This window comes from Budorcas taxicolor, chromosome 25 (assembly GCF_023091745.1).
Source record: "Budorcas taxicolor isolate Tak-1 chromosome 25, Takin1.1, whole genome shotgun sequence".
NCBI lineage: Eukaryota > Metazoa > Chordata > Mammalia > Artiodactyla > Bovidae > Budorcas > Budorcas taxicolor.
The window spans coordinates 27,886,142-27,958,230 of NC_068934.1; the positions used below are offsets into that span (position 1 = coordinate 27,886,142).

Genomic DNA, 72,089 nt, shown 5'->3' on the forward strand with positions numbered 1-72,089 from the left:
AAACTATAAAACTTAGAGGAGTGTTACAGTTTGAACTACTCTGTAGCTCAAGGAACTCTACTCAGTGCTCTGTAGTGACCTAAATGGGAAAGAAATCTAAAAGAAAGAGGATAATATAGTAGAAACTAACACAACATTGTAAAGTCACTGTAGTGTTAGTGTTAGTCGCTCAGTCGTGCCTGACTCTTTGCGACCCAATGGACTGTAACCCACCAGTTTCCTATGTCCATGAGATTTTCCAGGCAAGGATACTGGAGTGGGTTGCCATTTCCTTCTCCAGGGGGTCTTCCCAACCCAGGGATCAAACCCGGATCTCCTGGACTGCAGGCAGATTCTTTACCAACTGAGCGACAAAGGAGTCACAAAGTCACTATACCCTACTACAGTTTTTTTTTTTTTTTCAAAAGGAACACAATGCAGGGAAATGGATATACATTACCTTTATAGGAAGAAAAAGCATATGTGTGTTTCTTATTCATTCTAGATTTTTCATCTTGGTGTGAGTGATAAAATTATTTTAAATGTTTGAGGGGCTTAGGTGTTTAAACATTTGATCTACATATTTGTATATTTTGAGAGGCATTGGAAGTATTGCATATTATTGGCATTGAAGGCTCTTTATTCCGAAGAGTGTACCTTTGGCAAGTGCTTCTGAGACCAAGAGGAAACAAAGCAGGGCTAAGGAGGTGAAAGGACTCTTCTCTATCTCCCACTGACCTGAGAACAATGTTTCAAGTCAAAAGAGAAGTAGGATTTTTTGTCTAATATTCTTTCCAATATTTAATATGTTACCTGGGTTTGTATCTACATTTATTTTTTATCTTGTGGAGACTTATGCGGGCTGGTGTACAAAAAGGACAAGTAATAAATACATCAACTAGAAGCACTACAGGGAAGTGAAAGCTCAGAGCCGTATGGAAATCCCGTTGAAGCTTTAAGCACCAGAGGTAGGTGAACTCAGTTTGGAAACACACCTGCAGGAGGTTGTACCCAAATTAGGAGGAAGAGACAAGATGAGATTAATAAGAGAGGAGAAGGGTGGACATAACCAAGTGGAAAGAACAGTAGGTCAAGTCTCCTGGATAAAGCACAAACATGACACATGGTTAGCAGCATTGCTAATCACCAACCATCCTCTATTAGATTGGGTACAATTGCCATGAATAAAACTGGACACTTACCCTGACACTGCTCAGAGACTGAAGTTCTTAAAAATTGCTTACTTTGCTTAGGAAACAAGTTCTTGTAATCACAAAGAAAGAACAAATCCCTTTCAACTGGCTGATGTGCACATTTATATGTCAATGGTTGAATTATTTGATTGGCTAAAGGTAAAACATCAAAATTGATCTAATAGTACAAACTCTTACGAAAAAAACATTGTGATGTTCGATTTCCTGGTCTTAAAAAGCAAGGGAGTGGCATGTTATTCCACTTTTGTTTGTGGCTTGTTAAACTTAGGGACACCATTAAATATACTCACAGGTCCCCCAATACCCATTGAGCCTAGAGATTATCCCAGTGCTCAGTATTTAATAATCCTTTTCAAAAATAATCTTATCATCCCCTGTGCCTGCCTATTGCTGTATTTCCCAAGAGTAGTAAAGATCCCAACAGAAGCTTCTTATTTTATATTTTCATGTCACCTATGAGGATTCTGAAACACAGTGAAATAAGATCAGTGATTGCTGAAAGGCAATTGCTGGTTCTTGACTATGATTTCAGCTGGTTCTTGACTATGATTTCAGCTGGTTCTTGACTATGATTTCATCAGTCAGTAGAAAAAAATGGAGGAAACTAATAAAATATAATTTTCCTTACAGCTAAATGATTCAATGTAAAGACTGTCTTTATTTTTCTCTTTAAAAATTGTAATAAAATATACATATTTACTATTTTAATGTGTACAGTTCTGTGCCATTAAGTACATTCACATTGTCATTCAATCATCATCACCATCATCCCCAGAAACTGAAACTATACTCATTAAACAATAACTTACCATTCTCTCTCTTCCCGGGTCCTGGTAACCACACTTCTTTCAGTCTCTATGAATTTGACTACACTAGATATTACATATAAGCAAAATCATAATGTTTTTCTCCCTCTGTGTTCAGCTTATTTCATTAAGCATAATCTCCTTAAGGTTCACCCATGTTATGGTGAGAGTCATAATTTCTTTCTTAAGGCCAAATAATTTTTCACTGTATGTACATATCACATTTTGTTTATTCATTTGATAATAGAATCTGGGTTGCTTCCAACTTTCAACTGTTGTGAATAATGCTGCTATGAACATGGGCTTACAAATATTCCTCTTTTTTGGGGGGAGGGGGTTATCATTTCCATCTTATTTTTATTGTGGTTGGGATTCCAAATACTGTTTAATTATATGGTATGATGCTGACAGTAAATTATAGTTATATTTCTTGGTTATTTGCTTATTTGTTTGCTCATTATGTTTGAATGACTATGGTTCAGAGGGTAAAGAGTCCACCTGCAAGCAGGAGACACAGGAGATGCAGGTTTGATCTCTGTTTGGGGAAGATCCCCTGAAGGAGGAAATAGCAACCCACTCCAGTTTTCTTGCCTGAAAAATCCCATGGCAGAGGAGCCTGGCAGACTAAAGTCCATGGGTTGCAAAGAGTGGTACACGACTGAGTGACTAAGCACAGCACTTCTGTCAAACTAAAAATGTGGCAGCCCTCTAGAGGCCAAATGCTGTGAACCACAGAGTTTGACAATATAGAGAAAAGTCTTGTCTGCCCTTCCTATCTAAGGACTCAGAGCGTTATACAGGTCAGAAATCTCCTGGGAGCCCAAGACATATATTCCATGAATCTTCCCCCCTGAACTCGTCTTTAATTACCAGAATGCAATGATGGTTCTGTGTCTGCTCCAATACTGTTTCCTGTGACAGGAGTCAATATCATTAAATGGCTTGAGCAACCTAAATCCATTTTTGTTTATTAAACCTTTCCCATGCTCTTCCTATTCTAAGATAATTGTGGCATGTGTTCTTAGTGACTTAGTTGCTGCTCTTCAGTCACTCAGTCATGTCTGACTCTTTGCAACCACATGGACTGCAGAATGCCAGATTTCTCTGTCCTCCACTATCTCCCGGAGTTTGCTCAAACTCATATCCATTGAGTTGATGATGCCATCCAACCATCTCACCACTATCAAAGACAATGGTAGTGTTTAAGAGCCCCCTCAGCTTTTCTGTTCTAGGTTTGCCAGAAATACCAGGGTTTTACCACTGAACTCCCTTCTCTAATGAAGTTCATTTGTAAAGCTTCCAAGGATCCCTAGCAAAATTTGACACATGAATGATGTATCAATACAGTTGATTCAGAGTTGGATTTGTTCAGTAGTGTGTTTTCATTCTCTGGTTCCAAACCTGTTCCAATAATAATAATATCACTGACTACAACTGCTCTTCCCAGTTTTACAATTAGAACCACCATTAATACATGCTTATAACTAAGCATTTTACATATATACTGTCCATTTGGTCAAAATAACTGAACTCAGGAAGTTCCTAGAATTCTCTGAGACTCACTTTCTCCTACCACTCATATATGTTCTTCTTTCTCACTTCTATGGATGGGCAAAATTATTCTGTATGTAGGCAATGATGGAGGTAGATTTGTTGACTAACCATAATGTATAGGATCTGTTTCTGCCAGCTTAGAACCTGTCTGAGTAAAATATAGATGATTAGATAATGTGACAGACACTCTACTTCAAATCAATACAAGGAGCCAAACCCTCAGAAAAGATAAGTGAGATCATTATGGCTGACTAAAGTACTGGAGTTTATTTTAAAAGACAGATATGAAAAACCTATGAATGCCTCTAGTGAGCCTCCAGGGTATAGAATATAAAACAAAGAAATTGCTTTTTTTATATCCACATACCCTGATAATAACTTGGACTCAAAGAATATCCTTTTTCCAGGTATCTACATACATGTCCTAAAATAGTTACAGTAATATTTTGTGGCTTTATGTCTTGTAGTTTGAGTCATTTTTTTTCACGCTATTGTCTAAGACTAGCTATCTGAGAAGCCTAGACGTTACACACAATTCTAAATTAATCTCATAGGTCCTTGTTTTCCCATGGACCTGTGATAAGCTGAAAAACTATCTCCCCAAAGATATCTACTTCCTAAACCCTGGAACCTATGGGTGCTACATTTTAGGGCCACAACAGGCTATGCAGATGTGACTACATTAAGATCTTGAGATGGGGAGAGTACAATGGATTATCCAGAAGGTCCTAAATACAGTCAAACACATGCTTATAAGAGGGAAGCAGAGGGTGATTTCACACTGAACAGGAGGCAGCGATGTAACCAATCAGGCAGAGATTGTGGTGATACAGCCAAAAGCCAAGGAATTCCACCAGAAGCCAGAAGAGGCCAGGATCAAATTCTCCCTAGAGCCTCTAGGGGGACTAGGCTCTTGTCCACTCAATGTGATTTTTGGATGTCTGACCTACAGAACTGTGAGAGAATAAAGTTCCATTATGGTAATTTATTGGGCTTCCCATCACTTCATGGGAAATAGACGGGGAAACAGTGGAAACAGTGTCAGACTTTATTTTTTTGAGCTCCAAAATCACCGCAGATGGTGACTGCAGCCATGAAATTAAAAGACGCTTACTCCTTGGAAGAAAAGTTATGACCAACCTAGATAGCATATTCAAAAGCAGAGACATTACTTTGCCGATTAAGGTCCGTCTAGTCAAGGCTATGGTTTTTCCTGTGGTCATGTATGGATGTGAGAGTTGGACTGTGAAGAAGGCTGAGCACCGAAGAATTGATGCTTTTGAACTGTGGTGTTGGAGAAGACTCTTGAGAGTCCCTTGGACTGCAAGGAGACCCAACCAATTCATTTTGAAGAAGATCAGCCCTAGAATTTCTTTGGAAGGAATGATCCTAAAGCTGAAACTCCAGTACTTTGGCCACCTCATGCGAAGAGTTGACTCATTGGAAAAGACTCTGATACTGGGAGGGATTGGGGGCAGGAGGAAAAGGGGACGACTGAGGATGAGATGGCTGGATGGCATCACTGACTGGATGGACGTGAGTTGAGTGAACTCTGGGAGTTGGTGATGGACAGGGAGGCCTGGCGTGCTGCAGTTCATGGGGTCACAAAGTGTTGGACACGACTGAGTGACTGAACTGCACTGACCTCATTGGAGGGACTGATGCAGAAGCTGAAGCTTCAATACTTTGGCCACCTGATGCAAAGAATGAGCTCATTGGAAAAGACCTGATGTTGGGAAAGATTTGAGGGCGTGACAAGGGGATGACAGAGGATGAGGTGGCTGGATGGCATCATCGACTCAATGGACATGAGTTTGAGTAAACTCTGGGAGATAGTGAAGCATAGAGAATCCTGGCGTACTGTAGTCCGTGGGGTTGCAAAGTGTCAGACAAGCCTGGGAAACTGAACAACATAAAAAAAAAGAAGAGGTGGGATGAATTAGGACATTTGGACTGACATATAAACACTACTATGTATAGTATAGATAACTAATGAGAACCTCTTGTATAGCACAAAAACCTCTTTTCAGTTCTCTGTAGTGACCTAAATTGGAAGGAAATTGAAAAATAAAAATAAAAAAGAGTGTTTATAGCAATATCCAATTTAAATATACTTCAAGTCCTTTTACATGTGATTTCAAATTTTCTGCTAGCTGAATTACAAAGATAAAAGAGAAAGATGTGACATTAATTATGATAATGTTTCCTGTAACTCAATAGAGCCAAAATATTATTACTTCATCATGCAACCAATATAAAAATTGTTATTTTTACCTTGTATTGTACTAAGCCTTCAAAGTGTTGTCAGAACAGCCCAGATCAATGTGATACTAAATTTTAAAAATTAAGAGCACTTGATCTCTGTTTAGACTTCATTAAATTTACAATTGAAGAGATAGAATCCCATAGTTAAGTTGTTCCAAACATGTATTTGGGCTATAGCTAGTTGTGGTGAGTGGGGGATGCTCTCAAGTTGTGGCTCACAAACTCCGTAATTGCCTCACTTGGACTCTAGAGCATGGGCTTCAGTTGTTGTGGCCCAAGGGCTCAGTAGTTGTGGTGAATGGACTTAGTTGTACCAGGACATGTGGAATCTTCCTGTATCAAGAATTGTACCCGTGTCTCCTGCATTGGCAGGTGGATTCTTTACTACTGGACCACCAGGGAAGTCCAATGGCCATATATTTTCTGTCATTTAAAAGTAAAGTATCTTATTTAGTAAATTTTTCATACTTTTGCAGGTTTTTTGGGAAAAAATTGACTGTATACATTTAGTGAAAGTGAAAGTTGCTCAGTCATGTCCAACTCTTCACAACCCCACGGTCTATACAGCCCATGGAATTCTTCAGGCCAGAATGCTAGATTGGGTAGCCTTTCCCTTCACCAGGGGATCTTCCCAACCCAGGGATCAAACTCAGGTCTCCCGTATTGCAGGTGGATTCTTTACCAGCTGAGCCACAAGGGAAGCCCAAGCATACTGGAGTGGGTAGCTTATCGCTTCTCCAGCAGATCTTGTTGACCCAGAAATTGAACCGGGGTCTCCTGCATTGCAGGCAGATTCTTTACCAACTGAGCTATCAGGGAAGCCCAGTTTTAGGGAATGTGGTTCAATATGGTGACACAGGAAGATCCTGAGCTCACCTCCCTCTGTGAATGCAGTGATTCTACAGCTATATATGAAAGAATCACCTCTGAAAAAGATCTGAAAACTTGCTGAGCACTTTCTTCACCTTGTAAAGTGAGAAAAAGGCCACACTGAGGTAGATAGAACAGGCTGAGATACAGTCTCACTATAAACTCTACCTTGGTGTAGAAACCAAAAATGGTGAGGGTATTCATGAACCTGAGTTTTTTGCACTGTTCAAGTTCTGATATAGAAGAAAATTGTTATTTCAGAACCATTTAAATTATAAGAAAGCTTTCACCTGAAGACCCATTGTTCCTTTACTCCTTAATAAGAGTTATTTTCTAGACTGTGTAGAGAATTGATGGATTAGAAAATCTCAGAGGGAACATTTTTCCTATAAGTGAGTCATTAATAGGCCAGTTAATTGGGATTCCCTAGTAGTCCAGCTGGTAAAGAATCCACCTACAGTGCAGGGGACCCTGGTTCCAGTTAGGTCAAGAGATCCCCTGGAAAAGGGATAAGCTACCCACTCCAGTGTTCTTGGGCTTCCACGGTTTATCAGGAGATAAAGAATCTATCTGCAATGAGGACACATGGGTTCGATCCCTGGGTTGGGAAAATCTCCCGGAGGAGGGCATGGCAACCCTCTCCCATATTCTTGCCTGGAGAATCCCCATGGACAGAGGAGCCTGGCAGGTTGCAGTCCATGGGGTCACAAAGAGTTGGACAAGACTGAGCGAGTAAGCACAGCGCCAGCACTGATTTGCTAGGGCTCATTTCTGGATGAGTCTGGCTAACGGTTTGTCAGTTTTATTTATACTCTCAAAGAACCAGCTTTTGGCTTTGTTGATTTTTGCTATGGTCTCCTTTGTTTCTTTTGCATTTATTTCTGCCCTAATTTTTAAGATTTCTTTCCTTCTACTAACCCTGGGCTTCTTCATTTCTTCCTGTTCTAGTTGCTTTAAGTGTGGAGTTAGGTTATTTGACTTTTTTCTTGTTTCTTGACGTATGCTTGTATTGCTATGAACCTTCCCCTTAGCACTGCTTTTATAGTGTCCCACAGGTTTTGGGTTGTTGTGTTTTCATTTTCATTTGTTTGCATGCATATTTTGATTTGTTTTTTGATTTCTTCTGTGATTTGTTGGTTATTCAACAGCGTGTTGTTCAGCTTCCATATGTTGGAATGTTTAATAGTTTTTTTTTTTTTTCCTGTAATTGAGATCTAATCTTACTGCATTGTGGTCAGAAAAGATGCTTGGAATGATTTCAATTGTTTTGAATTTACCGAGGCTAGATTTATAGCCCAGGATGTCATCTATCCTGGAGAAGGTTCCGTGTGCGCTTGAGACAAAGGTGAAATTCGTTATTTTGGGGTGAAATGTCCTATAGATATCAATTAGGTCTAACTGGTCTATTGTATCATTTAAAGTTTGTGTTTCTTTGTTAACTTTCTGTTTAGTTGATCTATCCATATGTGTGAGTGGGGTATTAAAGTCTCCCACTATTATTGTGTTATTGTTAATTTCCCCTTTCATACGTGTTAGCATTTGTCTTACATATTGCGGTGGTTCTATGTTGACTGCATATATATTTATAATTGTTATATCTTCTTCTTGGATTGATCCTTTGATCATTATGTAGTGGTCTTCTTTGTCTCTCTTCACAGCCTTTGTTTTAAAGTCTATTTTATCTGATATGAGTGTTGCTACTCCTGCTTTCTTTTGGTTTCTGTTTGTCTGGTATATCTTTTTCCATGAACTGGGTGAAAGACTCTCTTAACAAGTTTCTGAATCTTACATATCCGGTACATAAATTGTTTTTGAATCAGCTGCTTTTGTAGGAAAAAAGAGACGAGGGCTTCCTCTTTATTTCTGTAATCTAAATGAACAGAAAATGGGAGATTTGGCTCTTTGGTGAATGGACAACCCTTAAGTGAAAGGAAAACTTGAGTAAACTATTGAATCTCTAAGGGACAAAGGACAGATTAAGGTGCAGGATCCAAATGCAATCCCCCCAGGTCCCTATTATACATGGAGTGTTTCCCTGGGGAAGAGACTGAACAAATTTCTGCCACATTCATAAGTGAGTGCATTATAGCATTACACTCACACTAAATCTGTGACTTACCAAGGGGCAAAAATAATAAGAAGAATGTTTATTTTTCTCTGCTGCTTGAGTGGACTGAAAGTCATAAACAGAAATTATGATCTATATTTTTAAAAGATTTTGAAGTCAAATCAGAAAATATATGTGAGCTGCATTCTCTTAAGAATCAAAGGAACCAAAGCTTCAGAACCTGAAATTGCCCTACTAAGACCAGAGGGTAAAACCAATGATAAGAAAGCCCTGGGGTTTTCTGGAGAAAGGAAGGTGAGTTTCTGAATTCCATTTATTCATGTCCTTCTTGTTTGAAATGGAAGTTCAAAGATCTAAGATATCACAGCTTATTTCCAATTTAGCACCTTGAGACTCACATAAAACTTAGAAAAATGTCTATTTAAGACATGGATCAGTGAATGCTCAGACACTAGGGGTCTAAAAGGGTGCCTTAGATCAGTCAGTAAGTTCCCTCTCCATGGACGGAAGTCTCACTCATCTGCAGTTACAGCTTTTACTCTGTAATGTGGGGTGAAGAGTTAACCTCTCATAGACTCTGGCCATTTAGTTTTAGTTAAGAAGCAATTTTCTTTGTTCTCACCCCACCAGGTCTAATCTGCTTTAAAAAGGCCAGCACCTAATTGCTAGAGTCTCTGCCTATAGTTTTACTGGTGAGGGGAGACTCCAAGTGAAAGGAGAAATGTTGAGATGTGGGAAGAATGAGTCAATCCTCATCCAAACCTCTCCTTTATCAACTCTTTGTTTTTTCCCCAAGCAGTCAAGTCTGCACAGGGCAGTGGTTTCTTTCTTCTGTAGGCTAAGTTTTGATACTCTTTCTTACTTATTTTATAAAGACCCAAAAAAGTGAAATTCCATGTCACTTAGTTTCAGGATGATGGTAATACAACCCATGAGAGAGTTAGGTAAGACAATTCCATGAGTCCAAGCTGGGTTACTCTCAGATATCCCCAGCCCAAACACCACACTTGTGAGAGGAGATACTGTGTGCAAATTGAGTCATTGTTCTCTATGTAACCTTTTTCTTCTGTGCTCACAGATCACCTTAGAGAATGGCTCCTGGAAATGGCTCTTTTGTGACAAAATTCATTCTGTTGGGATTAACCAACCAGCCAGATCTCCAACTCCCTCTATTCTTCCTGTTCCTAGGAGTGTACATGGTCACTGTGCTGGGAAATTTGGGATTGATAATCCTAATTGCACTGAATTCACACCTACACACCCCCATGTACTTTTTCCTTTTTAACTTGTCTTTCATAGACCTCTGTTATTCTACTGTATTTACACCCAAGATGCTGATTAACTTCTTATCAAAGAAGAATATTATTTCTTACAGGGGGTGCATGACCCAGCTCTACTTCTTCTGTTTTTTTAGCATTTCTGAATGCTATGTGCTGACATCAATGGCCTATGACCGCTATGTGGCCATCTGTAAGCCACTCTTATATAACACAGCCATGTCCCCTAAAGTGTGTTCCAGCCTTATGCTTGGCTCATACTTGATGGCATTTTCTGGTGCCATGGCTCACACTGGATGCATGCTGAGACTGACCTTCTGTGATGCAAACACCATCAACCATTATTTCTGTGACATCCTCCCTCTGCTTGAGCTCTCCTGCACAAGTACCTACGCCAGTGAGCTGGAAGTGTTCATCGTAGGAGGCATCAATATCATTGTGCCCAGTCTCACCATCTTTGTCTCTTATGGCCTCATCCTCACCAACATCCTCCACATCAGCTCCACAGAGGGCAGGTCCAAAGCCTTCAGCACCTGCAGTTCGCACATCATTGCTGTTTCTCTCTTCTTTGGATCAGGGGCATTCATGTATCTCAAACCACCTTCTGCTGTGTCTATGGATGAGGGGAAAATCTCTTCCGTCTTTTACACCAATATGGTTCCTATGATTAACCCATTAATCTATAGCTTGAGGAACAAAGATGTTAAACTTGCTCTGAGAAGAACTCTGAGTAGGAGACAGTTTTAATTAGAACTGTCTGTGTGCACAAGTAACTTGTACCGTGAGATGTTGAGTTTTTAATTTTAATGGCAACCTTCTAACCATATTTTTTATTACCTTTTTTTAACCTAGTATCTTAAAGAAATTTGTCTTGTTTGAATAATTTATTTCCATTTTTATATATTTTTCTTAGTGTTTTCAAAATTCATATCATCTCTTCTTCTTGCATAGTAATAACATTAAATAGTGAATATATTATCTTTTTTCATTATCATTTTGAAATTATTTTTCCACTGGGAAAAGAAGAATGACCTCCAAATAATGAATTACATAACATTAGACTGAAACATACCACATGGGTTATTTTTAATCTATCAATTTGCAATAAAAATGATAAATAAGATACCCTGTTTCTACTCTTATCTTTCCATATTTCACTTCGCAATAATATACCTTCTTGAGACACCAGAGATTGATGGTTCTAAGAGTATCAAGGATAATCCCTTTCCCATATGTAAACCTTTAGTGGTAAGCTTCTTTTAGCAAAGAGCTTTATTTTTCACCTTTGTAAGTGACAGAGAAGGCAATGCAACCCACTCCAGTACTCTTGTCTGGAAAATCATATGGATGGAAGAGCCTGGTAGGTTGCAGTCCATGGGGTCACTCAGAGTGGGGGATGAAAGTCGGAGACTTTCACTTTTCACTTTCTGCTTTCATGCATTGGAGAAGGAAATGGCAACCCAATCCAGTGTTCTTGCCTGGAGAATCCCAGGGGCGGCGGAGCCTGGTGGGCTGCCATCTACAGGGTCTCACAGAGTCGGACACCACTGAACCGATTTAGCAGCAGCAGTAGCAGCAGCATGTAAAACTGACACATAACCAGTCATCAAAATACATGAGTGAAGCCAAGAGTGGATAATGATTTACTTAAAGTCACACAGCTTTAGAAAGAAAAATTGTAGACTAAATTCTTAACACATTGACTTCAAGTCAAGTAAATTATTCTTCGGTATACTCTATACACTCTTGATTATGTTATTCTGTTTGAGTAGAAAACTTTTACCCATGGACTCACTCCTTGTGCAGGACCCTAGATACTACTGAGATCACAGAATTTCTCTATATAAGATGAAAGCTTAAGTTATTTATGATTTAAAATGTTAAACCAACAGGACTAGATGACTTTTGAACAAGTAGATTATTTCTGATTTTGTTGGCTCTGTGTGCTACATTCATATGGAGTTTTAGGTACAGAAACATCAAATTGCAGCTGGAAGAATAATGACAATGTGAAAGAAATATTTGGAGAATAAAGCAAGTTATGACATGAATGTTGGATTATTTTTTGAAAGCAAAAATGTGCTACTTTAAAAATCCTCAATAGGCTGTATTAGTGACATCATAATCATTTTCTAAGATATGTTGAATAATATTCATTAGTTAACATGTCATAATCTCCAGTATTTATGTATTTTGAAATTTGGCAAAACTGATTTTTGACTTGGTTTTGTTTGAGATGTTCATCATAACTTAAACCTTGTCTGATATTTTTAGGTGACCACTCATATTTCATCTCCCGTTGCAATATGAACATGATGGATTTTTCCTTAACAAGTTCTATTTACATAATATTGTTGATCTTGGTTAGAAATTTGTTTTTTTGTTTAAACTCATGTTTCCCTCTATAAACTTTTTTTTTGATTGGAAAGAATTGCATCTAAACAAGTGAAATTAACTGGATCATTTAGAAACCTACAGAATAGAGCTGCATGTTCTCTATTATATATTTTATAACAATTTGAGTATCCCTAGGAGTGAATTAAGCCTAGCACTAATCTTTCATTTCATGACCCTCAAAATTAGAATGAAATCTGTTTATTTACATAAAAGAACTACTCTTTAAAATGAGTAATTTATATCTTTGTTTAATTTGAAAAATATATAAGTAACTTAAAATACAATTTGTAATAATTACCTGTAGTAACATTGTACATGCGTTCCCAAACATGAACTCCCCTCCAACAGACTGGTTCCAAATAGGAAAAGGAGTACGTCAAGGCTGTATATTGTCACCATGCTTATTTAACTTCTATGCAGAGTACATCATGAGAAATGGTGGGCTGGAAGAAGCACAAACTGGAATCAAGATTGCTGGGAGAAATATCAATAACCTTAGATATGCAGATGACACCACCCTTATGGCAGAAAGTGAAGAGGAACTAAAAAGCCTCTTGATGAAAGTGAAAGAGGAGAGTGAAAAGTTGGCTTCAAGCTCAACACTCAGAAAATGAAAATCATGGCATCTGGTCCCATCACTTCATGGGAAATAGATGGGGAAACAGTGGAAACAGTGTCAGACTTTATTTTGGGGGCTCTAAAATCACTGAAGATGGTGACTGCAGCCACGAAATTAAAAGACACTTACTCCTTGGAAGAAAAGTTATGACCAACCTAGATAGTATATTCAAAAGCAGAGACATTACTTTGCTGACTAAGGTCCATCTAGTCAAGGCTATGGTTTCTCCAGTGGTCATGTATGGATGTGAGAGTTGGACTGTGAAGAAAGCTGAGCGCCAAAGAATTGATGCTTTTGAACTGTGGTGTTGGAGAAGACTCTTGAGAGCCCCTTGGACTGCAAGGAGATCCCAACCAGTCCATTCTAAAGGAGATCATGTATGGCAAAACCAATACAATATTGTAAAGTAATTAGCCTCCAATTAAAATAAATAAATTTAAATTAAAAAAATAAAGGAGATCAGGCCTGGGTGTTCTTTGGAAGGAATGATGCTAAAGCTGAAACTCCAGTACTTTGGCCACCTCATGTGAAGAGCTGACTCATTGGAAAAGACTCTGATGCTGGGAGGGATTGGGGGCAGGAGGAGAAGGCGACGACCAAGGATGAGATGGCTAGATGGCATCACTGACTCAATGGATGTGAGTTGAGTGAACTCCGGGAGTTGGTGATGGACAGGAAGGCCTGGCGTGCTGCGATTCATGGGGTTGCAAAGAGTCGGACACGACTGAGAGACTGAACTGAACTGAACTGAACCACTCTAGCCTTAACTTTTGCATTCATACAATAAATATAGTTTGATGAACTGTTATGTCTATGCTTGACTGTACAAAGGTTAAAAAAAAAAAACTTTGCCAAAAGAAGCTTGAATAATATCATTTATATGTGTAAAATGGATTATCCTTGATAGTCATCATAGAACTTTTAAACTCTGGCATTCTTGAAAAGAGCATGAAAAAAGTAGAAATACTTAATTCATGCTTTTAATAGCAAGTGGCAGATAAAAACACCGGCGATGATACAATGTCACTCTATTATTGTAGAATGCCATTATTTGAAGACCATGCATAATGTTCCAAAGAAAAGAAAAGGGTTCAAAAGTGACAATGAAATAAAAAGATGGAGATAATATTATGATTTAATTAATGCTATTACTAAATAAGAAAAAAAAAAGGTAGAGAGATTTTTTGGTAATCGTGAAAAAAAAAAAAGACCCACTCCAAAAAATCTAGAAATTACTTATGAAAAAAGACTCAAATTACCTTTATCAGGTTAAGGGAAAAAATAGGATTAAAAGGCTGCCATAAATAATATATAATCGCAGCACAGAATCTCCCTGTCATATAACCAACTGCACAGACAGATACTCTTTGATCATCACTATCTCATACTCAGGGTATTTTTCAGAGCAAGTATAATGTCTTCGTTCCTCAAGCTATAAATTAAAGGGCACAGCAAGGGAACGGTGTTGGTATAAAAGACAGAAGAGATTTTTCCCTCATCCTTGGACCCAGCAGAAGATGGTTTGAGGTACACAAATGCACCTGATCCAAAGAACAAGGAAACAGCAATTATGTGGGAGCTGCAGGCGCTGAGGGCTTTGGATCTTCCTTCCATAGACTTGATATGGAGGATGCTGGAGAAGATGAGACCATAAGAGATAAAGATGGTGAGACTGGGCACAATGATATTGATGCCCACCACAATGAAAAGTACCAGCTCATTGACATGGGTACCTGTGCAGAAGAGCTGGAGAAAAGGGAGCAGGTCACAGAAAAAATGGCTGATAATGTTTCCATTACGGAAAGTCAGTGTCAACACAGAGTGTGAGCCATGGCACCCGAAATTGCCATCAAGTAGGAACCAAGGACAAGGCTGGAATACACTTTGGGGACATGGCAGCATTATACAAAAATGGATTACAGATGGCCACATAGCAGTCATAGGCCATTGATGTCAGCACATAGATTTCAGAAAGAGCAAAAAAAAAAAGTTAAGTTGAGTCATGAATCCCATGTAAGAAATAATGTTATTCTTTGATATGAAGATAACCAGCATTTTTGGTGTAAACACAGAAGAATAACAGAGATCTGTGAAGCACAAGTTAAAGAGGAAAAAGTGCAGATGTGAATTCATCCCAATTAAAGTTGCCATGCCCAAGTTTCCCAACACAGTGACTGTTTTATGTTACTAGGAAGAAGAAGAACAAGGGGAGTTGGAGATCTGGTTGGTCTGTTAATCCCAATAGAAGGAATTCAGTCACAAATGAACCATTTCCAGAAGCCATTCTTCTCTAAGAGAATCTGTGGGCAGAAGAGAAAGAATTACACAGAGAAAAATTCAACTTTCCCACAACATCTGTTCTCAAAAGAATGCTGCATGCACTGGCAAGATCTGAGACCTGGCCAATGTGGACCATTGCCTATTTTATCATCATCATGAAACTGAGTGACATGGGCATTCCCTTGTTAGTCTTTATAAGCTATATGAGCAAAAAGTATCAAGACGTAGCCTACAGCATGAAGCACTTTGCATCTTTATGCAAACATGACTGCTGTAAAAACCACAGGATTGTGGAGAAGTTTGGGCCAGGACAGAGTCACCCTTCTCTCTTTCATAAATTCTTCCTTCACATGACACATCTCTTCACAGTAAAACTGGAAGCAGCAACCCCACTAACCTGATACTTGTCTCAAACACATATTAGACTTGGTGGAGGGGGAATCAAGAGGATTTACTAAACCAAAACTAAGGGACCAGAATCTAGGAGGCATTAAGTTACTGCTCCATGTCACAAGGTAAAAACCATAAATATAGAAGAGCGAGATGTCCTTTGATGGAAGTGATTGAGATAATGCATTCTCTGAGCGAAATAATGTCTAAACTTTCCCGGCACCCTTCCTTTAACGTATTCTTCTGCCAGTTTTGCTGAATCCCAGGACTACAAAAATGAAAAAGAAAGTCATCTATCTTAGCTCCCTGAACACTCATCACAAAAGGAGGGTATTAATGTAAGCGGAATTCAGAAACTCACCTTTCTTAGGCCATCAACCTTGCTATTTCCTTAACCTGATTTCTTACCCCATGTCTTGGAAGAGCAACTTCAGGCTCTGAGGCTTTGTTTCCTTTGTTTCTAAGAGGATGCAACCTACACTTAATTTCTGATATGCACCATAAATCATTCAGAACTACAGCTCACAATTTTTGAGCAAACTAAGTTTTTATTATTATCATCTTTGCCACTTGGTAAGCCACAGATGATTTAACGTGAGTGTAATGATGTCATACACTCAGTTATCCCAGGGCAGAAGCTTGCTCAGACACTTCCTCAGGAAAACATTCTAGGTGTAATAGGGACCTGAGGGGATTTTATTTACAAATATGACCATTATGTGTTTTTCATCGCTTAGGGATTCATATGTTTACTCAAGTTTTCCCTTCACTATAGGGATTATTATCTTCCCTGGCAGTCCAGTGGTTAAGACTCTGAGCTTCCAATGCAGGAGGCCAAGTTCAATACCTGCTCAGGGAACTAAGATCCCACATGCCACGTGGTACAGACAAAATATATTTTGGGCTTCCCTGTTGGCTCAGCTGGTAAAGAATTTGCCTGCAGTGCTGGAGACCTGGATTCGATCCCTGAGTTGGGAAGATGCCCTGGAGAAGAGAACGGCTACCCATTCCAGTATTCTGCCCTGGAGAATTCCATGGACTGTATAGTTCATGGAGTTGAAAAGAGTCAGAAACAGCTGAGTGACTTTCACTTTCATAGAGATATACATCCCCCAAGGAAAAGCCAAAAATAAATTCCTCTTACCTATTCAGCAAGATGATAGAAAAGCAAGCCCTAGAACTATCTACCCCCCATGAACACACTGATTCAGAAACATTTCAAGTAAAGATTTCCTTTGTAAGAAATCCAGAGAGTCGTTAAAAAGGTCCAGCTCCTAGTAATGTATGAAACCAGTTATACAGAAACTGTTAGGGAAACTCAGGAAATCCTCTTTTCATAGTACTTATTCTTCCAAAGAACCTTCAGGTTGGGACCAACTCCCCAGCTCTAGCTTCTCCCTGGGGAAGGAAAGGTATGCACTATGTGGCCAATGCCCCAACTTCTATTCGGGCTGCCAGGAGACTGGCTTCAAGACTGCCTGTGTCAGAGAGCATAGGGGACCCAGGATACAGAATTAGTAGCTATCCTGGGTGAGAGAGAACCACTCAGGACTGGAAGTCACTATAGCTCCCCCTCACCAGATCAACAGAGAACAAAGTACTGAAAACCCCTCTCTTAAAGCTTTCCCTGGAGAGGAAGGAAGCGCACCACACATCTCGGGACACAGCATATCTGGGGGCTGCATGTGGACTTGGCTTCGGTCTTGCTTGTTTCGACCACTGAGGGGACCAAGCACTTGGAATCCCTGGAAGCCCACTAAGAACAAAGAGAGAAGGCTGAACTAACACAAAGGTTGAGTGGTCCACACTGGCCAGGCTTATTAGTGCTTTCTCCAGCACAAGGCTAGCCCATGAATTATTAGGACAGGTGAGTGTTTGGTGTAACATGTAGACACCAAAGCAGAGTCAATGAAGATGAAAACTAGTTGAAATATTTTCCAAAAGAGATTAAGATAAAGTACTCCAAACTGACTTTAATGGAATGGATATGTAAAGTACCTGACATAGAATTCAAAAAAGTATCACGCTTACTGTAATCAGAGAATAATACATAAACAAAGTGAGAATTTCACAAAGATACAGAAAACCTTAAAATACTAAGGAGGAATCATGGAGCTGAAGAATAGAAGAGAGAACAGAGAATGTCACTCAGTCATGTCCAACTCTTTGTGACCCCATTGACTGTAGTCCGCTAGGCTCCTCTGCCCGTGGAATTCTCCAGGCAAGAATACTGGAACAGGTTTCTCCTTCTCCAGAGTGTCTTACCAACCTATTGAACCCACACCTCTTTCACTGCAGGAGGATTCTTTACCATCTGAGCCACCAGGGAAGCCTAAAGAACACATACATATGTATATATTTACACACACACATATATTTAGCAGGGCTTCCTTAATGGCTCAGTGGTAAAGAATCCACCTGCAAAGGAGACGTGGGTTCAATCCCTGGGTCAGGAAGACACACTGGAGAAGAAACTGGCAACCCACTCCGGCATTCTTTCCTGGGAAATCCCATGGACAGAGGAGTCTGTTGGTCTAGAATGCATGGAGTCACAGAAGAGTCAGACACAACCTAGCAAATAAACAACACTTAGTAGGGGAAAACAGTATCATTTTTACTTATATAGCAGGGTCCCCTTAGTAGTGAAAGAAAATACCAGACTCTCTGGATTTTGTCAAACTGCACAAAATAAGAAGTGGTCACAATTCAAAACCCAGAACAATGACCTGTGCTACCACAAATATGGGATATATTTTGCAAGGCAACTCTAAAGGGAGAAATATTGAAAAGATTAAAAGACATTGTATGATTCCATTTTGGCTGCTACAATAAAATCTGGGGCTTCCCTGGTGGCTCAGATGTTAAAGTATCTGCCTACAATGCAGGAAACCCAGGTTCAATCCCTGGGTTGGGAAGATCCCCTGGAGAAGGGAATGGCAACCCACTCCAGCATTCTTGCCTGGAGAATTCCAAGGGAATTCAGGACAGAGAAACCTGGTAGGTTACAGCCCAAAGGGTGGCAAAGAGTCAGAGATGGCTGAAAACAAACACACACATGCATGCGCGCGTGCGCACACACACACACACACACACACACACACACACACACACACACAGTAAAATCTACAGATTGGGGAGCTTTATAAAAAAAAAAAGTAAAGTTTATTTCTCAAAGTTCTGGATCCAAGGAAGTCCAAGATCAAGGCACTGGAAGATTCAGTGTCTGGTGAAGTTCCTCTTCCTGGTTCACAGCCTACCATTTCTTGCTATATCCTCTCAGGAACAAAGAGAAAGGAGACCTCTCTGCTGTCTTTTACAAAAGCACTGATCCCATTCATGAGAGCTCTATCCTTATGATGTAATCAACTACCACAGTTCTCACCTCCTAAGGCCATCATATTGAGGATTAGGTTTCAACATATGAATTTCAAGAGGACACAAACATTCAGTCTATAGTAATCAAAGATTACACATTTTTACATTTTAATTTTAGGTTTCACTTTGAATTTTTTCCTTCATTCTTTGTATCTACAACCTAAGATCTATGTTTAGGATCATTCCAGTATATCATATTGGATTTTGAAAATGCTATACTCACACAACTAGATAGAATGGGGAAATTCATAATGTAGTATTTTGGAAAAGAATCCAAATAAATAGACAGCTATTAATTATGTGAATTGCAATTAGATATCCTGCTAGGAAACTCCAGAAATGTTTGTGATATTATAAAGAGACAGCAGGCTCTCTTCACAAGAATCATTTTAGCAACCAAAACTCCCCATTTCAAAGCAAGTAGTCATGATTGAGGGATATTCTTTTAGTGAAATCTTGTCATATCTTTAATTTTTAAACAGACAATAAGAATAGAAATCCTGGGTGCACAGGCAATGGATAATTGCATTTCTGGGCAACAGAACTTAGAAATGTGTCCGAGCAAATCCTACAATGTTACAGTACATGTATTATTAGAAGAGAAGTGCAGTTATCTGGGGTTTACCCTACTATGCATATCAACAGTCCTAACAATGACTTTCAGGAAAAAGGTTTTCTCTTAGATTTACTAGTTCATATAGACAAATTGTCTACATAGTCTAAAACATATCTCTTGGCAAAGGAAAAAAAGAACACCAGGTTTTAGGGGACAGATTTCTTAAAATTTCAAGTATCTTAAAATAAGCTTTTCTTCTGTATCAGAACTACAACCTTGTGTGAAAAAAAAATAATGTGTTAATTGTCCCTGTGTATTAAGGAATAGGGTTATGAGGTATGAAACAGTCCCTATCAGTGAAGAGAATTGGTCTCAATTGGAAATTGTTTCAAAAATAATCTAAGTAAACAGCTCCCTCTGATGGGGACTTCTGTCTTAAATAATATTGGAACTAACTTAACAGAAAAAAAAAAAATTGCTGTAAGAAATATACCAAGAGTATACATGAGATTTTCCTAGAAACACACAACCTACCAAAAATGAATCAAGTAAATATCTGTGGCAAGCAAAAGAGTAAAATTAGACCATTGTCTAACACCAAACATAAAGTTAATTCAAAATGGATTGAAGAATTAAGTGAAAGACCTGAAACCATAAAATTTCTAGAAGAAAACACAGGTGGTAACCTCCCTAACATCAATCCTAGAAATGTTTTTTAATTAATTAATTTTAATGAAAGCATAGTTTATTTACATTGTTATATTAGTCTCACATTAGTTATATTAACAGCATAGTTATTCATTCATTTAAATTTTTATATTTCCTTTATAAATGAAAAATGTAGATTTTATCTTTCTCTATATGACTTATTTCACTAAGCATAATAACTTCCCAAGTCCACCAGTCTTCCAAATAGCAAAGTTTTTTTTGACTGATTAGTACCTACTGCATATATATTCCAAATCTGCTTCATCCCATTCATTTACAAAGGGACACTTAGGTTGCTTCCACATCTTGGCAGTTATAAATAATGCTACTATGAACACTGGGGTTGGAATTAGCATTTTCATTTTCTTCAGATATATACCCAGAGTAGGAGTTGCTGGATCGTACAGTGATTTCGTTTTTACTTTTCTGAGGAAACTCCATAATGCTTCACATAATGATTGTATCAGTTTACATTCCATCCAGACTCCATGTGGATCTCTCTTTATAGCCTTGGTTGTGAACAGCTGTTCTGCTAGTCCCCAGGCTGATTTCAGCAAGTTGCTCTATATGTGGTTGTAGTCTGATATGTTCTTCAGGGAAGGTGAACCCACTGTCTTCCTACTCTGCTATCTTGATCTCCCTTTTCATATTTGTAGTTTTGATTGTTATAGGCAATCTCTGTGCTGAGGGTCAGTCTTGGGCAAAACAAGTTCTTCTCTGGTCTGTTTGAGCCTGCACCTCTCACTGTACATGCATGAAGACTTTCTAATTTTTTGTGTGTATGCTTCTTAAAAGTCTTAGTCTTTAATGTAGGGCTCCCAAAACACCAAAAAAAAAAAAAAGAAGAAGAAGAAGAAGTGGGAGGGATACAAGGTACTGGTCTTTGAATTCCCTGAAACTCACTTCAGCTGGGCTGGGGAGAAGTTGGGGAGGGGCAAAGCCATGGTGGGGAGATGCACCAATTATGGCTGCTCTCCTCTCTGCACCTCTGATTCAGAAGCAACAACCAATAATCAGAGAACAGACACTGGATATTTGGAGGAAAATGTCCTATTTACCACCTGGCTCCCATAAGCGTTCTTGCAAAGTTCAACTGGAACTTACGCAGATGGGTTAGCCATAGAGTTGTGTGGGAGTGTGGTAGCTGTACTACAGTGATAATGACTGAAATCAACCACAATAACTGCCCAAATGTCCTGGACGTTGTGAGGCTTCAATAGACTACACAGCTTCAAAATAGTTATATAAGATAGATTCTGGCAGTGCAATTTTTTTTTAAGTGGGGAAATATTTGCAGGGCTTCCTATTTGCCGTCTTTCCAGGATCCTCCTCCTTCCCCTTTTACATAGCAATCTGTTTCCTTTCACAGCTACCCTCCAACTCATCAACCCAATTATACATGTTTAAACCTAACATACCCTCTCATATTCTCTTACTTGTTTGATATACTCAAATACATTTAGAGGGGCTATGTCCTTGATTTAAAAGAAATATTTTTATTTTTTAACTAATTATTTATTTATTTATTATTATTATTATTATTATTATTTTACTTTGCAATATTGTATTGGTTTTGCAGCACATCACCATGAATCTGCCAAGGGTGTACACGTGTTCCCAATCCCAATCCCCCCTCCCACCTCCCCCCCTACACCATCCCTCCGGGTCATCCCAGTGCACCAGCCCCAAGTATCCTGCACCCTGCATCGAACCTAGACTGGCGATTCGTTTCTTATATGATATTATACATGTTTCAATGCCATTCTCCCAAATCATCCCACCCTCGACCTCTCCCACAGAGTCCAAAAGACTGTTCTATATTATTCAAAAGAGCATTTGACTTCTTGTTTTTGAAGAACATTTCTGACCATTTAAAACAACTTCATCGAAACCTCTTCAGTGTTCTATGCTGTAAACATAATTTATCCAACCATCTCACATAGACAGAGATTTTACATACTTCCAGTCTTTATCGTCAAAAGCAATGACAAAATAAACTCCAGTATACATATATCATTTTATGCCAGTACTTTTACATCAATAATATCCCAGAAAGTTGTCTTTCTGTGTGTTATACAAATCAAATATTTCTCTGAAGTGAGTGAGTCGGTCAGTTCAGTCGCTAAGCCTTGTGTGACTCTTTGGAACCCCATGGATGGCAGCACACCAGGCTTCCCTGTCCATCACTAACCCTGAATTTGCTCAAATTCATGTGTATACAGTCAGTGATGCCATCCAACCATTTCATCCTCTGTGTCCCCTTTTCCTCCTGCCTTCAATCTTTCCCAGCACCAGGGTCTTTTCTAATGAGTCAGTCCTTCACATCAGGTGGCCAGAGTATTGGAGTTTCAGCTTCAGTATCAGGTCTTTCCAATGAATATTCAGGGCTGATTTCCTTTAGGATTGACTGGTTGGATCTCCTTGCAATCCGAGGGACTCTCAAATGTCTTCTCTAACACAACAATTCAAAAGTATCAGTTTTTTAGCACTCAGCTTTGTTTATGGTCCAACTCTCACACCCATACATGACCACTGGAAAAATTATAGCTTCGACTAGACGGACATTTGTCGGCAAAGTAATGTCTCTGCATTTTAATATGCTGTCAAGGTTGGTCATAGCTTTTCTTCCAAGGAGCAAGCGCCCTTTAATTTCATGGCTGCAAACACCAGCTGCAGTGATTTTGGAGCCCCCAAAAATAAAGTCTGTCACTGTTTCCAGTGTCTCCCCTGTATTTGCCATGAACTGATGGGACCGGATGTCATGATCTTAGCTTTCTGAATGTTGAGGTGTTTTTTTTGTTTGTTTTTAATTTATATTCAATTGAAGGATAATTGCTTTACAGATTTTTGTTCATTTCTGTCAAACCTCAACATGAATCAGCCATAAGAAAGAAAAGAAAGAAAGTCGCTCAGTCGTGTCCTACTCTTTGCAACCCCATGGACTGTAGCCTACCAGGCTCTTCTGTCCATGGGATTTTCCAGGCAAGAATACTGGAGTGGGTTGCCATTTCCTTCTCCAGGAGATCTTCCCAACCCAGGGATTGAACCCAGGTCTCCCACATTGTAGGCAGATGCTTCACCATCTGAGCCACCAGAGAAGTCATAGGTATACATATATCCCCTCCCTTCTGAAACTCCCTCCCATCCCCCTCCTCATCCCAACCCTCTAGGTTGATTCAGAGCCCCTGTTTTAGTTTCCTGAGCCAAATTACCATTGGCTATCTATTTTACATATGGTAATATAAGTTTCCATGTTACTGTTTCCATTCATCTCACCCTCTCCTCCCCTCTCCCTATGTCCATAAGTCTATTTTCTATGTCTGTTTTTCCATTGCTGCCCTGTAAATAAACTCTTCAGTACCATTTTTTCTAGATTCTGTATATATGTGTTAGAATACAATATTTATCTTTCTCTCTCTGACTTACTTCACTCTGTATAATAGGTTCTAGGTTCATCCACCTCATTAGAACTGACTCAAATATGTTCCTTTTTTATGGCTGAGTAATACTCCATTATGCATATGTATCATACTTCTTTACCCATTCACCTGTTGATGAACATCTAGGTTGCCTCCATGTTCTAGCTATTGTAAATTGGGCTGTAATGAACAATGGGATACATGTGTCTTTCTCAGTTTTGGTTTCCTCAGGATATATGCTTAGGAGCTCGGTCATAAGGTGGTTTTATTCCTAGTTTTTAAAAGAATCTCCATACCATCTTCCATAGTAGCTGTATCCATTTACATTCCCACCAACAGTGCAAGAGCATTCCCTTTTCTCCACACCCTCTCCAGCATTTATTGCTTGTAGACTTTTTGATGATGGCCATTCTGACTAGCGTCAGGTGATATCTCATTGTAGTTTTGCTTTGCATTTCTCTAATAATGAGAGATGTTGAGAATCTTTTCATGTGTTTGTTAGCCATCTCCATGTCTCCTTTGGAGAAATGTCTGTTTAGGTCTTTCCCCTACTTTTTGATTGGGTTGTTTGTTTTTCTGGTGTTGAGTTGTATGAGCTGCTTGTATATTTTGGAAGTCAATCCTTTGTCAGTTGTTTCATTTGCTATTATTTATTTTCTCCCATTCTGAGCATTGTCTTTTCACCTTGCGTATAGTTTTCTTTTCTGTGCAAAAGCTTTTACGTTTAATCAGGTCCCACTTGTTTACTTTTGTTTTTATTTCTGTTACTCTAGGAGGTGGGTTATAGAGGATCTTCGTTTGATTTATGTCATGAAGTGTTCTGCCTATGTTTTCCTCTAAGAGTTTTATATCTCTGGTCTTACATTTCTGTCTGTAATCCATTTTGAGTTTATCTTTGTGTATGGTGTTGGGAATTTTTCTAATTTCATTCTTTTACATGTAGCTGTCCAATTTTCCCAGCATCATTTATTGAAGAGGCTGTCTTTGCCCCGTTTTATATACTTGCCTCTTGTCAAAAATAAGGTACCCATAGGTGCATGGGCTTATTTCTGGGCTTTCTATCTTGTTCCATTGATCTATATTTCTGTTTTTGTTCCAGTACCATCCTGCCTTGATGACTGTGGCTTTGTAGTATAATCTGAAGTCAGGAATGTTGATCCATCCATTCTTCTTTCTCAAGATTCCTTTGGCTATTCGGGGGTTTTGTGCTTCCGTATGAATTGTGAAAATTTTGTTCTAGTTCTGTGAAAATGCCATTGGTAATTTGATAGGGATTGCATTGAATCTGTAGATTGGTATAATAGTCATTTTCACAATATTGATTCTTCCTACCCAAGAATATGGAATATCTCTCCAACCGTTTATGTCGTCTTTGAATTCTTTCATCAGTGTCATAATTTTCTGTGTACAGTTCTTTTGTCCTCTTAGGTAAGTTTCTTCCTGGATAGTTTATTCTTTTTGTTGCAATGGTGAATGGGATTTATTTCTTAATTTCTCTTTCTGATTTTTCATTGTTAGTATATAGAAATGCAGGTGATTTCTGTGTATTGATTTTATACCCTGCCAGGTTGTTAAATTCACTGATTAGCTCTAGTAATTTTCTGATATTATCTTTAGGGATTTCTATGGACAGTATCATGTCATCTGCAAACACTGAGAGCTTTATGTCTTCTTTTCCGATCTGGATTCCTTTTATTTCTTTTTCTTCTCTGATTGCTGTAGCTAGGACTTCCAGAAATGTATTGAATGATAGCAGCGAAAGTAGGCACCCTTGTCTTTTTCCTGATCTTAGGGGGAATGCTTTCATTTTTTCACCATTGAGAATAATGTTTGCTGTAGACTTATCATATATGGCATTTACTATGTTGAGGTAGGTTCCTTCTATAACTGTTTTTGAAATTTTAACCATGAATGGGTGCTAAATATTGTCAAAGGCTTTTTCTGCATCTATTGAGATTATCATATGGTTTTTATCTTTCAGTTTGTTAATGTGGTGTATCACATTGATTGACATGTGTATATTGAAGAATGCTTGCTTGCCTGGAAAAAAACAAACGATTATGGTGTATGAGCTTTGTGATGTACTGCTGAATTTTGTTTGCTAAAATTTTGTTGAGGATTTTTGCATCAATGTTCAAAAGTTATATTGGCCTGTAGTTTCTTTTTCTGTATTGTCTTTGTCCGGTTTAGGAATCAGGATGATGGTGGACTCGTAAAATTAGTTTTGAAGTATTCCTTTCTCTGCAATTTTTTGAAAGAGTTTTAGAAGGATAGGCATTAGATCTTCTCTAAATGTTTGATAGAATTCTACTGTGAAGCCCTCTGGTTCTGGGCTTTTGTTTTTTTGGTTTTTTTGGGTTTTTTTGGAACATTTTGATCACAGCTTCAATTTCACTTCTTGTAATTGGGTTGTTCATAATTTATATTTCTTCCTGATTCAGTCTTGAAAGATTGAACTTTTCTAAGGATCTGTCCATTTCTTCCAGGCTATACATTTTATTGCCATATTGTTGTTCATAGTAGTCTCTTATAATTCTTTGTATTTCTGCATTGTCTCTTGTAACCTCTCCTTTTTCATTTCTGATTTTGTTGATTTGAGTCTTTTCTCTTTTTTTCTTGATGAGTCTGGCTAAATGTTTGTTAATTTGTTTATCTTCTCAAAGAATCAGGTTTTAGTTTTATTAATCTTTACTATTGTTTCTTTCATTTATTTTTCAATTATTTCTGCTCTGATTTTTACAATTACTTTCCATCTACTAATTTTGGGGGTTCTTTGTCTTCTTTTTCCAGGTGTAAATTTAGATTGTCTGTTTTATGTTTTTCTTGTTTTTTGAGGTATGATTACATTGCTATAAACTTTTAGATCTGCTTTCGTTGCATCCCATAGGTTTTGTGTTGTCATGTTTCATTGTCATTTGTTTCTAGAAACTTTTTGATTTCCCTTTTTATTTCTTCAGTGACCTGTTGGTTATTTAGAAACGTGTTGTTTAATCTCCATGTGTTTGTGTTTCTTACAGACTTTTTCTTGTAATTGATATCTAGTCTCATAGCATTGTGGTTAGAGAAGATGCTTGACACAATTTCAATTTTCTTAAATTTACTGAGGTATGATTTGTGACCCAAGATGTGATCCATCCTGGAGAATGGTCCATGTGCACTTGAGAAGAAAGTGTATTCTTCTGCATTTGGATGATGTCCTGAAGGTATCAATGCAGTATCAATGAGATCCATCTCATCTAATGTATCATTTAAACTTGTGTTTCCTTATTAATGTTCTGTTTTGATGATCTGTCATTGGTGTGAGTGGGGTGTTAAAATCTGCTACTATTATTGTGTTACTGCCAATTACTCCTTTAATGTCTGTTAGTGTTTGTCTTATGTATTGAGGTGCTCCTATGTTGGGTGCATAGATATTTACAATTGTTATGTCTTCCTCTTGGATTGAGCCCTTGATCATTATGAAGCCCTTCCTTGTCTCTTGTAATATTCTTTATTGTAAGGTCTATTTTGTCTGACATGAGTGTTGCTACCCCAGCTTTCTTTTGCTTCCCATTTGCATAGAATAAATGTTTCTATCCTCTCACTTTTAGTCTACATGCAGCTTTAGGTCTGAAGTGGGTTTCTTGTAGACAGCATATATATAGGTCTTATTTTTATATCCATTCAGCTAGTCTGTGTCTTTTGGTTGGAGTATTTAATCCATTTACATTTAAAGTAATTACTGATATGTATGTTCCTATTGCCATTTCCTTAATTGTTTGGGGTTGATTTTGTAGATCTTTTTCTTCTCTTGTATTTCTTGACTGTATGAGTTCCTTTAGCATTTGTAGTGAAGCTGGTTTGGTAGTACTGAATTCTCTTAACTTTTGCTTGTCTGAAAGTTTTTTATTTCTGCATCAATTTTGAATGAGATCCTTTCCAGGTGCAGTAATCTTGGTTGTAGATTTTTCACTTTCAATACTTTATATCTTGCCATTCCCTTCTGGCCTGCAGAGTTTCTGCTGAAAGATCAGCTGTTAAACCTATGGGGTTTATCCTGTATGTTGTTTCTTTTCCTTTGCTGTTTTTAATATTCTTTCTTTCTGTTTAGTCTTTTTAGTTTGTGTATGTGTCTTGGCAAGTTTTTCCTTGGGTTTATCCTCTATGGGATCCCTTGTATCTCTTGGACTTGATTGACTATTTCCTTTTCCATATTGGTGAAATTTTCAACTACAGTCTCTTCAAAAATTTTCTCATACCCTTTCTCTTTCTCTTCTTCCAGGACCCCTATAATTCGAATGTTGGTGCATTTGATATTGTTGCAGAGATCTCTGAGACTATCCTCAGTTCTTTTCATTCTTTTTACTTTATTCTGCTCTTCAGAAATTATTTCCACCATTTTATCTTCCAGCTTACTGATTCATTCTTCTGCCAAATATTCTGCTATTGATTCTTCTAGTGTATTTTTGTTTTCAGTAATTGTCTTGTGTGTCTCTGTATGTTTATTCTTTAATTCTTCTAGGTCTTTTTTAATTGATTCTTACATTTTTCTCCATTCTGTTTTCAAGGTTTTGATCATCTTTACTATCATTATTCTCAATTATTTTTCAAGTAGTTTGCCAGTTCCTCTTCATCTATTTGGACTTCTGTGTTTCTAGTTTGTTCCTTCATTTGTGTTGTATTTCTCTGCCTTTTCTTTATTTTTTTTTTTTAACTTATTGTGTTTGAGGTCTCCTCTCCCCAGGCTTCAAGGCTGAATTCTTTCTTTCTTTTGGTTTCTGCCCTACTAAGGTTGGTCTAGTGGTTTGTGTAAGGTTTGTATAGGGTGAGATTTCTGCTGAGTTTTTTCCCCCCCCCCCTCTGATGGCAGAGGCTGAGTGAGGTGGTAATCCTGCCTGCTGATGATTGGGCTTTATTATTGTTTTGTTTAGTGTTTAGATGAGGCATCGAGCATATGGTGCTACTGGTGGTTGGTAATGCCATGTCTTGTACTTAACTGGTTTCCTTTCTGTGAGTTCTCAATAATTGATACTCCCTAGGGTTATTTCTCTGGTACTGTAGGGTCTTGGAGTCAGTGCTCCCACTCCAACGGCTCAGGGCTTGATCTCTGGTCAGGAATGAAGATTCCACTAGTGGTTTGCTATGTCATTCAGTTCAGTTCAGTTCAGTCACTCAGCCGTGTCCAACTCTTTGCAACCCCATGAATCTCAGCACACCAGGCCTCCCTGTCCATCACCAACACGCAGAGTCCACCCAAACCCATGTCCATCAAGTCAGTGATGCCATCCAGCCATCTCATCCTCGGTCGTCCCCTTCTCCTCCTGCCCTCAATCTTTCCCAGCATCAGGGTCTTTTCCAATGAGTCAGCTCTTCGCATGAGGTGGTCAAAGTATTGCAGTTTCAGCTTCAACATCAGTCCTTCCGATGAACACCCAGGACTGACGTCCTCTAGGATGGACTGGTTGGATCTCCTTGCAGTCAAGGGACACTCAAGAGTCTTCTCCAACACCACACTTCAAAAGCATCAATTCTTCGGCGCTCAGCTTTCTTCACAGCCCAACTCTCACATCCATACATGACCACTGGAAAAACCATAGCCTTGACTAGACAGACCTTTGCTGGCAAAGTAATGTCTCTGTTTTTGAATATGCTATCTAGGTTGGTCATAACTTTCCACCCAAGGAGTAAGCGTCTTTTAAAATCATGCTGCAATCACCATCTCCAATGATTTTAGAGCCCAGAAAAATAAAGTCCAAAACTGTTTCCACTGTTTCCCCATCTATTTCCCATGAAGTGATGGGACCAGATGCCACAATCTTCGTTTTCTGAATGTTGAGCTTTAAGCCAACTTTTTCACTCTCCTCTTTCACTTTCATCAGGAGGTTTTTTAGTTCTTCACTTTCTGCCGTAAGGGTGGTGTCATCTGCATATCTCAGGTGATTGATATTTCTCCCAGCAATCTTGATTCCAACTTGTGCTTCCTCTAGCCCAGTGTTTCTCATGAGGTACTCTGCATTTAAGTTAAATAAGCAGGGTACAATATACAGCCTTGACGTACTCCTTTTCCTATTTGGAACCAGTCTGTTGTTCCATGTCCAGTTCTAACTGTTGCTTCCTGATCTGCATACAGATTTCTCAAGAGGCAGGTCAGTTGGTCTGGTATTCCCACCTCTTTCAGAATTTTCCACAGTTTATTGTGAACCACACAGTCAAAGGATTTGGCTGTACTTGTTACTTGCAGTTAAATTAAATTTCTTCCTAATCTACTATTGTCCACTGATTTACTTAGGATATATTTTGACAAAAAAAAGAGAAAACCTTTAAATTTAACTCAGTAAAACATGACTACATTTATATTCATTTTATATATATACATAAAATTTGGCTCAGACGGTAAAGAATCTGCCTACAATGTGGGAGACCCAGGTTCTGTCCCTGGGTCAGGAAGATTGCCTGGAGAAGGAAATGGCTAACCACGCCAGTATTTTTGCCTGGAGAATTCCATGGACAGAGGCGCTTGGCTGGCTACAGTCCATGGAGTTGAAGAGAGTCAGACATGAATGTACAACTAACACAACATTTACACAACAACAACATCCTGTATATCACATCTATGACACCACCACCTTGATCTGAGAACCATAGTCTGTTACTGTTACTAGTGCTCTACAAACCTCACCATAGTAGATCTCTCATTTATTCATTGCCTTCTACAGTTTATTCCTCCCATTAGAATCATGCTTAAAAATCTTAAATCAATTTATTGTTACTTTTCAGGACTCTTATTTCACTCAAACAAAAAGTCCGATTTTCACCATAACCCATAAGATCCAAGCTGATCTTCCTCTTGTTACATCCTTGTCCTCATCTGTTTTAACTCTTCTTTATTCCATCATTCAGTACAGTAGCCCTTATTAGTTCTCAAACACATTAGAAGCATCACCTTGGGAGTTTTGTATTGGCCATTGATCTCCCCAAAACTATTTTTGCAAGTATCCACTTTAAACATCACTTTCTCAATGAAACAGGATTTATGTCTAATTTATCTTTGTATCATTGATCTTTAACACATTTTGTGATCTAGGGATTGTGGTATATTTGGATAAGTTTTCCTTCTTACACGTCACCTACGCAGGGTGGGGTTACTGTGAGGATCTCTTTAAATGAAAGGTTAATTTGACTAGCTTTAAAATATTCTGAAGTGAGTGAAAATATTCTAGTAGAATAATTCCTTTAACAGCCTTTAATAATTCCTTTTAAAATAATGACAAGTTTTTCTAACAACCTTTAACAATTCCTAATAATTAATTAATTAATTCCTTTTTAAATTAATGACATGTTTTTCTTTTGAAATTTAAAGAAAATGTATGGTCATTTTTGTTGTTCAACCCCTCAGTAATATCCGACTCTTTGCAACCCCACAGACTGTAGCACGTCAGGCTTCCCTGTCCTTCACTAGTTCCCAGAACTTGCTCAAACTCATGTTCGTTGAGTGGGTGATACGGTCCAACAATCTCATCCTCTCTTGTGCCTTCTCCACCTGCCCTCAATCTTTCTCAGGATCAGGGGTTTTTCCAATGAGTTGGCTCTTCACATCAGGTAGCCGAATTATTCGAACTTCGGGTTCAGAATCAGTCCTTCCAAGGAATATTCAGGGTTGATTTCCTTTAAAATTGACTGGTTTGATCTTGCTGTCCAAGGGACTCTGGTCATAAAACAGATAATCAAATATCAGGAGCAATGCTAATTATATAAGGTGAATTTTAGAATTCATTTCTGTGCAAGATATTGTCCTATTGTGTTGCATTAGCAAAATCTGTCATTTATCAGTCTCTTACGTGGTCATTTTCAGCTCAGTTCAGTTCAGTTCAGTCGCTCAGTCGTGTCCGACTCTTTGCGACCCCATGAATCGCAGCACACCAGGCCTCCATCACCAACTCCCAGATTTCACTCAGACTCGCGTCCATTGAGTCAGTAATGCCATTCAGTCATCTCATCCTCTGTAGTCCCTTTCTTCTCCTGCCCCCAATCCCTCCCAGCATCAAAGTCTTTTCCAATGAGTCAACTCTTCGTGTGAGGTGGCCAAAGTACTGGAGTTTCAGCTTTAGCATCATTCCTTCCAGAGAAATCCCAGGGTTGATCTCCTTCAGAATGGACTGGTTGGATCTCCTTGCAGTCCAAGGGACTCTCAAGAGTCTTCTCCAAGACCACAGTTCAAAAGCATCAATTTTTCGGCACTCAGCCTTCTTCACAGTCCAACTCTCACATCCATACATGACTAATGGAAAAACCATAGCCTTGACTAGACGGACCTTAGTCAGCGAAGTAATGTCTCTTCTTTTGAATATACTATCTAGGTTGGTCATAACTTTCCTTTCAAGGAGTAAGCATCTTTTAATTTCATGGCTGCAATCACCAATGTCTGTCAAATACAGCATATTGCAACACATTACCAGGGACTCAGTGGGTAAAAAAAAAAGTTGCTGTTGTTGGGTTTTTATCTAAGCAAATTAATGTCTGAAGCAATAACTATACCTTCTGGTTAGATTCAGCAAGTACTTCTCACTCAGTCTGGGAGCTGGAGCAGGAACCATCTACCTGAAGTTGCTTGAAAAGATTAAACTGGGCTCCACACCATGCAATAACAGACAGTGATCTCATCAAATACAAGACTTGAGGACACTGTGTGTGTGTGTGTGTGTGTGTGTGTGTGTGTGTGTGTATAATCCCTGTAAAGGAAAAATAGAGGATGAAATTCAGTATAGTGCAGTTTCAGGAAATAAACCAATAAACAACTCAAAATTCCTTTTACTTCTCATTTCCATCAACCCTCAACCACAGTGACCCTTATCATGCTCATTCCAAACCTGATCTTGAGTAATTAATAATATAAGCTCTCTCTTGAACAAATTTGGGATGTAACCAGGAAAGTTTCTTTCTGCTCTTTAACTTGGAGGACCATTTTCTGTTAAACTTACAAACATGAAGTTTTCACACTGACTCAGACACAGCTCTGTCCTTTTACAGCAGCATAAGGGAATCCCATGGCTTACCCAGTTGATTCTCAGCTGTTGTAACTTCAATAGAACCATTCTGAGAGGGTAACAGGCAGGAAGGCCAGGTGTCTCCAAATGGAGGGTATAGGGTGCAAGTGTCAGACATTTTTTCTCTCTCTCTCTTAAGCAGTTGCTGCTGTTGCTGCTGCTGCTAAGTCACTTCAGTCGTTTCCAACTCTGTGCGACCCAATAGACGCCAGCCCACCAGGCTCTTCCCTCACTGGGATTCTCCAGGCAAGAATACTGGAGCGGGTTGCCATTTCCTTCTCCACTCTTTTTTTTTTTTTTTTTTTTTTACAGATTCCAGAAGCATTTTATTTATTTTTTTTCTCCAGTTTCTTTTCTTTTTTTTTTAATAGTTTTTTATTTTTTTAATTTTAAAATCTTTAATTCTTACATGTGTTCCCAAACATGAACCCCCCTCCCACCTCCCTCCCCATAACATCTCTGTGGGTCATCCCCATGCACCAGCCCCAAGCATGCTGTATCCTGCATCGGACATCCTCCTTCTCCACTCTTAAGCAGCAGGAGGAAACAAACTATAAATGTTAGATTTTTTTCCCCTTCTCTATACAAATTTAAAAAGAGGTTTCTTTTAAAGTTCTGTGTTGCCATGATGACACCTGGTTCCACCTGAACTTTTCTTAAACCTTGACTTAACCAAGGCGTTTTTCTATGGAAATGTTGACTCTGTCTTCAAGTCAGTTCATCTAAGACTCAAAACCTACTTGACAAACCAGTATGTTTTACTCATACAAATGTTCTCTTCAGCTATGTTAATGAGACTGTATTTGCTTGGAAACCTGCCTTTTTTCAAGATTCATGTCAATCATTTTATGGCCCAGGACAACTCACCTGTGCCAATGTTATCTCAAACTGCATGTTGTGGATGAGGGGCCTGGTGCTAGTCTCTGAGTTTTGAGACATTTCCTTTCTCCAATTAGCTGACTGCTAGTAGCTATATAACATCTGGCTAAAGACTAGCAGGGGGGCACTCTTTCTGCCCCCTTCTGATGTCTATGTCAGAAGCTTTCTCTATATCTTTTATACTGTAATAAAACTTTATTAAACAAATGCTCTGAGTCATCTAGCCTCATCACTAGCCCTGGATTCAATTCTTCTCCTCTGGAGGCCAAGAATTCCAGCATCTTTCATGGCTCAGCAGCAACCTTTCAATTCTTTCCTTCAAAAGATGTCAGTGTCATTCATATACTGTGTCACAAAAGCAAAAATGTAAAACTATGCTGTGCAGGTAAAATACTCTGACTTGATTTCCCTCCTTTTGAAGGAAATCCAAATGATAGACAGGCTTATTGTTAAATAAAAAGTGCTTAAATTAGTAAGCTATCAGCAAACTTGCCTCTCTTAAATTTAAATTGCCACCTTTAGCTATTACAAACTGTATTTTAAATATATTCATTATTTTTTCAAATAAGTAAAATATAAAATTAACTGTGAAGACAGTTTATCTTCTCTGAAAATGAACACATTTTATCTGAATTTTTAGGCTCATGAAATTAAACATTAGTGACCACACTAACCCACCCTTTGTTTTTGTTGTTTCTCAGTTGCTAAGTTGTGCCAACTGTTTTGCAACCACACAGACTGTAGCCTGTCAGGCTCCCCTGTCCATGACATTCTTCAGGCAAGAATACTGGGATGGGTTGCCATTTCTTCCTTCAGGGTATCTTCCTGACCCAGGGATTCAACTCGAGTCTGCTGCATTGTCAGGTGGATTCTTTATACTGAGCCACCAGGGAAGTCATACCTTGGAAAATCTCAAATATTTATAAAATACCTAACAGAGTGAGTGGATGGAGATATGAAACGTTTCCAAATGGCTTGACACATGAACTTGCTTAGACACACATTTGTTATTATAGGGGAAACAAACTAGAAACAGAAAGTAAAAAAAAAAAAAAACAAAAGGAAACTCCAACCAAGATCAACCTTTTTAAATAAATATGATCTTTTCAGTGAAAAAGAAGCATGTTGATATTAGAGGTCAGGAGATGGGAGATGAGTGGTCATTTTAACCATAAGGCAGGGATTTAGCCATGCTGAACAACTAAAAATGTTTTTAAAAAATTCAACATATCAGCTATGCTAAATTTCACAACACCCAAATACTGAGTGGAGATTAGGAAAATGATATATAATAATATTGTTAAAGTATCTTGAAAATTATTTTCATTATATCTTCACATATCATATTGAGGAGTTTTAAGGTAGTATTTTTCCTTTAAAAAAAAAATCCAACAGTAAAGTCAGTGCCAAAATTTAGTGTATTCGCCAAAGTTTTTTCAAGTTATCATTATACTACCAGCCAGACTTTGAGTCTTAGCACCATAAAAACGCATATAGAAGTAGCATTTGGAAGTCCACAGAAACAGGAGTGATTTCGTTGTTCTCAGGCTCTCCAGTTCTGTTGATTTAACTGTTTCAAAAAAGTCCAATAACTTGAGTTTTCATCCTATCCAGAGAAACCCTGTGAGCTCCATAATATATCTAGGCCCTTCCAGGAAGGAGAGGGGAGTCATAGGTATGGACTTTCTTTATCCATCATTTTTCTTCTCTAAATTCCTACTTCCTAACTGAGTTTCAAATGCTCTTAACAATTTTATGACTTGTACCTGCTGCCTTCTTCTTTCCTGGTGCCAGATGTGACCATGGCTTTTTCACCTTCATTTCCCAAAGCACTATTAATTTACAGTCATGTGCATCATAGCTTTATCGAAGATCTATAGACAGTGAAATACATTTACAGTCCTGTACAGAAAGCATACAGATTCACACTATTTGTCTCCTAATGTGCATGAATACTTCCCACACAAGACCTCTTTTATTTGTTGAACATGTGTCCTGTTGAGGTCTGTCATAATGACATGATTCTGGACCCTTTTCTCACCCATGCCATATTCTCTTAATAAAAAAACTCAAATTCAGTTTTCTTAATTTTGCCAAAAAAATAGCTCCCTATTTGAGTAATTCATCTTACCGATACACTAACCCAAAAAGCCTTCTTTACCCACCCATATAAACCCATGAAACTCTTTGCCTAAACAAGCCAACAATAAAAAAGCAACAAACAGCATGAGAGAAATTCATATATTTCCCTGGAATAAACAAAAGTTAAGCTTCAAATTTAAAATGTTTTCCCATTAATGATCATACTGAAGGAAATAGAGTAGAATGAAGTGGATGTATGCAGACTACAAAAGTAGCAGACTTGAAATTAGAAGGCTAACAGTTTAGTCTAGATTTTTTCTTTATGAAACTGTGACATTAAATCATTAACCATTTTGAGCTTCATTTCACCATCTATGAAATAAATATATTTGTATGATCTGTCACTTGCTGGTTTCATTGAACAAAAGCAAAAAGAAAACACTTGCCCAAAGAAGCTTGGTGTAAAATATTTAGAGATGCAAAATAAGTGTATAGTAAACATCTTAATGAAGGCTTCAATCTCTGACATTTAAAGGAGACATAGTCTTCCTAGTCAGATAATAGAAAAATGGGAATAAAACAGTAAAAACATCTGATACATGCTTCTAAAGCATGTGGAAGATACACACAACTCCAATAAAATGATGCTACTCTAGTGGTGCCTAGCTGATTTTCATCATTGCTGTCTCATTATATCAAAGGTATCTCAAATTTGATCACTTGGAGAAAGCAATGGCAACCCACTCCAGTACTCTTGCTTGGAAAATCCCATGGACGGAAGAGCCTGGTAGGCTGCAGTCCATGGGGTCGCAAAGAGTCGGACATGACTGAGCGACTTCACTTTCACTTTTCACTTTCCTGCATTGGAGAAGGAAATGGCAACCCACTCCAGTACTCTTGCCTGGAGAATCCCAGGGATGGGAGCCTGGTGGGCTGCCATCTATGGGGTCGCATAGAGTCGGACACGACTGAAGTGACTTAGCAGCAGTAGCAGCAGCAGTGGTGTCTAGCTGATTTTCATCATTTCTGTCTCATTATATCAAAAGCATCTCAAATTTGATCACTTGGAGGCCATTTTTCTTCAGTAAAAATTAAAACTTTGAAATGAAGCTAAAAAATAAGAGTTACATTTATAATTTATTACTATTAGCTAAACGGAAAACCAGAGGAGATATTTCGCAAATCATTTAGGGAAAAAAGAAGTCCAGACAGAAAAATTGGAAATACATTATTTTGAGAAGGCTTAAATTTTCTTAGGTCTCTTATTTAAAAAAATAGAAAAATAAGGCTAAATAATGACTAAAAATATTTCATTGAACACACAGAATCTCCTTGTCCTGTAACTATATCCACAGACAGATAATGTCTCTGATCAAAACTCTGCCACACATAGGGTTTTTCCCAAAGCAAGTTTAACATCTTTGTTCCTCAAGCTGTAAATTAAGGGATTCATCATGGGAATCACATTCGTGTAAAAGACAGAGGATATTTTCCCATCATCCGCAGACACAGAAGATGGTTTGAGATACACAAATGCACTTGATCCAAAGAACAGAGAAACAGCAATGATGTGGGAACTGCAGGTGCTGAAGGCTTTGGACCTGCCCTCTGTGGAGCTGATGTGGAGGATGTTGGTGAGGATGAGACCATAAGAGACAAAGATGGTGAGACTGGGCACAGTGATGTTGATGCCTGACACAATGATAACTTCCAGCTCAATGATGTAGGTATTTGTGCAGGAGAGCTGGAGGAGAGGGTAGATGTCACACAAATAATGGTTGATGGTGTTTGCATCACAGAAGGTCAGTCTCAGCATGCATCCAATGAGGGTTGTTGCCTCAAAAAATGCCATCAGGTAGGAACCAAACATAAGGCTGAAACACACTTTAGGGGACATGGCAATGTTATACAACAGTGGGTTACAGATGGCCACATAGCGATCATAGGCCATTGATGTCAGCACATAACTTTCAGAAATACCAAAAAAACACAAAAAGTAAAGCTGGGTCATGCACCCCATGTAGGAGATAGTCTTCTTCTCTGATATGATGTTGATCAGCATTTTAGGCGTAAAAACAGAAGAATAACAGAGATCTATGAAGGACAAATTAAAGAGGAAAAAGTACATAGGTGTGTGCAGGTGTGAACTCAACCCAATTAGGATGATCAAGCTCAAATTTCCCATCACAGTGACCATATACATTACTAGAAACAGGAAAAACAGGGGGAGTTGAAGAATTGATTGGTCTGTTAATCCCGCTAAAATGAACTGAGTCGTGAAAGAGTCATTCCGTGGAGCCATTCTTCTCTAAGGGGATCTGTGAAAACAAGGAGAAGGCTTACATAGAGGAAAAAGTGTTTCTCACATCTTCTCACATAAGTGACATATGTACTAGGAATGACTGTGGGTAGCCCAAACTAAACCCATAGTATTTACTTACCATTACCATAGAAATGAGTGACAAGAATTTCCTTTATAAATGCTTTATAAACTAAGTAGCAAAAAGCATCAAAATTTAGCCTTTTACCCAAAAAGATAATGGAAAAGAAGTTTGAACCAAGACAGAATTTTCATTCTCTCATCTCACCATTATTTCATTCACTTGGACCCTCTTCTAACTTCTCCTCTTCTTTTGGCAGCAACCCCCAAAGCCTGGCTTTTGTCTCTAGTGCAGATAGGAACTTACAGGGTAGGAACCAAGAATATTGCTTCTAATTAAAATAAATAAATAAATACATGGTTTAGGGAAAAAATGAAAAAAAGAAAAAGAAAGAAACACAAGAGCAACCAAAGTCTAGGAAAGGTTAAGTTACTCCATATATCACAGAGTAAAAGCTATAAAAGTAGAAGAAAGGGTGTTCTATCCATGGAGAGGGAACTTACTAAGAAACTGTATCACCTGTATCCTTTAATATTTCTGAATATTCTCCGCTCTCCCTTCAAACAGTTTTCTCTGCGAGATTCAGTTGAATCTCAGGACTGCACAAATAGGAAATGAACTGTCATATCTGAGTCTCAATCGTGTCATATCTCAGTCTGCACCTTGGACAAAGAAAACATGAATATAAATGTAATTCAGAAACTCACTCTCTGAAGCCAGAATATCCCAGGCGTTTCTTCTTAGTGATTTTACCCCATGGTCCTGGAAGGGCAATTTCAGGTTCTCGGGCTTTGGTTTTATTTTTTCTAAGAAAATGTCACCTGTAAACAATTTCTGATATACCTTAGAAACCTTTCAGAATTATAGATCATAATTTTGATTATGATTTTTGTCCTATCCAGTAGCAGAAAACAATAAATGGACTCTAAAATCATTTTTGGTGCATGCTAAGTCACAAAGGATTTTAGTGTGCATGTAATGATACAACATGGAAGCAGCTTGTTCAGTCTCTTCCCTAGGGAACAGTTTCTACATATAATAGGGAACTAAGGGGTTTGTCTTTACAATCTTTCTTTAGTCCCTTATAGCTTCAATATTTAACACAATTTTATCCTTCACTATCGGGATAGTGCACCACCCAAGGAACAGCCAAAATTAACAACAATTTCTCATCAACAAGATTGCAGTAGAGCAAGCCCTAGAATCTCTTTCCCTGCATGAACACACTGACTCAAACACAATTTATGTACAAAACAGTTAAAAGGATCCTGAACACAGTTCAATCATGATACTAATTACACTGAAGCTGTTAAGAAAATTCAAGATACGTCTTCCATATACCTGCTGCTACTGCTAAGTCGTTTCAGTCGTGTCCGACTCTGTGCGACCCCATAGGCGGCAGCCCACCAGGCTCCTGCGTCCCTGGGATTCTCCGGGCAAGAACACTGGACTGGGTTGCCATTTCCTGCTCCAATGCATGAAAGTGAAAGTAAAGTCGCTCAGTCGTGCCCGACTCTTAGCGACCCCATGGACTGCAGCCCACCAGGCTCCTTCCTCCATGGGATTTTCCAGGCAAGAGTACTGGAGTGGGTTGCCATTGCCTTCTCCATATACCTATGGAAGTCCAAAACCACGTGACTGGTACAAAATCGCCATTTCCCAGGTTCTCCCTGGGAAGAGAAAGAGACACACAATACATCCAAAGCTCCAGTTTTTCTAGGGGCCATCCAGAAGGCTGGCTTCTGTTTAGTCTGTGTCAGAAAGCAGGACAGGCACAGGATACGGCATAATCTAGCTGGCTGAGATGAGAGAGAAGAGAGACAGCAGTTTATGCTAAAATTCTCTGTAGCCACCCACCTCACTTTGGTTTAACACAGCTAGAAGTAGAAAATACTTTTCCTACAGCTTCTCCTTATAAAGGAAAAGGTGCACTGTGCAGCCATTAACGCTATTTACCTGGGGGCTGCCAGAGGAATTGACTTGAATCTCCCATGTTAAGAGCCTAATGGGATCCTGACATTCTCCTGACTCCTGGGAGCTATTAAAAACTAGCAAAGTGGACTGCACTATCACAAGTTTGAGAGGTCTGCCTTTCCTAATCAGGCTTATTAATAGGGTCAGCTCCAGTACAAGGCCAGTTCATCAGGATTAAAATAGTTTACTATTTTTGTCTGTGTGCAGACATGAGTGCAGAAAGTCAAGGGAAAATAAAGAAAAGTTCAATTACATTAAAAAAAAAAAAGAAAGAAACACTCCAAGAAAATGAGCACACAAATTGGACCTAAACAAATGGAGATATATTACTTAAGTGACAGAGAATTCCTTTAACTGTCATAAAGATGTTTGATGTAGTCACTGAACAATACATGAACAAAGTGTGACTTTTTTCTTCAAAGAGTACCAAACAGAAGTCATGAAGTCAAAAACATGATAACTGAACTGAAAAATTCAGTAAAAGATCAAAACCACAGACTAAACAGACAAAGCAAAGGATTATAGAATTTGGAAAAAAGGACAATTGAAACAATTCAGTAAATGGAGTGAATAGATAAAAGAATAAAAAATGTCAAAAGTCTAAGATTTATGGAATGTATTGTATCACATGACACACAGGCATTACAGTGATCACCAAAAGAGAAAAATGTGAGTAACAGTCTAAAAGATTTCCCAAAGAAAAACTAGCTGAAAAAAATTCCCAAATCTGTGCAAGGAACTGGACATCTCGAACCAGGAAACAAAAATATTCCAAATAAGATGATCCCAAAGAAATCCACTATAAGGGACATTATAATAAGTTATCAGAAGTCAAAGAAAGATTTTTTATTGAAGTATATTTGATTTAAAATACTATGTCAATTTTAGGTGTACAACATAGTGATTCAATATTTTTATAGCTTATAGTTCACTTAAAGCTATACAAAAATATTGGCTATATTCTTCATTGTATATCCTTCTAGTTTATATATTTTATATATAGGTCTATATATCTTAATGCCCTCCTCCTATATTTTCATTTACCCCTTCCCTCTCCTCATTGCTAACCACCAGTTTGGTCTCTATATCTGTGAGAATGCTTCTGTTCTCTCATACTCATTTTTTTGTTGTATTTTTATATATTACACATATGACTAATAACATACCATACTGATCTTTGTGTTAGTTCCCTGAATATACTATTCTCTAGGACCAGATACATGACTGCAAATGGCAAAATTTCATTCTTTTTCATGACAAATATTATATGTATATATATATAATTGAGCCATTAAATGTATGTGTATGATGTATATATATATATATAATTAATCTGTTGATACACATTTAGATGGCTTTCACATCTTTGCTATCGAAAATAATGCTGCTGTGAACACTGGTCACATGTATTTTTTCACATTACTGGTTTTGTTTTCTTCAGATATATACTGATTGTTAGATCATAAGGCAGTTTTATTTTTAGTTTTGTGATGAACCTCTGTACCTTTCTCCAAGGGCTTCCCTGGGGGCTCAGAAGGTAAAGAATCTACCCGTAACGCAGGAGACCTGGGTTCAATCCCTGGTTCAAGAAGATCCCCTGGAGAAGGGAATGGCTACCCACACCAGTATTCTTGCCTGGAGAATCCCAGAGACAGAGGATCCTGACTGGCTACAGTCTATAAGGTCGCAAAAAGTCAGACACGACTGAAGCAACTTAGCACATAAGCATATTAGGTCCATATACGTTTCTGAACATTATATTCTCTTCTTGCATTGATCCTTTTAATGTCCTTCTTTGTCTTTTACTATTGACTTTGTTGTAATGACTTCTTTGTGTGATATGGGTATTGAATTCCCCGATTTCCTTTTTTCCACTTGACTTAAATATCTTTTATTGTCCCTCATTTTAGTCTGTGTGTCTCTTTAGATCTAAAGTGAATCTCTTGTAGGCAGAGAAGGCTCTTTTTTTGTTTTTTTGATTTGGTTTTTTTAATCCATTTAGCCACCTTACGTCCTCCTATTGGAGCATTTAGTCTACTGACACTTAAATATGTATCTACTTACTATCTTTTGTTATTTGTTTTCTGGATGTTTCTGAGTGTCTTCTCTGCTTTTTTTCTACTGATCTCTTCCATTGTGGTTTGATGATTTCTGTAGTGTTATGCTTGTGCTTCTTTCTCTCTAGGTTTTATAATATCTACTAAAGGTTGTTTATTAGGATTACCACCTATATCTATAGACACTCATTTTAAATGCTAGTAATTTAAGTTCAAACAAATTCTAGTATATTTTCATTTTTACTTGCTTCCCCCACATTTTGGGTTTTAGATGTTGTATTTTACATTTTCATGTCCATCCCATTTGTTGTAGTTATGACTGAATTTATAATTTTCACCTTTATATGGAGGTTGATATCTATCTACAATATTATATGTTTCAAGTATATCTACAATATTATATCAGTTTCAGGTATACCACAGAGTGATTCAAATTTTAAAGATTATATTTTTTTTATATTTATTATACAACATTGTTATTGTCCCTGTGTGTACAGGATAGTCTTATAGCTTGTTTACTTTATACATAGAAGCTATATCTCTTAGAGATAAGAAAGCCTTCCTCAGTGATCAATGCAAAGAAATAGAGGAAAACAACAGAATGGGAAAGACTAGAGATTTCTTCAAAAAAATTAGAGATACCAAGGGAACATTTCATGCAAAGATGGGCTCAATAAAGGACAGAAATGGTATGGACCTTACAGAAGCAGAAGATATTAAGAAGAGGTGGCAAGAATACACAGAAGAACTGTACAAAAAAGATTTTCATAACCAAGATAATCATGATGGTGTGATCAATTACCTAGAGCCAGACATCCCGGAATGTGAAGTCAAGTGGGCCTCAGAAAGTATCACTATGAACAAAACTAGTGGAGATGATGGAATTCCAGTTGAGCTATTTCAAATCCTAAGAGTTGATGCTGTGAAAGTGCTGCACTCAATATGCCAGCAAATTTGGAAAACTCAGCAGTGGTCACAGGACTGGAAAAGGTCAATTTTCATTCCAATCCCAAAGAAAGGCAATGCCAAAGAATGCTCAAACTACCACACAATTGCACTCATCTCACATGCTAGTAAAGTAATGCTCAAAATTCTCCAAGCCAAGCTTCAACAATATGTGAACCATGAACTTCCAGATGTTTCAAGCTGGTTTTAGAAAAGACAGAGGAACTAGAGATCAAACTGCCAAGATCCGCTGGATCATCAAAAAACAAGAGAGTTCCAGAAAAAACATCTATTTCTGCTTTATTGACTATGCCAAAGCCTTTGACTGTGTGGATCACAATAAACTGTGGAAAATTCTGAAAGAGATGGGAATACCAGACCACCTGACTTGCCTCTTGAGAAACCTATATGCAGGTCAGGAAGCAACAGTTAGAACTGGACATGGAACAACAGACTGGTTCCAAATAGGAAAAGGAGTACGTCAAGGCTGTATATTGTCACCATGCTTATTTAACTTCTATGCAGAATACATCATGAGAAATGCTGGGCTGGAAGAAGCACAAGCTAGAATCAAGATTGCCGGGAGAAATATCAATCACCTCAGATATGCAGATGACACCACCCTTAAGGCAGAAAGTGAAGAGGAACTAAAAAGCCTCTTGATGAAAGTGAAAGAGGAGAGCGAAAAAGTTGGCTTAAAGCTCAACATTCAGAAAACGAAGATCATGGCATCTGGTCCCATCACTCCATGGGAAATAGATGGGGAAACAGTGGAAACAGTGTCAGACTTATTTGGGGGGGCTCCAAAATCACTGCAGATGGTGATTGCAGCGATGAAATTAAAAGATGCTTACCCCTTGGAAGAAAAGTTATGACCAACCTAGATAGCATATTACAAACCAGAGACATTACTTTGCCAACAAAGGTCGGTCTAGTCAAGGCTATGGTTGTTCCAGTGGTCATGTATGGATGTGAGAGTTGGGCTGTGAAGAAAGCTGAGCACTGAAGAATTGATGCTTTTGAACTGTGATGCTGGAGAAGACTCTTGAGAGTCCCTTGGGCTGCAAGGAGATCCAACTAGTCCATCCTAAAGGAGATCACTCCTGGGTGTTCATTGGAAGGACTGATGCTGAAGCTGAAACTCCAATATTTTGGCCACCTCATGCGAAGAGCTGACTCATTGGAAAAGACCCTGATGCTGGGAGGGATTGGGGGCAGGAGAAGAAGAGGATGACAGAGGATGAGATGGCTGGATGGCATCACGGATCGATGGACATGAGTTTGGGTAAACTCCGGGAGTTGGTGATGGACAGAGAGGTCCGACATGCTGAGATTGATGGGGTCGTGAAGAGTCAGATATGACTGAACGACTGAACTGAACTATATTTCTTAGTTCCCTACCCTTTTCTTGCCCCTCTCTCTTAATTCCTCATTGATAACCATTAGTTTGTTTGCTATATCTGTGAGTCTAATTCATTTTTATATTCACTAGTCTATCGTATTTTTTGGATTCAAATATAAATGATATTATGTAGTGTCTGTCTTTCTCAGTGACTTATTTCATTTAGTATAATATCCTCCAAGTCCATTCATTTATTGCTAATGGCAAAACTTCATTCTTTTTAACAAACAGCTGAGCAGTATTCTATTGTGTGTATTTACCACATCTTTATTTATTTGGCCCTTCATGGACATTAGGTTTCTTCCATATCTTGGATGATTTTACAATTTTCATTTTTAACCACTATATTAGCTTAAAGTGGTTGGTCTACAGTCTTTACTATATACTTGCCTTTACCAATAGAATTTTCCCTTCCTCTAATTTCTTATTCTTCTTGTAGTCTTTTTCAATAATGAAGACTTTTTTTGTGCAATAAAGTTTTATTAACACCCGTGGCAGATTCATGTCAATGTAGGGCAAAACCAATTCAGTATTGTAAAGTAAAATAAAGTAAAAATAAAAATTAAAAAAAAAAGAAAAAAAAAGTATAAAGGAGATAGAGAAAGCTTCTGACATAGGCATCAGAAGGGGGTAGAAAGAGTACCCGCTTGTTAGTGTTAGCAATGAAGTTATATACTCTCCAGTATTTCTTCTATAGTTGGCTTAGTATTGGTGAACCCTTTTAGTGTCTGCTATTGGAGATGCTTTTTATTTTCACTTCAATTCTGAATGATAGTCTTGGCTTGGAAGAGTATTCTAGGCTGCAGGGTTTTTTGGCTTCTTTTTTTGTTTGTTTTTCCTTTCAGCACTTTAAATATTGTGCTGCTCCCTTCTGCCCTGCAGAAGCCCTTCGGAAAAATCAACTTATAATAAATTTATGTGGGTTACCTCAAATGAGATTATTTGTTTTCCTATTGCTGCCTTTAAAATTCTATTTTGATCTTTAACTTTTGCCACTTTAATTATGATATACCATAGTGTATTTCACTTTGGGTTCATCTTGTTTGAGACCCTCCATAATTCCCAAACCTGGATAGCTGTTTCCTTCAAGTGTTTAGCCAAAATTTCATTAAATACATCTTTTACATTTTCTCTTTTTTCCTGCTGCTTCCACTAAAACATGAATGTTAATAAGCTTGATGTTGTCACAGAAGTCCATTAAACTACTCATATTTTTTTAATTTGTTTTTCTTTTTTGCTATTCTCAATGCATGATTTCCATGATTCTGTCATCTATATCACTTCAGCATTCTTCTTTATCACTAAAATGCTGCTAATTCCTGCTAGTGTATTTTTCACTACAGTTATTGTATACTTGAGCTATAACTGTTTTTTCCCAGTTCCTTGTTAAAATACTCATGGTGTTCATCTATTATTTCCCCTGGTTTCATTAGCATTCTTACTACTATTGCTTTGAATTCTTTTTTTTTTTTTTTACTTTATTTTACTTTACAATACAGTATTGCTTTGAATTCTTTATCAGGTAAATTAGTTATCTACTTTTCATTAGGGTTTTAATCAAGATTTTACTTGTTCTCATTCTTTGGTCTGAAACAAATTCTTATAACTTCTGATTTTTCTTAACGTTTTCTGTCTGACTGACATTAGGTAAAGCAATTACATATTCCAGTCTTGAAAGTGGTTTCTTGTATGGGAGTGTCCCTATGAAGTCTATGTATGTCCAATGGCTTTGGTGGGAGAACTGGATCTGAAGTGAGCATGGACCGTGTCTTCTCCTGGGGTGTGATGGCAGCCACTGCATTGGTGGGATGTAGGGCTGGAGTTGATGGGACCAGAACCAGAGCCAGGTGTGAGCAAGGGCTTCCCTGTTCCCAGTGGCTTTCACCACCTTATCAGGGGTAGGTGTGTGGCCTGAGGAGCTGGAATAAGAGCCTTGACAAAGTGGATTTCTCCTGTATGTGATGGCAATTTCTGAATTATTCTAGGCCATGATCAAGGTATCAGAGCTTGGGGTTGCACTTCTCAGCTGGTTTTGTGTGCTAAAGGCTTTCTTGGTGGCTCAGTGGTAAAAAAAAAAAAAAAAAAAAATCTACCAGGGGCAGGAGACCCAGGTTTGACTCCTGGGTCAGGAAGGTTCTCTGAAGCAGGAAATGGCAACCCGCTCCAGTACTCTTGCCTGGGAAATCCCATGAATAGAGGAGCCTTGTGGGCTACAGTCCATGGGGTCACAAAAGAGTCGGACACAACTTAACAACTAATATCAACAACCTCACCTCAGCTAGTGTTTGGATAGTGGTGAGGGTGCCACAGCACAGAGCTGACCCTGCCCCCTCCCAAAATTGACAAGGATGTGCACTCTGGTGATAGTGTTCTCTTCCCTGGACCCAACTTCACTCCTCCTGGAGTGCCTGCAGAGACATATGAGTTGACAGTGGTTCAGTTGCAGGCTCAGTGCCCGTCACCTCCCATTCCTCCAAGTGTGTACACTTTTATTAGCGATGGTATCCATCCTCCCCTTTAGTGGGAAGCACCCACAGGAGCATGAGAGGCTGGGGCAGGAGCTCATTAGGGCTGGGTAGAAGGGATGCTGGGGTGGTCCTGGCCAGCTGGATGGAGTCCCAGGCAGTTTTCAATCTGCTGCCTCCCTGCTGTGACTGGGAGTGAGCAGGTCTGGCACATGCCCTTCAAAAGCAGGGTCTCAGTTACTTGCAGCATTCAAGTAAATCTCCACTGGTTTTCAAGCCAGAAAGGGTGCTTGTTTCCTGTTGTTAAACCCCAGGGCTGGTGTGCCTATAATCTAGCCCCAAATCCTTACTCCTGCAGGAGGATTCCCCAGCCTGTGATATTCCTTCCTCTTCTCTATCCCAGGTGAGAAGTATAGGTCCCAACCATATCGTTTCTCTCCCCTTCCTGGCAGACTCCATAGGATCATTCTTTACAACCTTGGTTGTAGAACAGCTGTTCTGCTCTTGCCCACATGGATTTCAGCAAGAGCTTCTCCATATTGTGATGTGCTCCTGAGGAGGGGTGAGCTTAGCATTCTACCAACCTGCTATCTAGAACGCCCTTCTCATTTTTGTAGTTTAGATTGTTATAGGCCATCTCTGTGCAGAGGATCGGGTTTAGGTAAAAAATTTAAACTCTCTGGTCTTTTTGAGCCTGTATCATTCCAGATACATATATGAAGATCTTCTCATTATCTCTGTATATGCTTCTTACTTTACAAAAGTCCTAGTCTTTAATGTCTGGCTCCAAAAGAAAAACAGGATGGGAGGGGAAAAGGATACAGGCCTTTAAATTCCCTGGAAGTCACTTCAACTGGATCAGGAGGGGATTATAGCCAGGGTGGGGAGATGCACCAACAGTGGCTGCTCCCCCTGTGTCTACAGGTCTGGTTTAGAAGCAACAATCAGTAATCAGAGTATAGACACTGGATATTGGAGGGGAAATGTCCTACTATCTGACCTTCGGTTCCATTAACTTTGTAGAAGCCTCTCCCGGACATGTGCATGCCTGACATCCATGGAAAATATTTACATTAACCCTTGACACATCATATTGAGGCTTTTATAGGTTGCATTTTTGCCTTTAAAAAATTAAAAATGCAACATCTTTTCCAGTATACACAGTGCAAAAATATGTGTATCCACCAAGTATTTCTTTCAAGATGTCATTAAACTGCCAGTTGCACTTTGAGGTTGAGTAATTTAAAATCTGTATGGAAGTAGCATATGAAGCGCCACAGAAAAAACTGTCAAAAATCAAATAACTTAAGCTGATAGCCTATTCAGAGAAACACTGTGAGCTCAATAATATTTCTAGGGCCTTATTGAAAGGAGAGCAGAGTCATAGGTAGGGGCTTTGAAATCCATCAATTTACTCTCTAAATTCCTTCTTCCTAACGTGAATTTCAAATGCTCTTAACTATTTTATCACCTGTAGCTGCCCTCTTTCTCCCTGGTTCCAAATGTGGCCACAGCTTTTTCACCATCATTTCCCAATTCCCTACTACTTTACAGTCATGTACATTATAACTTTATCAAAGGTTTATACACTGTGAAATACATACACAGTCCAGCACCGAAGAATACAATATCAGAATAAAATCTGTTTCCTAAGCCCTATGACCACTTCCCACACAGCGACCTCATTTCCTGGCCATGTGTCTTGAAGAAGTCCATCTTCATGACGTGATTCTGGACTCCTTTCTTTACCACATCCTGTTCTCTTAAAAAAAAAAAAAAATTCAAACACCTGAAATTCAATTTTCTTAATTTTAGACCCACACAAAACGCCCTCCTATTTGAGTCAATCATTTCATCAATGTGAGTGCTAAGTCATTTAGTTGTGTCTGACTTTGCGACCCTATGGACTGTAGACTTCCAGGCTCCTCTGTCCATGGGATTCTCCAGGTAAGAATACTGGAGTGGGTTGTCTTGCCCTCCCCCAGGGGATCTTCCAGACCCAGAGATCAAACCCACATCTCTTACGTCTCCTGCATTGGCAGGCAGTTTCCTCATCATAGGGCCACCTGGGAAAACCCATCTCACCAAAATACTCTTCCAAAAACCTTCGTTTTCCACCCAAAGAAAACCATGAAACACTTTGCCTAAATAAGCAAACAAACAACAAAAAAGCAGCATGCACCATGAGAGAAATTCTTACATCCCCTGGAATAAACAACAGTTAAGCTTCAGATATTCCGGGAGTTGGTGATGGACAGGGAGGCCTGGCGTGCTGTGATTTATAGGGTCGCAAAGAGTCGGACACAACTGAGCGACTGAACTGAACTGAACTGAAGCTTCAGATTAAAAATATTTTCTCATTAATGATCATAACGAAACAAATAGAATAGAACGAAGAAGATGTAAGTAGACTACAGAAGTAGCAGACTTGAAATTAGAAGGCTAACTGTTTAGATTTTTTTTCTTTATGAACCTGTGACATTTAATCATCAACCACTCTGAGTTTCACTTTACTTTCGATGAAAAAATATATTTAGATGATCTGTCATTCGCTGAGTTCATTGTACAAACATAAAGAGAACACTCCGGCCCAAAGAAGTTTGATGTAAAATACTTACCAGATACAAAATAAATTACAGTCACAGCCTTTATGGAAACTTAAATCTCTGACATTTAAAGGAGACAGTCTTCCAGGTCAGAGAATGGAAAGATGGGTGTAGAAACAGAATATCTGATGCATGCTCCTAACAGCAGGTGGCAGATAAGCACAACTCCAGTGAAACAATGATACTTTAGTGTTATCTAGCTGATTTTCATCATTGGTCTGTCATTATATGACACCTCTCAAATTTGATCACTTGGGGATCATTTTCCTTTTCAGTAAAAACTGAAAGTGTGAAATGACAATAAAAATAACAGAGATACTACATTTTTTTATTTAAAATTACTAGTAAGAAGGAAAACTGCAGCAGATCTCATGCAAATGATTAGGGGAAAAGAAGTACCAGACATAAAAACCAGAAATAAATTATTGAGGGAAGGCTCAAATATTCCTTAATTCATGTTTTTTAAAAAGGAGAGAAATAAGATTCTAACTATAAATATTTAAATAAACACACAGAATCTCCTTGTCTTCCAACTACATGCACAGACAGATAATGTTTCTGATAAAAACTTCACCATCCTCAGGGTTTTCCTCAGAGCAAGTTTAACATCTTTGTTCCTTAAGGGGACAATAAATTAAGGGGTTCATCATGGGAACCACACTAGTGTAAAAGACAGAAGAGACTTTTCCCTTATTCATGGGCATAGAAGATGGCTTGAGATACACAAATGCACTTGATCCAAAGGACAAAGAAACAGCAAAGATGTGGGAACTGCAGGTGCTAAAGGCTTTAGACCTGCCCTCTGCAGACTTGATGTGAAGGATGTTGGAGAGAATAAGGCCATAAGAGACAGGATGGTGAGACTGCACACAATGATGTTGATTCCTGACACGATGATAATTTCCAGCTCAAGGATGCAGGTACTTGTGTAGGAGAGCTGGAGCAGAGGGCAGGTGTCACATAAATAATGGTTGATAGTGTTTGCATCACAGAAGGTCAGACTCAGCACGTATCCAGTGTGAACCATGGCACCAGAAAATGCCATCAAGTAAGAATCAAGCATAAGCCTGTAACACACTTTAGGGGGCATGGCAATGTTACACAACAGTGGGTTACAGATGGCCACATAGTCATCACAGGCCATTGATGTCAACACATAGCATTCAGAAATACCAAAAAATGAAGAAATAAAGCTAGGTCATGTATCCCATGTAGGAGATAATCTTCTTTGATATGATGTTGATCAGCATTTTAGGTGTAAAAACAGAAGAATAACAGAGATCTATGAAGGACAAATTAAAGAGGAAAAAGAACATAGGGATGTGCAGGTGTGAACTCAGCCCAATTAGGATGATCAAGTTCAAATTTCCCATCACAGTGACCATATACATTACTAGAAACAGGAAAAACAGGGGAGTTGAAGAACTGATTGGTCTGTTAATCCCACTAAAATGGACTGAGTCATGAAAGTCATTCCCTGGAGCCATTCTTCTCTAAAGGGATCTGTGAAAACAGGGGAGAAGGCTTACATAGAGAAAAAAGAGTATTTCTCACATCTCCTCACATAAAGTGATGTATGTGCTGGGATAGCCCAAACTGGACCCATAGAATTTACTTACCATTACTATGGAAATGAGTGGCATAAAATTCCCTTATACATGCTTTACAAACTAAGTAGCAAAAAGCATCAAAATTTAGCCTTTTATCCAAAAAGATAATGGTGACTCAGGGGTAAAGAATCCGCCTGCAATGCAGGAGGCACAGGAGAGGCAGGTTTGAGCCATGGGTCGGGAAGATTCCCTGGAGGGAGAATCATATGGACAGAGGAGTCTGGCGGGCTACAGTCCATAGGGCTGCAAAGAGTCGGACACGACTGAGCAACTGAACAACAGCGGAAAAGAAGTGTGAGCCAGAACAGTTTTCCTTTTCTCATTTCACCATTATTTCACTCACTTGGACCCTCTCCTCACCTCTCCTCTTCTTTTGGCAGCAACCCCCAAAGCCTGGTTTTTCCCTCTAGTGTACCTAAGACTATATACAGGGTAGGAACCAAGAATATTGCTTCCAATTTATTTATTTTTTCAAGGGCAAGAGGAACTAAAGTCTAGGACAGCTTAAGCTGTTCCGTATCAGTTCAGTCACTCAGTCATGTCTGACTCTTTGCGACCCCATGGACTGCAGCATGCCAAGCCTCCCTGTCCATCACCAACTCCCGGAGCCTACTCAAACTCATGTCCATTGAGTTGGTGATGCCAACCAACCATCTCATCCTCTCTCGTCCCCTTCTACTCCCATCTTCAATCTTTCCGAGCATCGGGGTCTTTTCCAATGAGTCAGTTCTTCACATCAGGTGTCCAAAGTATTGAAGTTTCAGCTTCAACCTCAGTCCTTCCATTATATCACAGAGTAAAGGCTTAAAAGTAGAAGAAAGAGAGTTCCATCCATGTAGAGGGAACTTCCTAAGAAACTGCATCTCTAGTGTCTGTAAATGATTCTAAACATTCCCTGCTCTTCCCTCAAAAAGATTTCTCTTCAAGATTCAGTTGAATCTCTGACTACACAAATAGGAACTGAACTGTCATATCTTAGGTTTTCAGTCTCCATCTCAAACAAGGAAAACACAAATATAAGTGGAATTCAGAAACTTACCCTCTGAAGGCAGAATATCCCAGGGCTTTCTTCTTGTTTTTACTCCATAGCCCTGGAAGGGCAATTTCAGATTCTGAGGATTTGGTTCACTGATTCAAAGAAAATGAAATCTGTGACTAATTTTTTATGTGCCCTAGAATTCTTTCAGAATTAGAGATCATAATTTTGATTATGATTTTCAGTCTTATCAAGAGGCAAAAAAAAAATAAATCAATGGTCACTATTGTTATCACTTTGGCCACATAGGAAGTCAGTTCAGTTCAGTTCAGTCATTCAGTCATGTCTGACTCCTTGTGACCCCATGGACAACAGCACACCAGGCTTTCCTGTCCATCACCAACTCCCAGAGCTTACTCAAACTCATGTCCAACGAATTGGTGATGCCATCCAACCTGCTCATCTTCTGTTGTCCCCTTCTCCTCCCACCTTCAATTTCCCCAGCATCACGGCCTTTGCCAATGAGTCAGTTCTTTACATCAGATAGCCAAAGTATTGAAGTTTCAGCTTCAGCATCAGTCCTTCCAATAAATATTCAGGACTGATTTCCTTTAAGATGGACTGGTTGGATCTTCTTGCAGTCCAAGGGACTCTCAAGAGCCTTTTCCAATACCACAGTTCAAAAGCATCAGTTCTTCGGCACTCAGCTTTCTTTAGAGTCCAGCTCTCACATCCATACATGGCTATGGGAAAAACCATAGATTTGACTAGACGGACCTCTGTTGACAAAGTATTGTCTTTGCTTTTTAATATGCTGTCTAGGTTGTCATAGCTTTTCCCCTAAGAAACAAGTCTCTTTTGATTTCATGGCTACAGTCACCATCTACAGTGATTTTGGAGCCCCCAAAAATAAAGTCTGTCACTGTTTCCATTGTTCCCCCATCTATTTGCCATGAAGTGATGGGACCAGATGCCTTGATCTTAGTTTTCTGAATGTTGAGCTTTAAGCCAACATTTTCATTCTCAATTTTCAGTTTCATCAACAGGCTCTTTAGTTCTTCTTCTCTTTATGCCATAAATGTGGTGTCATCTGCATATCTGAGGTTATTGAAGTCACAGAGGATTTAATGTGAGTGCAATGATATAATATACTCCAATATAGATATGGCAACTTGTTCTGTCTATTCTGCAAGGAACAGTTTCTATGTGTAATAGGGAACAAAGGGGAGTTACTTATAGACTCAATACTTTACTCAAGTTTTCCCTTTGCTGTAGGGATTGTTCATCCTCCAAGGAACAGCCAAAATTAATGACCATTTCCCATCAGCAAGATGGCAGAAGAGCAAGCCCTACAATCTCCTTCCCTGCATGGACACACTGATTCAAACAATTTATGTACAGATTCCCTCTGTAAAAAATCCAAAACTTAGTTAAAAGGATCCTGCACACACTTCAAGCATGACACAAGTCATGTTGAAGCTGTTAAGAAAATTCAACGTACGTCTTGCCATGTACCTATGGTGATCCAAAACCATGTGATTGAGACAAAATTCCCCAGTTCCTAGATTCTCCCTGGGGAGATAAAGAGATGCACAATATATCCAAAGCTCCAACTTTTCTAGGGGCCATCCAGAACACTGGCCTCTGTATAGTCTGTGTGAGAAAGCTGAAGGGATATGGGATATGGAATAATTTATGTGCCTGAAGTGAGAGAGAAGAGAGACAGCAGTTTGAGTTGCTGCTGCTGCTGCTGCTGCTGCTGCTGCTGCTGCTGCTGCTGCTGCTGCTAAGTCACTTCTGTCGTGTCTGACTCTGTGCAATCCCAGAGACAGCAGCCCATCAGGCTCCCCTGTCCCTGGGATTCTCCAGGCAAGAACACTGGAGTGGGTTGTCATTTCCTTCTCCAATGCATGAAAGTGGAAAGTGAAAGTGAAGTCACTCAGTCCTGTCCAACTCTTCACAACCCCATGGACTGCAGCCTACCAAGCTCCTCAGCCCGTGGGATTCTCCAGGCAAGAGTATTGGACTGGGTTACCATTGCCTTCTCCAGTTTGAGCTAAAATTCACTATAGCCACATTGGCTTAACATAGCTAGTATAGAAAATAGTTTTCTTATAGCTTCTCTTTGATAAAGGAAAAGGTACACTGTTCAACCGATGACCCAGCTGATCTGAGAGCTGCCAGAGGAAATGACTAATCTCCTGTGTTAAGGATCAATGGGATCCTGACATTCTCCAGAGGCCTGGAGCTACTAAAAACAAAGAAGCAGGTTATACTATCACAAGATTGAGAGGTCTGCTTTCTCTAGCCAAGTCTATTGAGAGGGTCAGATCCTTTACAAGGCTCACTTCAGTTCAGTTCACTCGCTCAGTCGTGTATGACTCCTTGTGACTCCATGAACCATAACATGCCAGGCCTCCCTGTCCATCACCAGCTCCCGGAGTTTACCCAAACTCATGTCCATTGAGTCGGTGATGCCATCCAACCATCTCATCCTCTGATGTCCCCTGTCCTCCTCCCCTCAATATTTCCCAGCATCAGGTTCTTTTCAAATGAGTCTGCTCTTCGCATCAGGTGGCCAAAGTATTGCAGTTTCAGCTTCATCATCAGTCCTTCAGATGAACACCCAGGACTGATCTCCTTTAGGATGGACTGGTTGGATTTCCTTGCAGTCCAAGGGACTCTCTAGAGTCTTCTCCAACACCACAGTTCAAAAGTATCAATTCTTCGGCTCTCAGCTTTCTTCACAGTCCAACTCTCACATCCCTACATGACCACTGGAAAAAACATAGCCTTGACTAGACGGACCTTAGTCAGCAAAGTAATGTCTCTGATTTTGAATGTGCTATCTAGGTTGGTCATAACTTTTCTACCAAGAAGGAAGTGTCTTTTAATTTCATGGCTGCAATCACCTTCTGCTGTGATTTTGGAGCCCAAAAATATAAAGTCAGCCACTGTTTCCACTGTTTCTCCATACATTTGCTGTGAAGTGATGGGACCAGATGCCATGATCTTCGTTTTCTGAATGTTGAGCTTTAAGCCAACTTTTTCACTCTCCTCTTTCACTTTCATCAAGGGGTTCTTTAGTTCTTCACTTTCTGCCATAAGGGTTATGTCATCTGCATATCTGAGGTTATTGATATTTCTCCTGGCAATCTTGATTCCAGCTTGTGTTTCTTCCAGTCCAGCGTTTCTCATGATGTACTCTGCATAGAAGTTAAATAAGCAGGGCGACAGTATACAGCCTTGACGTACTCCGTTTCCAATTTGGAACCAGTCTGTTGTTCTAGGTCCAGTTCTAACTGTTGCTTCCTGACCTGCATATAGGTTTGTCAAGAGGAAGGTCAGGTGGTCTGGTATTTCCATCTCTTTCAGAATTTCCCATAGTTTATTGTGATCCATACAGTCAAAGGCTTTGGCATAGTCAATAAAGCAGAAATAGATGTGTTTCTGGAAATCTCTTGCTTTTTCAATGATCCAGCGGATGTTGGCAATTTGATCTCTAGTTCCTCTGCGTTTTCTAAAACCAGCTGGAAGTTCACGGTTCACATATTGCTGAAGCTTGGCTTGGAGAATTTTGAGCATTACGTTACTAGTGTGTGAGATGAGTGCAATTGTGTGGTAGTTTGAGCATTCTTTGGCATTGCCTTTCTTTGGAAGTGGAATGAAAACTGACTTTTTACAGTCCTATGATCACTGCTGAGTTTTCCAAATTTTCTGGCATATTGAGTGCAGCACTTTCACAGCTACATAGGCAATCCATGGATCACCAAAGGAGAAAACACAAGTGATGATCTAAAAGATTTCTCAAAGAAAAACTGGCTGAAAAAATCCTCAAGTCTGTGCAAGCAACAGGACATTCAGAACTAGGAAACAAAAACATCCAAAATAAGATGATCCCAAAGAAATCCACCACAAGGCACATTACAATCAAGTTAACAGAAGTCAAAGAAAGAGCTTTTTCTTCAAGTATAGTCGATTTACAATCTCATGATAGTTTCAGGTGTACAATATAGAGATTCAATATTTTTATACATTAAACTTCATTTAAATCTTTATGAAAATATTGACTATATTATCCATCTATATAATACACCTTTGTTGTTTATTTATTTTATACATACTGTTCTGTATCTTTTAATCCCCTACTCCTATATTTCTCTTCCCTTTCCTCACTGGTAACCACTAATTTGGTCTCTATATCTGTGAAAATGTTTCTATTCTGTAATATATTTTTTTTTCATATTTCACATATAACTGATAACATATAGCATTGATCTTTGCATTATTTCACTGAACATACTATTCTGTATGGTCAACTACATAGTTTCAAACAGCAGAATTACATTCTTTTTCATGACATATATATAACTCAGCCATTAAGTGTATATGTGTATGTATGTATAATTCATGTGTTGATGGACACTTAGGTGACTGCCACATCTCTACTATTAAAAATAATGCTGCTATGAACACTGGTTTCATGTATTTTTTCATATTATTGTTTTCATTTTCTTCAGATATATACCAATTGTTGGATCATATAGAAGTTTTTATTTAGTTTTTTGAAGAACCTCTATAATTTTTTCCATAGTGGTTGTACCCGTTTGCATTCCCAGAATTGTATTAAGGTTTTCTTTTCTCCACATGCTTGCCAATTTTTGTTATTTGTGTTATTATTCATGATAGCCATTTTAACAAGTGTGAGGTGATAATCTCATTATTATTTTGACTTACATTTCTCTGTAGCTCAGCTGGTAAAGAATCTGCCTGTAATGCAGGAGACCCCAGTTCAATTTCTGGTTAAGAAGATTCCCTGGAGAAGGGATAGTCAACCCATTCCAGTATTCTTGGGCTTCTCTGGTGGCTCAGATGTTAAAGAACCCACCTGCAATGTGGGAGACCTGGGTTTGATCCCTGGGTTAGGAAGATCCCCCGGAGAAGGTCATGGCAACCCACTCTAGTATTCTTGCCAGGAGAATCCCCATGGACAGAGAAGCCTGGTGGGCTATAGTCCACGGGTCTCAAAGAGTCAAACATGACTGAGCAAATAAGCACAGCACAGCATTCCATTGTGCACATATACCACATCTTTTTTTATAAACGCAGTTCTTGCTGGCCACTTTGGTTGCTTTGATTTCTTGGTATAATCTCACATTTGTCACCCTGGAGGCTCAGACGGTAAAGCGTCTGTCTACAATGTGGGAGACATTGGGGAAGGAAATGGCAATCCACTCCAGTACTATTGCCTGGAAAATCCCATGGACAGAGGAGCCTGGTAGGCTACAGTCCATGGAGTCACAGAGAGTCGGACACAACTGAGCGACTTCACTTTACTAGCTTATTTAAGTGGTTTATCAACAGCATTTACCATATATTTGCCTTAACCAGTGGAATTTTCTCTTCCTATATTTCCTAATATTCTTTTAGTCTTTTCTTTTTCAATAAAGTCTTTCTTTTTCAATAAAGAAAACATCTTAACATTTCTTATATGGTTGGTTTAGTACTTATATGGTTGGTTTAGTACAAAACGCTCCTAGGTTTTGCTTGTTGGAGATGCTTTTTTATTTCTTCTTCAATGCTGAATGATAGCTTGGCTTGGAAGAGTATCTTAGGCTATAGCTTTTTACTTTCAGCACTTTAAATATATTATGCTACTTCCTCTGGCCTGCAAAGTTTCTTCAGAATAATCAGCTTATAATAGATTTATGTGGATTCTCTCAGAAGAAATTCCTTATTTTTCTATTGCTACCTTTAATATTCTACTGTGATATTAAATTTTGCCATTTTAAATATGATATGTATTGGTTTGGCTCTCTTTGGGTTCATCTTATTTGAGACTCTCTGTACTTCCCAAATCTAGATATCTGTTTCCTTATTCAGGTTCAGCAAGTGTTTAGCCATAATTTCATAAAATACCTTTTTTGTTTGTTTTTTACCACTTTCTTGCTCTCATCTGCTGCTGGGTCCACTAGAATACAAATGTTAGTCAACTTGATGTTGTCAGAGAGCTCCCTTAAACTACTCATATTTTTAAATTTTATTTGCATTTTTTTTTGTTGTTTTAACTGGGCTGTTTCCATTATTCTCTTTTTCCTATCCACTTAGGCATTATCCTTTATCACTAATCTGCTGATAATTTTCCTCCAGTGTATTTTTCATTTCAGTTATTATTTATAGTTCCTTATTAAAATTTCCATGGTGTTCATCTATTCCTTTCTGCACTTTAGTTAGATATCTCACTATGATGCTTTGAACTCTGTCAGGTAAACTATTTGTTTCCTTTCCATTAGAGATTTATTGAGGTTTTTGCTGTTGTTCTTTTGTTTGAAACAAACTCTTCTAACATCTCATTTTGCTTAATTTTCTCTGTCTCTATGACATTAGGTAAAGCAATTACCTATCCCTGGCTTGAAGGTGGTTTCTTATGTGGGAATGTCCCTATGCAATCTGTGAATGTCCAATGGCTTTGCTGGGAGACCTGGATCTGAAGTGAGCATGGACTGTGACTTCTCCTGGAGTATGAGGTCAGCCACTCCATTGGTGGGATGTAGGATGGAGTTGGTGGGACAAGAGCCAGAGCCGGGATGAGCAACGGCTTCTCCAGTTCTCAATGGCTGTCACTACCCTATCAGGTCCAGAGCTGTAGCCTAAGAAGGTGGTGCAAGAGCCTTGAGAAACTGGGTTTCTCCTGAATTTGATGGCAGTATTTTGGGACAGGACCAAGGCCTGAGAGCTTGGGGCTATATTTCTGTGCTGGTTTCTCCCCAGTGTGCTTATCTTGGTTAGCAACTTTTTTCCCCAGTGTGGTTAGTGACTCGTTAGTGACTTTTCCCCCACTTTTCCCCCACTTTTCCCCCAGTGTGCTCGCCTTGGGTAGTGACTTGTTAGTCACTTTTTCCGCCACTGTTTCTCCTTTGTGCTTGCCTTGATTTGTGACTGAGTATTGGTGTAGGGTGGAGAAGGCAATGGCACCCCACTCCAGTACTCTTGCCTGGAAAATCCCATGGACAGAGGAGCCTGGTAGGCTGCAGTCCATGGGGTCGCGAATAGTCGGACATGACTGAGCGACTTCACTTTGACTTTTCACTTTCATGCATTGGAGAAAGAAATGGCAACCCACTCCAGTATTCTAGCCTAGAGAATCTCAGCGATGGGGGAGCCTGGTGGGCTGCCGTCTATGGGATTGCACAGAGTCGGACACAACTGAAGCGACTTAGCAGCAGCAGGAGCAGCATTGGTGGAGGGGTTGGGGCCACAGCACAGAACTGAACCTGCCCTCTCCCAAAATAGAAAAGGATGTGCACTCTGGTGATAGTGTTCTCTTCCCTGGACCTAACTTCACTCCTCCTGGAGTGCCTGCAGAAACATATGAGTTGACAATGGCTCAATTGCAGGCTCAGTGTCCAAGTCACCTCCCATCCCTCCAAGTGTGCACACTTTTGTTAGCAACGGTATCCTCCCCTTTAATGGGCAGCAACCGCAGGAGCATGAGAGGCTGGGGCAGGAGCTCATTAGGGCTGGGGAAGAGGAGATGCTGGGGTGGCCCTTGCCAGCTGGATGGAGTCCCAGGCAGTTTTCAATCTGCTGCCTCCATGCTGTGATTGGGAGTGAGCAGGTCTGGCACATGCTCTTCAACAGCAGGGTCTCAATCACTTGCAATACTCAGGTGAATCTCCACTGGTTTTCAAGCCATAAAGGGGGCTTATTTCCTGTTATTAAACACTAGGGCAGATATGCCTAAACTGTGGCCCCAAATCCTTGCTCCTCCAGGAGTATTTCGCAGCTTGTGATATTCCCTTCTTCTTCTCTGTCCCAGGTGAGAAGTATAGGTCCCAACCATATCATTTCTCTTCCCTTTCTTGCAGACTCCATATGGATTATTCTTTATAACCTTGGTTGTAGAACAAGTTCTTGCCCAGGTGGATTTCAGCAAAAGTTTCTCTATATGTAGTGGTAATGGGTGAGCTTGCTGCTGCTGCTAAGTCGCTTCAGTTGTGTCCAACTCTGTGCAACCCCATAAACGGCAGCCTACCAGGCTCCTCCGTCCATGTGATTTTCCAAGCAAGAACGCTGCAACGGGTTGCCACTTCCTTCTCCAATGCATGAAAGTGAAAAGTCAAAGTGAAGTCACTGAGTCGTGTCCGACTCCTAGCGACCCCATGGGCTGCAGCCTACCAGGCTCCTCCCTCCATGGGATTTTCCAGGCAAGAGTACTGGAGTGGGGTGCCACTGCCTTCTCTGATGGGTAATCTTAGCATCCTACCAACCTACCATCTAGGTTGAAGTTTAGATTGTTATAGGCAATCTCTGTGCAGAGGATCAGGCTCAGGAGAAAACTTAAATTATTTTCTGGCCTTTTTGAGCATGAATCATTTCAAGTACATGCACAGGGACTTTCTCATTATCTCTATATGGGCTTCTTGCTTTTTAAATGTTATCTTTATTGTCTGGTTCATGAAAGACCAAAAAGAGAAAATAATGATGACAGGGCAAAGTGTGCTGGCCTTTAAATTCCCTGAAAGTCACTTCAGCTGGATTAGGAGCAGCTTGTAGCCATGGTGGAGAGGTGCACCAACAGCGGCTGCTCCCCCTGTGTCTGCACATCTGGGTCAGAAGCAACAATCAGTAATCAGAGTACAGACACTGAATACGGGAGGGGAAAGGTCCTACTTTCCCTACTTGGGTTCCATAAGCTCTATGGAAGCTTCTCCTGGACATCTGCATGCCTGACATCCATGGAGAAAATATTTAAATTATCCCTTGACACATCACACTGAGGATTTTCACGGTAGCATTTTTGCCTTTAAAAAAAATTAAAAAGCAACATCTTTTCCAGTAAAGACAGTGCAAAAATTTGTGTATTCACAAAACATTTCCTTCAAGATGTCATTATAGTATCAGTTGCACTTTGAGGTTTAGTAATTTAAAATCTGTATGAAAGTACTAGGGGCTTCCCTGCTGGCTGAGACAGTAAAGAATCCACCACCAATGCAAGTTTAATCCCTGGGTCAGAAAGATCCTCTGGAGAAGGGAATCACAACCCACTCCAGTATTCTTGCCTGGAGAATCCCATGGAGAGAGGAGTCTGGTGGGCTTGAAGTTGCAAAGAGTCAGACATGACTGAGCAACTAAGCACACACAAGGAAATATTAATAGATATGAAGGTCCACAAGAGCAAAAATGATTTACTTCTTCCCAGGTTCTCCAGCTCTGTTGGTTTAACTGACAAAAATCAAATAACTTAAATTTGTGTCCTATCCAATGAAACACCGTTAGCATCATAATATTTCTAGGGTCCTATAAAAAGGAGAGTGATGTCATAGGTAGGATCTTTCATTATCTATCAATTTACTCTTTAAATTTCTTCTTCCTAACTTGAGTTTCAAATGCCCTTAGTTATTTTTATCACCCCTAGCTTCCCTCTTTGTCCCTTGTTCCAAATGTGACCATAGCAAATATGACCATAGCCTTTTCACCATCATTTCCGAATGCACTTCTACTTTATAGTCATGCACATTACAACTTTATCAAAGATTTATGGACTATGAAATACACATACAGTTCTGTGTAGATGGACAGAATTTCAGAATAAAATTCGTTTCCTAAATCCCATGACCACTTTCCACAAACAACCTCTTATTTGTTGGCTGTGAATTGCTGAAGTATGTCCTAATGACATGATTCTGGATTCCTTTCTCATCCATGTCCTGTCCTTTTAATTTAAAAACAACACCCCAAATTCAGTTCTCTTAATTTTTAAGAATAAGTAACTCCCTATTTGAGTCAATCCTCTCAACAATATACTAATCCAAAAGGCATTCCTTTCCCACCCAAAGAAATCATGAAACACTCTGCCTAAACTAAAAAACAACAAAAGCAACACATAACATGTAGGAAATTCATTTATCCCCCTTGGAAAAAATACAGTCGATCTTCAAATTAAAAATATTTTCTCATAGTATGGTCTTAATGAAACAAATAGAACAGAGCAAAGTGTATGTAAGTACAAAAGTCGTAGACTTGAAATTAGAAGGCAAACAGTTAAGTCTAGATTTTTTTATGAAGCTGGGAATTTAAATCATTAACCATTCTGAACTTCATTTTACCATTTATGAAATAAATACATTTATGTGATCTGACATGTAATACTTTCACTGTAAAAAGTAAAAAGAAAACACTTACCAAAAGCTACATGCAAATATTTAGAGATGCAAACTGAATTATAATCTAAGCCATTATAGTCTCTGGCATTTAAAGGAGACATGGTCTTCCCAGTCAGAAAATGGAAAGACAGGAGGGAAACAGTATCTAATTCATGCTTCTGACAGCAAGTGGAGAATAAGCACAACTCCAGTGGAATAACGTTACAATAGTGCTAGCTAGCGGAGAGGGTGATGGCACCCCACTCCAGTACTCTTGCCTGGAAAACCCCATAGACGGAGGAGCCTGGTAGGCTGCAGTCCATGGGGTCGCTAGGAGTCGGACACGACTCAGCGACTTCACTTTCCCTTTTCACTTTCATGCATTGGAGAAGGAAATGGCAACCCCCTCCAGTATTCTTGCCTGGAGAATCCCAGGGACGTGGGAGCCTGGTGGGCTGCGGTCTATGGGGTTGCACAGAGTCGGACACGACTGAAGCGACTTAGCAACAGCAGCATCAGTGCTATCTAGTTCACTTTGATCACTGATCTCTTATTTTATCAAAAGTATCTCAAATTTGATCACTTGGAGACCATTTTCTTTTTCTACTAAAAATTAAAAGTTGGAAATGACAATAAAAAATAACAGAGATACTACATATCTCTTTTAAAGTTATCAAAAAACAGTAAAAAAAAAAAAAAAAAGTGAAAAAAGATAGTATGCAAATAGGGAAAAAGAAATCCCAGACTAAAAAACTGGAAATATAGTATGGAGAAAACTCTCAAATTTTCTTAATCATGTTAAGAGAAAAAACATATAAGAATAAGGCTGAAACTAAAAGCAATTAATCACACAGAATCTCCTTGTCCTGTAACTATATGCCCAGACATAATTTCTGATCTAAACTTTCCCATCCTCAAAGTTTTTCTCAGAGCAAGCTTAACATCTTTGTTCCTCAAGCTGTAAATTAAGGGATTCATCATGGGAACCACATTCGTGTAAAAGACAGAGGATATTTTCCCATCATCCACAGACACAGAAGATGGTTTGAGATACATAAATGCACTTGATCCAAAGAACAGAAAAACCGCAATGATGTGCGAACTGCAGGTTCTGAAGGCTTTGGACCTGCCCTCTGTGGAGCTAATGTGGAGGATGCTGGACAGGATGAGACCATAAGAGACAAAGACGGTGAGACTGGGCACAATGATGTTGATGCCTCCCACAATGAACACTTCCAGTTCAAGGATGTGGGTACTTGTGCATGAGAGCTGGAGCAGAGGGTGGATGTCACACAAATAATGGTTGATGGTGTTTGCATCACAGGTCAGTCTCAGCATGCATGTAATAAGGGTCGTGGCATCCAAAACTGCCATCAAGTAGGAACCAAGCATAAGCCTGGAACACACTTTAGGGGACATGGCAATGTTATACAACAGTGGGCTACAGATGGCCACATAGCGATCATAGGCCATTGATGTCAGCACATAACATTCAGAAATACCAAAAAAACTAAAAAAGTAAAGCTAGGTCATGCATCCTATGTAAGAAATAATTTTCTTCTTTGTTATGATGTTAATCAGCATTTTGGGTGTAAACACAGAAGAATAACAGAGATCTATGAAGGACAAGTTAAAGAGGAAAAAATACATGGGGGTATGTAGATGTGAACTCAGCCCAATAAGGATGATCAAGCTTAAATTTCCCATCACAGTGACCATATACATTACTAGAAACAGGAAGAAGAGGGGAAGCTGGAGATCTGGTTGGTCTGTTAATCCCATCAAAATAAACTGAGTCATGAAAGAGTCATTCCCCAGAGCCATTCTTCCCTAAAGGAATCCAAGAACATAGGAGAAAAGGGTCACATAGAGGAAAAACAGGGTTTTGCATAACATCGCCTATACAAGATAGTGTATGTGCTGGGATGACTATGAGTACCCTATCCTGCACTCATGGAACTTCCTTATCATTATCATGGGAATGAGTTTCAGAAACTTTCCCTTATAAATTTTTTAAACTAAGTAGCAAAAAGCATATAAAACAAGTCTCCAGCCCAGGTTCAATGCATGATACTGGATGCTTGGGGCTGGTGCACTGGGACGACCCAGAGGGATGGTATGGGGAGGGAGGTGGGAGGGGGGTTCAGGATAGGGAACACGTGTATACCTATGGCAGATACATGTTGATGTATGGCAAAACCAATACAATAATGTAAAGTAATTAACCTCCAATTAAAATAAATAAATTCATTTTTTTAAAAATAAAATAAAATATGATATAAATTTTTAAAAAGTTAGCCTATGGAGTGAAGGGAACTACATATGCAAAGATAAGTATTGGAAAAAACCGAAGGATTATGAAAAAGAATTTTGAATGAGAATAGAATTTTTATTGCCTTTTCTCACAATTTCTTCATTCACTTGACCTTCCCCTCACCAGTAAATTTAGAGGCAGTAATCCCAAAAGCCTAGTGCTCACCTGCAATGCAGATAAGATTTTACAGGGTAGGAACCAAGAAGATTATCTCTACATTAAAAAAAATAAAAAATAAAAAAAATGTGGTGGGGGTGGCAAGGGGACCACAGTCTCAGAGAGGTTAAGTTGACTCACCATGTCACAAAGTAAAACTTATAAATCTAGAAGAATGAATGTTCCATCCATGGAGAAGGAACTTACTGAGAAACTGCATCACCTGTGTCCCTTAGTAATTCTAACATTCCCTGCTCTCTCTTCAAATAGATTTCCCAGCAAGATTCAGCTGAATCTCAGGACAGCAAAAACAGGAAATGAACTGTCATATCAGAGGTCCTCATTCTCCATCTCCAACAAAGGAAACATGAATATAAATGGAGTTCAGAAATTTACCCTCTTTTAAGCTAGAATATCCCCAGGGTCCCTTCTTATTGTTTTTAATCCCCCTGGTCCTTGAAGGGTAATTTCAGGTTCTGAGGCTTTAATTTCTTTGATTCTAACAAAATGTCACCTGTAATTAATTTCTGATATGCCCGCGAAAGCTTTCCTGAACTACAGATCATAATCTTGATCATGACTTTGAGTCCTATCAAACTGCAAAAAACAATAAACAGCCTCTATTATTACCATGTTAGCCATGCAGTAAGCCATAAAACATTTAATGTGAGTGTAATGGTATAAGGCACTCAGTTATAGATGGCAGCAGCTTGTTCAGTCTCTTCCCCAGGGAACAGTTTCTACATGTAATAGGAACTAAGAGGATTGTATTTAAAATCTGTCTTTTAGTTCCTTATAGACTCAATCTTTTACTCAAGTTTTCCCTTCACTGTAGAGATTTGCATCATCCAAGGAAGAGCCCAAATTAACTTCCATTTCCCATCAGCAAGATGGCAAAACAGGAAATGCTAGAATCTCCTTCTCTGCATGAACACAAAAGGAATTTATGTACAGATTCTCTTTGTAAGAAATCCAAAACTAGATTAAGAGGATCCTGCACACAGTTCAAGTATGATACCAGTCATGTTGAATCTATTTAAAAAATTTCAGATACATCTTGCCATGTAGCTGTGGTGGTTCAAAACCATGTGACTGGGACAAAATCACCAGTTCCCAGATTCTCCCTAGGAAGAGAAAAAGGTGCACAGTACTTCCAACGTCTCAGCTTTCCTAGGGGCCATCCACAAGACTGACTTCTGTATAGCCTGTGTCAGAAAACTGAAGAGACATGGGATATGACAGACTTTAGCTACCTGAGGTGAGAGAGAAGAGAGATAGCAGTTTGGTCTAGAATTCACTATAAACCCTCCCCCTGACTTAACACAGCTAGCAGTAGAAAGCATTTTTCCTACAGCTTCTCCCTGGTGAAGGAAAAGATACACTGTGCTCACCTGGAGGCTGCCTGAGAAATTGATTCTAGTCTCCTTTGTTTTAGGAGCCTGATGGGACCCTGACATTCTCCAGATACCTGGGAGCTTCTAAAAAAAAAGGCAAGTGGATTGTACTATCACCAGATTGAGAGGCCCACTTTCTCTAGCCAGGCTTATTAATGTCGGTCTTCTCCAGTACAAGGCCAGTTCATGAAGAATAAAATATGTTGGTAGTTTGCCTATGTGCAGACATGAACACAGAAAGTCAAGGAAAAATGAAGTAAGTCCAGTTAACACACCCCTCCCCTTTACAAGAAAGTGACACTACAAAGTGGCCCTAATGAAATTAAGATATATGATTTACCTGAGAAAGGGTTCATTTAACTGTCATAAAGATGCTCACTCTAGTCTCCTGTAATGCAGGAGACACAGGTTCGATTCCTGGGTCGGGAAGATCTGCTGAAGAAGGAAATGGCAACCCACTCCACTATTCTTGCCTGGAGAATCCCATGGGCAGAGGAGCCTGGCAGGCTACAGTCAATGGGATCTCAAGAGTCAGACATGACTTAGTGACTAAACCACCATCTAGTCACAGAATAATACATGAACAAAGTAAGAATTTCAGTTTTAAAGAGTAACACACAGAAATAATTAATCAAAAAGCACAATCATTGCACTGAAAACTTCACTAGCTGGTCAAAGCAGCAGATTAAACAAAGGAAAGGATTGTATAATTTGAAAAAAGGAAATTTTCAAATTTTCAAATTTTTCAAATTGTATAATTTGAAAAATTATTTGAAATAATTTAGTAAATGGAGCAAAAAAAATAAATAAATAAAATATACTATTGAAAGTCTAAGGAATTTATGGGAAGTATCACATGGACCATATAGACCCTACAGAGATCCTAGAAGGACAAAAATATGAGAAATGATCTAAAAGATATCTCAAAGAAAAACTGACTAAAATGTCCCCAAATTTATCAAAGGATATGGATATCCAGAACCAGGAAACAATAAGGATATCAAATACAATAATTCCAAAGAAATCCACAGCAAGACACATGACAATCAGGTTACCAGAAGTCAGACTTTTTCCTGAAATATAGTTGATTTACAGTACTACATTAATTTCCGGCATACAAATATAAGGATTCAATTTTTTTATAGATTATACTCCACTTGAAGCTGTTATAAAACATTGGCTATATACTTCATCTGTTTAATATATCCTGGTTGTTTATTCATTTTATACATACTGGTCTGCATCTCTTTAATCACCTGCTCCTGCATTGACCCTCACTGCTTTCCTCTCCCCTCCAGTATCAATACTTTGGGCTCTGTATCTGTGAGATTGTTTCTGTTTTGGTACATTCATTTTTTCTTTTATTTTTTATGTTCCACATTTAAATGATAACATACAGTATTATCTTTCTTTGTCTTATTTCACTAAATATAATATTCTGTAGGAACAACCATATATTTGCAAATGGCAGAATTCCATTCTTTTTAATGACTGGGTAATATAGTGTACCGGGGATTCCCAGGTGGTGCTAGTGGTAAACAACCTGCCTTTCAATGCAGGAAACATAAGAGACATGGGTTTGATCTTTGGGTTAGGAAGATCCCTTGGAGCAGGGCACAGCAACCTGTGCCCTGTATTCTTGCCTGAAGAATCCCATGTACAGTGGAGACAGGCAAGCTACAGTTCATAGGTTTGCAAAGAGTCAGATATGACCAAAGCAACTTTGCACCTATACATGCAATATACTGAACATATCACTGACCATTAAATATGTATATCATATATTTTTAATCTATTTAATCTTTGTTACTGAAAATAATTTTGCCATGAACACTCAGTGGCATTAATCTTTTCTGACTACTCTTTTCACTTTCTTCAGATATATACCCATTGTTGGGTCATATGGTAGTTTTATTTTTAGTTTATTGAGGAATCCCTGTACTTTTTTCCATAGTGGTTTCACCTTTACATTCCCTCCAGCAGGGTACCGGTGGGTTTCCTTTTCTCCACATTCTAACAACATTTGATATTTGTGGGGGTTTTTTGATGACTGCCACTATAAAAAGTATAAAGTAATATCTCATTGTTCTGATTTGCACTTCTCTCATAATTAGTGATGGTTGAGCATCTTCTCATGTGTCTGTTGTGACCTGTGTATCTTCTTTGGAAAATTGTCTATTCAGTTCTTTTGTCCATTTTTGACTGGGTTGTTTGGGTTTTTTGATATTGAGTTGTATGAGCTGTTTACATATTTTGGATATTAACTCCTTTTGGTTATGTCGTTTGCAAATTTATCTCCCATTCAGAAGATAGCTTTTTCATTTCATTAATGATCTTTATGGTGCAAAACCTTTTAACTTTAATTAGGTCCATTCATTCATTTTTGCTTTTATTTCTTCTGCCTTAGGAGACAAATTCAAAAAAATAAAAATAAAAAGGTTTATGCAGAAAGAGATTTCCATATGTTATCTAGGAGTTTTATGGTTTTAGATCTTACACTTAGGTCTTTAAATGATTTTGAGTTTATCTTTCTATGTAGTGTGAGGAAATGTTCATCAGTTCAGTTCAGTTCAGTCACTCAGTCATGTCCGACTCTTTGCGACCCGATGAATTGCAGCATGCCAAGCCTCCCTGTCCATCACCAACTCCTGGAGTTCACTCAGACTCACGTCCATCGAGTCAGTGATGCCATCCAGCCATCTCATCCTCTGTCGTTCCCTTCTCCTCCTGCCCCCAATCCCTCCCAGCATCAGAGTCTTTTCCAATGAGTCAACTCTTCACATGAGGTGGCCAAAGTACTGGAGTTTCAGCTTTAGCATCATTCCTTCCAAAGAAATCCCAGGGCTGATCTCCTTTAGAATGGACTGATTGGATCTCCTTGCAGTCCAAGGGACTCTCAAGAGTCTTCTCCAACACCACAGTTCAAAAGCATCAATTCTTCGGCGCTCAGCCTTCTTCACAGTCCAACTCTCACATCCATACATGACCACAGGAAAAACCATAGCCTTGACTAGACGGAACTTTGTTGGCAAAGTAATGTCTCTGCTTTTGAATATGCTATCTAGGTTGGTCATAACTTTTCTTCCAAGGAGTAAGCGTCTTTTAATTTCATGGCTGCAGTCACCATCTGCAGTGATTTTGGAGCCCAAAAAAATAAAGTCTGACACTGTTTCCACTGTTTCCCCATCTATTTCCCATGAAGTGATGGGACCAGATGCCATGATCTTCATTTTCTGAATGTTGAGCTTTAAGCCAACTTTTTCACTCTCCTCTTTCACTTTCATCAAGAGGCTTTTTAGTTCCTCTTCACTTTCTGCCATAAGGGTGGTGTCATCTGCATATCTGAGGTTATTAATATTTCTCCTGGCAATCTTGATTCCAGCTTGTGTTTCTTCCAGTCCAGCGTTTCTCATGATGTACTCTGCATATAAGTTAAATAAGCAGGGTGACAATATACAGCCTTGACATACTCCTTTTCCTATTTGGAACTAGTCTGTTGTTCCATGTCCAGTTCTAACTGTTGCTTCCTGTCCTGCATATAGGTTTCTCAAGAGGCAGGTCAGGTGGTCTGGTATTCCCGTCTCTTTCAAAATTTTCCACAGTTTATTGTGACCCACACAGCCAGACTTTGGCATAGTCAATAAAGTCTTTCAAATAGAAATGGCCTTTATAGAAATAGATGTTTTTCTGGAACTGTTCATATCTCATTGTTTTACATGCACCTGTCCACTTCTCCCAGAACCACTTACTGAAGAGACTGTCTTATCTTCACTGAATATTTTTATCTCCTTTGTGATAGATTAATTGGTCCAAGGAATGTGAGTTTATTTCTTAATTACCTATTCTGTTCCACTTATCTATGTATTTGTGTTTTGTGACTGGGCCATGCTGTTTAGATTGTTGTAGCCTTATGGTATGATCTGAAGTCTGGGCATATGATACATCCAACTTTGTTATTTTTTTCTCAATATTGCTTTGGATAATTGGGGTCTCCTGTGATTCCATATAAATGTTAGGATTATGAGTTCTACTTTTGTCAGAAATGCCATGGGTATTTTCTTAGGAATTGCATTAAAACTGTAGATTGCTACAGACTTAACAATATTGATTCTTCCAATCCATAAACACAGGATATCTTTCCATTTAATTGTTTTAAAATTTTCAGAGTATAGGTTTTTCACTTCTTTGACTAAGTAAGTTTATTCTTAGGTATTTTATTCTTTTTGATGCATTGTTAAACAGGACTGTTTTCCTGCTGTCTCTTCCTGATAGTTCATTATTACTGTACAGAAAAATAACAGATTTCAGTATATCAATCTTGTATACTTCAACTTTACTGAATTCGTTTATTAGTTCTAATAGTTTTATATATATATATATATATATATATAGTATTATGTCATCTGCAAAGAGGGACAGTGTTACTTCTTCCCTTCCAATTTGGGTGATTTTATTTCTTTTTCTTGTATGATTGCTGTGGCTAGGACCTGCAATACTATGTAAAACAGAAATGGTGAGAGTGGGCATCCATATCTTGTTCCTGACTAAAGGAAAGTCTTCCAGTTTTTCATTGTTGAATACGACGATATCTGTGGGTTTCTCATACATGACCTTTATTAAGTAATATTTTCTCTATACAAACATTGATAAGAAATTTTATCATGATTGGATGTTGCTGCTGCTGCTGCTAATTCGCTTCAGTCATGTCCGACTCTGTGCAACCCCAGCAATGGCAGCCCACCAGGCTCCCTCATCCGTGGGATTCTCCAGGCAAGAACACTGGAGTGGGTTACCATTGCCTTCTCCAGATTGGATGTTAAATTTTATCAAAAATGTTTGTATCTATGTACATATCATTTGATTTTTATTCTTCCCTTTCTTCATGTAGTGCATCCCATTAACTGATTTCTGGATATTGAATCATCCTTGCAGTCCTGGAATTAATCCCACTTAGTCATGATTTATGATCCATCACTTTAGTTTAAGAATATTTTGTTGAATATTTTTTGCATCTATATTACTCAGAAATATTGGCCAGTAATATTCTTTTTCTTATGGTGTCTTCCTGTGGTTTTGCAATTGGGAGGTGCTGGCCTTGTTGAATGAGCCTGGGAGTGCTCCCTGTTCTTCAATATTTTGAAATAGTTTGAGAAGTTAAGTATTAGCTCTTCTTTTTTTTAATTTTTTAATATAAATTTATTACAAAGGAGGGAGGAAGGAGGAGGGAGGGGGGTTCAGGATGGGGAACATGTGTATCTTCTTTATATGCTTGGTAGAACTCCCATTTGAATCTGTCCAATCCTAAACTTTTTTCCTTTGCTGGCATTTCTTTTTTTTAATTACAAATTCAAAACTAGCGATCAGTTGGTTCAGATTTCCTCTTTCTTCCTGATTCAGTCTCTGGAGTTTCTGTGCTTCAAAATGTTGTCCATTTTTCTAGGCTGCCAAATTGCTAGCATATAACTGCTTTTTGTATATATACCTTTATGATTTTGGGTATCTGTGCTGTTGGTTGTTATTTCTATTTCATTTTCTCATTTTACTTGGGTGCTCTCTCTTTTTTCTTGATGAGCCTGGGTAAAAGTTTATTAAATTTTTTATCTTTTAAAAAAACAACTCTTGGTTTCATTGCTTTTTATATATTTTTAATCTCTTATTTATTTAGTCTCTGAATTTTATTATTTCCTCCCTTCCACTGACTGTGAACTTTATTTGTTCTTTTTTTCTTAATTTCTAGGTTGTTGTCTGAGATTCTTCTTCATTTTAAGGCATACCTGTATAGCTATAAACTTATCCCTTAGAACTACTTTTGGTATATCCAAAGAACTACAAAAAAAAAAGTTGCATTTTTATTTGCATTTGTCTCAAAGTATTTTCTGATTTCCTATTTGATTTCTTCTTTG

General features: G+C 38.8%; 3 protein-coding genes and 2 pseudogenes across 3 annotated transcripts; 1 reads left to right on the forward strand and 4 right to left on the reverse strand.

Moving 5' to 3' along the window:
• The first annotated feature begins 9,847 nt into the window (after positions 1–9,847).
• LOC128068932 (olfactory receptor 145-like) lies at positions 9,848–10,780 on the forward strand. Its single transcript, XM_052662207.1, has one exon. The coding sequence runs from the start codon at positions 9,848–9,850 to the stop codon at positions 10,778–10,780; it is 933 nt and encodes a 310-aa protein (XP_052518167.1).
• Positions 10,781–14,426: 3,646 nt separating this feature from the next.
• LOC128069130 (olfactory receptor 8B3-like) lies at positions 14,427–32,918 on the reverse strand (annotated as a pseudogene).
• Positions 32,919–37,133: 4,215 nt separating this feature from the next.
• Positions 37,134–38,063, reverse strand: LOC128069200 (olfactory receptor 8B3-like). The gene has a single exon (XM_052662489.1). It carries the CDS (start codon positions 38,061–38,063, stop codon positions 37,134–37,136), a length of 930 nt encoding a protein of 309 aa, XP_052518449.1.
• A 12,027-nt stretch (positions 38,064–50,090) lies between these two features.
• LOC128069131 (olfactory receptor 8B3-like) lies at positions 50,091–51,078 on the reverse strand (annotated as a pseudogene).
• Positions 51,079–63,168: 12,090 nt separating this feature from the next.
• LOC128069132 (olfactory receptor 8B3-like) lies at positions 63,169–64,146 on the reverse strand. Its single transcript, XM_052662406.1, is given in 1 exon segment — positions 63,169–64,146. A coding segment is annotated over 1 exon segment (978 nt).
• Positions 64,147–72,089: the final 7,943 nt, after the last annotated feature.

What these genes read in the sequence shown, in the direction of transcription:
- LOC128068932 (XM_052662207.1), top strand. Translation starts at nt 9,848, where the DNA reads ATGGCTCCTGGAAATGGCTCTTTTGTGACAAAATTCATTCTGTTGGGA.
- LOC128069200 (XM_052662489.1), bottom strand. Translation starts at nt 38,063, where the DNA reads ATGGCTCCACGGAATGACTCTTTCACGACTCAGTTCATTTTAGCGGGA.